This window comes from Quercus suber, unplaced genomic scaffold (genome assembly GCF_002906115.3).
Source record: "Quercus suber isolate HL8 unplaced genomic scaffold, Cork oak 2.0 scaffold_50, whole genome shotgun sequence".
Taxonomy (NCBI): Eukaryota; Viridiplantae; Streptophyta; class Magnoliopsida; order Fagales; family Fagaceae; genus Quercus; species Quercus suber.
The window spans coordinates 784,053-849,708 of NW_027069515.1; the positions used below are offsets into that span (position 1 = coordinate 784,053).

The 65,656-nt window shown below is 33.4% G+C and overlaps 4 protein-coding genes across 11 annotated transcripts; 3 read left to right on the forward strand and 1 right to left on the reverse strand.

Annotated features, from left to right (window-relative positions):
• The first annotated feature begins 6,732 nt into the window (after positions 1-6,732).
• LOC112030614 (transcription factor bHLH144) lies at positions 6,733-10,499 on the forward strand. The gene is made up of 4 exons (XM_065771840.1): positions 6,733-6,883; positions 7,276-7,414; positions 7,822-7,996; positions 9,056-10,499. Exon 4 carries the CDS (start codon positions 9,372-9,374, stop codon positions 10,101-10,103), a length of 732 nt encoding a protein of 243 aa, XP_065627912.1. The 5' UTR covers positions 6,733-6,883; positions 7,276-7,414; positions 7,822-7,996; positions 9,056-9,371; the 3' UTR covers positions 10,104-10,499.
• A 3,905-nt stretch (positions 10,500-14,404) lies between these two features.
• On the forward strand, positions 14,405-20,798 carry LOC112030621 (mitochondrial ATP-independent inner membrane protease subunit 1a). 6 transcript variants are annotated; one of them, XM_065771842.1, is made up of 8 exons: positions 14,408-14,632; positions 15,109-15,180; positions 15,543-15,603; positions 16,422-16,729; positions 16,803-17,027; positions 17,145-17,255; positions 18,879-18,942; positions 20,576-20,798. In XM_065771842.1, the coding sequence occupies exons 5-7, from the start codon at positions 16,818-16,820 to the stop codon at positions 18,939-18,941; spliced, it is 384 nt and encodes a 127-aa protein (XP_065627914.1). In that variant the 5' UTR covers positions 14,408-14,632; positions 15,109-15,180; positions 15,543-15,603; positions 16,422-16,729; positions 16,803-16,817; the 3' UTR covers position 18,942; positions 20,576-20,798. The 6 variants fall into 6 exon arrangements, with proteins under 6 accessions (XP_065627915.1, XP_065627916.1, XP_065627914.1 ...); XM_024063292.2 differs by lacking the exon at positions 15,543-15,603; XM_065771841.1 differs by lacking the exon at positions 15,109-15,180.
• An 11,134-nt stretch (positions 20,799-31,932) lies between these two features.
• On the reverse strand, positions 31,933-52,571 carry LOC112030616 (tobamovirus multiplication protein 1). Of its 3 annotated transcripts, none has more exons than XM_065771845.1 (13): positions 52,249-52,568; positions 50,890-50,940; positions 49,588-49,621; positions 48,681-48,767; positions 48,453-48,504; positions 46,692-46,869; positions 46,446-46,541; positions 45,538-45,598; positions 38,435-38,499; positions 38,139-38,213; positions 37,963-38,038; positions 34,423-34,586; positions 31,933-32,292 (listed from the first exon to the last, which is right to left on the reverse strand). In XM_065771845.1, the coding sequence occupies exons 1-13, from the start codon at positions 52,357-52,359 to the stop codon at positions 32,269-32,271; spliced, it is 1,074 nt and encodes a 357-aa protein (XP_065627917.1). In that variant the 5' UTR covers positions 52,360-52,568; the 3' UTR covers positions 31,933-32,268. The 3 variants fall into 3 exon arrangements, with proteins under 3 accessions (XP_065627917.1, XP_065627918.1, XP_065627919.1); XM_065771846.1 differs by lacking the exon at positions 48,453-48,504 and adding an exon at positions 48,542-48,593; XM_065771847.1 differs by lacking the exon at positions 31,933-32,292 and having other exon boundaries at positions 34,500-34,586; positions 37,910-38,038; positions 52,249-52,571.
• Positions 52,572-57,481: 4,910 nt separating this feature from the next.
• Positions 57,482-59,776, forward strand: LOC112030643 (uncharacterized). The gene is made up of 3 exons (XM_065771895.1): positions 57,482-57,564; positions 58,910-58,997; positions 59,060-59,776. Exons 1-3 carry the CDS (start codon positions 57,482-57,484, stop codon positions 59,774-59,776), a joined length of 888 nt encoding a protein of 295 aa, XP_065627967.1.
• The last annotated feature ends 5,880 nt before the right edge of the window (positions 59,777-65,656 follow it).

Sequence of the window (65,656 nt, forward strand, 5' to 3'; positions counted from 1 at the left end):
CCGAGGAAAAAGAATCTCCATCATCAAAAACCGTATTAACAAATAAAAGAGTTAGTTTTGGCCATAAAAGCTCAGCGAGATGAGCCGAGGATAAATGTCTCATCGGCCAACTATAGCCGAGGTTAGGATGGATGGCTTGCTAAAGGCAAGAGAATCTCCCAAGAAGTTCTGACGGTATGAGTAGACATTGTAGAGACATTAGACTAAGAGAAGGCTTCAGATATCTTAGGAAGAAAGCTGTCACCACTACATTTAATATTCTATAGCTACCTTCCTGACTGCATTAATATGGAGAAGACCCTTGAACAGTGCAAAATTGGCTGCCCCAAGGCCTACACAACCAAAGAGGGTGTCTGATGGGACAAACACTCAAGTGGTAACACAGGTAATCAACAAGTGTAAGATCAAAATGCTTTAGAAGGAACTATATAAGGAAAGAGTTCCTTTATGGAAGGGGATCAGAAATCAGAAGAAAAACACAATAGTATTCAGAAACTAAATTTGTAACCAAATTTGAGAATAATAAATAAGAACAGTGTACCTCGGATCTTGCCGATGACCAATTATCTTCAAGATTATCCCATTTTCTTCTCATTCTCCTATCATTTGAATTTACTCCAATATTTGTTTGATCAACTATAGCCCAGTTTTCTAATCCATTCTCTATAAATTTATTGTTTTGGGCCTTTTGGGCTTAAGTCCTTCCATATAGCGAGTTACTAGCTCAAATCGGGCCCTCGCAAATAGCATAGTTTTTTTTTTTTTTTTTTTTTTTTTGGATACATATATCATATTATTAAACTAGCCTCAATGCCCATTCTTAGAGACTCCTCTATATATTTCCTAAAAACAAGCTTTTTATGTATAATAATTTAGGGTGGTTGCATTTTCCAATCACCAAAATTTTTAGGAGAGTGATAAGACGTAGCACCCAAATTTTAATTCACTCTCAAACGCATAAATCTCATTACTCCCCTAGGAATTTTGGTGATTGAAAATGCAACCAACACGAATTAGTACACACAAAAAGTTGTCTTTACATTAAAAAAAAAAAAAAAAAAAAAAAAAAAAAAAAAAAAAGAGACTTTAAGCACGTGCAATATGCATGCAAAGAGGCTAGTTTCTAATAAACTGTTATATAATCAACTAAAAACTCTTCAGACTTCTCTTGTAGTTAATTTTAATATTATTAAAAAAAAATTATAAATAAATGGTGGAACGGATAATGCAGATAATGAGGGACAAAAAAAGTTTTTGGTGAGAGCCAACCCAAAAAAAAAAAAAAAGTTTTGTAATAGGAGTGGCATTTTTAAAAATGCATTCCTTTAGGGCTCATTATCTACACTAGTTTACATGTAATAAACTCCGGACTATGTTGATCATGAACACGCCACATATGTGTGTTAATTGAATCGTGCACTCTATGGGTCCGTTTGGATAGCACTTATTGTTGCTGAAAGTTGATAAAAACTGATTGTTGCTGAAAACACTGTAGCAAAATAATTTTTAAATGTGTAAATAGTGTTGTGGGACCCACTTTTAATATTAAATATTGCGTGAACAGTGCATGAACAGTGCATGCACAGTGCACGCACAGTAACTTTTGTCTCCCCAAAGTCAACAACTGCGGCAGGAAAAAAAAAAAAAAAAAAAAGAGAAAACGCAAGTCTGAAACGTGCCGTGACTTGCCTCCCTATCCAAACGCACACTATGTCTATGGTCTTGAATAAACTTTTTGAGCTTGGTTTGATAGAATTAGTGTGCATTTGGGAAGCACGTTTTGTGCTTCCCAAACGCATTTGCGTTTCTATTTTCTTTTCTTTTTTTTTTTTCTTTTTTTTACTTTTCAGCGTTCCCAGAGACGTAAAGGCTGATTTTTCACTGTTCACGATTACTGTGCGGCTACTGTTCAATGAACAGTAGCCGCACTTGTTGACTTTTGTCCATGAACAGTGTATTTGTGTACTATTCATGGACCCATAATTTTCACTTTTCAGCAACTTTTTCATTAAAAATGGGCCCACGGTACTATTTACATATTTAAAAATTATTTTGTTATAGTGTTTTCAGTTTTCAGTTTTCAGCTGTATCCAAACGGACCCTTAGTGTTTGTTTGGATTTGGCGCATGCCTTTTTAGCTTTTTTTTTTTTTTTTTTTTTTTTTTTTTTTTTTGTTTTAAGTCCAGCGCCTGTTGCACTGTTCATGGAACATGAACAGTGCAATCAGGCATATGAACAGTAACCAAAGCTCAAATAGTAATTTTTTTATTGTTTTTTTTTTATTGTTTTCAGATTTCAGTAAAATAAACTATATCGCACGCTAAGTAGTTTTTTTTTTTTTTTTTTTTTTTTTTTTTTGCTAATGGTTTGATAGACTTGGATGATTACTTGCTTCAACTCAAGTTTTATTGTAGCACCACTGATCCCACTTTGATTATTTGTCACTTTAGCCATGGTATTCTTCTATTACTTTTATATGTTGACAGTATGGCGGTCACTAGTGATAACTCTACTCGAATTAGCTGACTTATTTCTCACTTGGCTCACTAGGTAGTTCTTCATCAAGGACCTGAGTTTTTCTTCATCACTTTCTTGGCATAATTAAAGTTCATCGATCTGCTCATATTCTATTTCTCTGCCAAACACATTATGCATCGAACTTCCTCGATCTTGCTCATGCTGCAATGAACTTTTGCAAACCCATCTCAACTCCTATGCCATCCAATCCAAAGGTCACCACTTCCTTCCCTTTAGTGACTTACCGTACCTAGATCCTACTCATTAGCATAACCTTTGTGGTGGGTTTGCAATACCTTACAATTACTTGTCTCTCTTATGGTGTGAATTTTGTAGGCATGCCATTTCATGCATCCACTAGCTTGTTAAACGCATTCTGTGTTATATATGTTCAGGGCACTACTCACTTTGGGATGCAAAATTTGGCCTCAAACACGCTTGATCTATATGCCTTTTCTGATCTTGATTGGGTTGGTTGTTCCACAAGCCATCAATCTACCACTGGATTTTGCACAATTTGTTTGTTTGTTGTTTTTTTTTTTTTTTTTCAGCAACTACATCTCTTGGAGTGCAAAAGAAAAGGCCGATTGTGGCCTAGTCCAATACTGAAGTTGAGTATCAATGCATGGCTTCAACTGAAACAGAGCTTACTTGTTATCTTTCCTTCTTGGTGATCTTGGCATTCCATGATCTCTTTTTTGATGAAAAAAAAAATGGGTTGGGGGGCAACCAACGTGGCAGTCTTACTTGGGCTGATCATAGTAGCATCCTACTCGTTGGGTCCGAGGCCTTACTGGAGTATAGAAAACCACGCTGAACCATTGCTTCCTATCTCTACAAGAAACACTAATAAACCTTGAGTTGTTGAGGGAGGTAACTTAAGTGAGTCCATATTCATATTCGAACCTTGGATCTTACACATAGCGCATTTTGTGCATCACCCAATACCACTAGACAACTCTCTTGTGATTTTAGTTGATTGACAATCAATAGGATTCAAATCAACTACCACAGCCAACTACCCTTTATCTTTGCAGGTCAAAAACAATTATACATATATCTATTTTTTCTCCTCCACATGTTTATTTGTACTTACCGATCTCAATGGGCTATTTATATCTTTAAAAGTTTCTATTTAGTGTTTAGTCATTTGTTGGTTCAATTTTTGTCTGTATAAAGCAGAGTGCTCTCTAATATGTATTTGTCAATCTACTAGTGCATTAGCATTTAATATTGTTTTTTGAATTCTATAGTTGAAGTGTGATTTGGATGTATTCGACACGAGTTGTCTACTCGACTTTAAGATTTTGTTTTAAATTTAAATAGTTACCCTTCACACTAACAGGTTGTTTAAATTTAGATATAATCTAAAATTTAGAATTTTAAAAATAATTATTTTTTATTTATTTGATCCATTATATAAAATTATTTTTGAAATTTCAACTTATACTTATAGTGTCTACTGTATGATGATTACTCTCTAATCAGTTTTAAGAATAAGTGGAGTTTGAATTCTAAATATTTTATCAATTAGAGCTAACATGAATTCACTTAAGTATTTAAAATTATTTAAAATTATATAATTATTGAGAAAATATTTATCCAAAAAGTGGAAATCAAAAGAAAATTATTATAAATGTGGTAAAGATAATATAAGATAAAAAGCATACATATAAACAGGATCAGCATAATACGCGCCCAAACAAAGCAAGCACTTATGCCTCACAAGGCCTCATAAAGGCACACATCAAACCTACCATTGCCATTTAACTTCAACCTCCAACAACGAATCAACCATCTCCAATTTCCAATTGTTGAAATCTCTAATGACTTTCGGATCTTGGCACCCCACTCCCACTTCTATTACTGCATTGAATCAAGTGGATAGCCCAATACACATCACAAAAATGCTTGAAAAACAATGAGAATGATTGATTCTTATTAAATTGAAAAAAAAAAACTTTCGATATTTATCTCGGTACAAATACATACGTCAAGCAGCTGACAAGTGGTATTAGGGATTAGACACGTTTGGAAGTTCTTAAATTTGCCGCCAATGTTAATTAAATATCGCAAGGCCCGAACTGCTTCATTGTGCATGTCAAGGCAGAAAGTAATCCGGGAGTTGAAAGCAATTTGAGGCTCAAAATGAAATCTTAAAGTTTAGACAGAATTTTTAATTATGGCATCAGAGACTCAGTGTCATCGTAGACTTGGTAGTACCCGGAAGGGAAGCTGTGTCTGAAAGGCCAACTTAATTCCTGGGAAAGTAAACCAAAGCCTGTTGTTTAGAACAATAGCTATTCACATGGTGAAAAAAAAAAAAAAAAAAAAAAGCATACACAAATACAATACGTAAGAGAGAGAGAGAGAGAGAGAGAGAATTTCAGCCCAATCCAATTTACTTTTTGCTATTCAGTGATGTTAGAGATATATTAGCCCATTAGCATAAGCTCAAGTTTAATTCTATTTTGTATGCAAGCCAAATCTCCTATTTATACTTAAAGTATATTAGTCTAGGGTTTAGTCTACTATATATATATATATATGTTATGGTTCATTATAATAGAGGATTTGTATTACGCTCTAATATATTATTGATGTAGCTCTTTAGGGTTTCTTCTATGGATATAAGTCGTTAAGTTAAACCATGTAACTCTCGTATGTTATTGTGTTCTATATTTTATATTTTCGCTTCCGCATTTATATTAGTATATTTAATATGGTGTATCAATTCTAATATTTAACAAGTCCAATTCAGTCTATTAAATCCACTTCAGTGCAGTTCACTCCATTTGGTCTAATTCAGTCCATTTAGTCCACTTCGGTTACTTAAGTCCAATTCAATTTTTGAGTCCAGTAATTAAAAAATCTATCCGGCAGAGAAAAGTGGTTTACTTGTTTACAAGAAATATGCCTAACTCTATGCGTAAAGAACAAATCTATTTATCAAATATAACGGTGATCCTCATGACACTTGCCTTTACACTTGCAACACGATGGTTTAGGCGAAGTCTTGTTAAGCTGCCCAAGCCCTTTGATAAGCTCACTGGTTTCAGTGCCTTCTGGTATTGACATCACCTATTTGTCTTTTGTTTTTTGGGTAAAGGACATCACCTATTTGTCATTGTCTATATCTTGCACATCCTCCATGGTCAATTCGTCTATCTTGTGCAAAAGTGTTACGTTAGGATGCTCGGGCCGTGGCCCTTAACAAATGACACGCTGCACACTTTGCAAGTGACTACATTTTCTTGATGAACACAATATACATTCTCGGCCTACTATTGAAGATAATTTGAAGTGAGTTGGTGATTTGGCCTCAACCCACTTGAATTAGAGTCCATCCTTATATCTTACAAAAAGCCCATTAGCATGTAAAGCCTCCATTACAAAAAGCGCATTAGCATGTAAAGCCTCCATTTCCTATAAAATATAGATAATTCATAATTAGTCACAAAATAACATGAAACTAAAACTAACTATGCAAATTTGGGGAATACTTTAATAAATATATTTCATGCATATAACATATCAATTGTAAGGATCTCAAACGTGGGTTATTTTTAGAGAAAGTGAAAATCACCTCCATTTTGACTATCATACATTAAATCGATATTTGAATTGATTAGGAATGGTGTGAAATAACTAATTTTTAATGTAAGAGATGCAACAAGGTAATAACTCAATTGTTTCTCAAAAAAAAAAAAAAGGTAATAACTCAATTTATAGATTTAGGCTTGTTTAATATCCTATCTTAATCTCATATTCTTACATTTTAAACAACATTACACACATTTTTATACACTTTTTTATCCTATATATATTTCAAAAAATTATAAATAATAGTATTTTTCAAACTACTCTGCCAAACACTCCCATTACTCAAATTATGTAGCTCTAAATATTAAATTAATACTAATTTTTTATTTTTAAAAAAAGTTACCCTAAATTAAAAAAAAAATATGGGAGACAATAGAAAGGAAGGGAAAGCGTAGAAGAGTCGAAAACACGAAGGGTATAATCGTCAAAGAGGGCCCACTCTAATCCAGGCACGCACGCGTGCTAGATCCAACGGTAAATACATAATCCCGCATTAAACGGAAACCATTTCCAAGGCCCAACAACTCTAATCCAACGGCTCCCGTTATCCGCGTTTGACTCTACCCTGTCTCGTAACATAACTCCTAATCCAACAAAAACCAAAGACCCAAACCCAAAAGCACACATCCCCAAACTTAATAATTAATCGCACCCAAACACCACCCATTCCCATACCCACTTCCATTTCTCTCTCTCTCTCTCTCTCTATAGCTCTAGACCTTAATTCAATTCATACCGCAAATCTAGGAAAATTTCTTAACAGGTTCGGAAATTTTTTATTTTTTTTATTTTTTTTTTTTGATTCGTTGTTTGAGTTATTAGAGCTGTTTATTTTTTTTTTTTTTTGGTGTTTTTTAGTGTATTTTGTTTTGTTCTGTGTCTAGGGTTTGTTTTGTGATTCTGATCTAGAATCCGAGGAGAGCTTGAATTTTGGCTTTCTTTTGGCAAATCTTGCTTTATTCTCTGTTTGGTTGCTGAGATAATGAAATGAAATTATTGAATCTTATGTATTTTCTTGCATTTTTCCCCATTGATTAAAATCAAGCCGAAAGATTTGCTTTTTTTTTTTTAATAATTTTTTTAAATTTTTAAATTTTGACCTTCAGTTCAGTTGGACTATTAATTTTTTCTGTATTGGGTTTTTGTGATTTGCAGTAGAAGAAGCTTGAGTTCAAAATTTTCTTGAAGAAGCAAAATCAAGATGCCGTGGACGTCCTCTTTTGTGTATTACAAGATGAACTGTGTTCGCTTGGTTGTGTTCTTTCGTGTTATACTGTAATTCCATTTCGTTTTGGTGAGATTCACACTCGCTCTTTTGTGTTTATTATGTGGTAATTGTTGTTCATTGCTTTGAATTGATTTGTTATTATTATCTGAACCAGGTAATGGAAGAAAAGTTTAATTATATGCAATTCTGTTTGGTGTGTAAATAAGCTTTGGAGAATTGAACACTGAATTTTTTAATGTATTTTGTTATCACATAATTATATGATTCTTTTCATTTGTTTTGCCTAAAACGAGAACCCGTGTAAGCGAGGCTTGGACACAGATGAATGGATGTTTGTAAATTTTCCCAATCTGAATTTCGAAAAGATTTGTCATTTTTTAAATATCCTGTTGTTTAACATTTGGCTATATGTGTTTGTTTCATGTTTCTCTCATTGATCTTAAGTGGGTTTTTTTTTTCTTGATTCTCTGTAGGTGTTTTGTGAAGGTTTTTTTTAGCTTGTACTTTTGTCATAATTTAAAACTGGTGGGAGTAGTGAGAATGTACATTGGAGTAACCATAAAAAGATACCGAGCAGTGAAAGAAGTTGGGAAGATTAAAATGAGTGTTGGGATCATCACATACTATCAACTGATACAAGTTTGCCAGGTAAAAGTGGTTTCCTATTTTCTTATTGTGAAATTGATTAAGCGTGATTCTTTATAGCTTATACTGATTGACAGTGCCTTGTCTCCTTCTGCAATGCATAATCCTTATATGAAGCTTCTGGGGTGCTTGTGATATAGGATTGGTGTATCTTAATATGGTTACTGTTGTGTTCTGTGGAAAATTATTTCCAAGCTTTGTTTAATTTGCTTGTGATATTTTCACTTTTAACCTCCATCGGAGCCATGTTCTGGCTTATGCGTTGGATAATAAATGGCATTCATTAAAGAGCTAGTTACATGTGAATTGCTAGGGTCCTGTCATGATAATATGTTTATTATCTTCATCAAATTTTTATATGTTGTTGTGGTGAATATAGATTGGAGTTTATTGATATAATTATTTCAGCTGTCCAGTAGATTTATTATTAGGGGATTATGTATGAATATTCCAGCATGCATGTCCACTAGTTCTTCAGTTCTGTCTCTGTCTCTGTCTCTGTCTCTCTCTCTCTCTATATATATATATATATTGAAAATTTAAGTGATGCAAACTTCAGTTGCATTTAGATAAGAATGAGGAAATTAAGAGACCTGATTGTACAAGAATAACAGCACGCCTCCCTCTTTTACCTAATGCTACAAACTTACTGTGATAAATTAACCTGTGATTCTTCCTAGGAATGGTTTGGGGCCTCTCTGTTTGAAACCAAAGGTGGAAGATTGAAATCCTGTAAAAGTTTAAGAACTTTATTTACTTTCAAAATTCAAATTAAATCAGATTGTGAAAATTGGTCATCTTGCAATTTTTGTACCTTTTAACTCCATGGAAGAATTTGAGCAGTCTAGAAGAAATTTTGCACTTGTGATTGTCCATTTATTTGTTTCATTTAATTATTAAAAAGTTCAGCTTTAACTTATAAAGGGGTTTTTTTTAATAGGTATCTCTTACACTTCTCCATTCATGGACTTTATGAGAACATCTTCCAAATACTGTGCTTCCTTTGTCTGATTGTATATTTAATAGTTCATTACTCTATTGACTTTTTATTATCTGTTACAGGCTGAGTACTTCCGTCAGTTGCTTAAACCTGTTACGTAGTCTACTATTTCCTAGTTTTGGGACATTGGGATTTGGGACTGATTGCCTTTGGTTGCATTCATACATAAGAAGGCAATGATAGAGATGAGCATTTAATGGTGGTAGCTCCGTAAGTGTTTATTTGGAAAAACAGCTTTCTTGTACCAGAATGTCGATACCTTAATTTAGTCATCACCTTAGGAACCTTTGTCCAATTGATAATAAAATAATTGCCAGTGCAAAAGTGTGAACTCCATTGTTTCGTGGACTTTTAATTAAATAGAAAATAGGACTCCAGATGCAGAGTGACCAACACTTATTCCGCAAAAAGGCAGTGCTCCCTCTAGCAAATCAAGCGGGGAATGGTTACATGCATATTCCAGTTGCATCTGCCTTTGATGCAGTTCTCACTCCAACTGCTAAGCACTTGACACCCTTCCATGGTGTCGAATTTCAACCTTCTGAGGTCTGTCCAAAGAATTTTATCATCTTTGATCAAACTGATCAGCGAAGCCAAATTATGTTCCACCCTGCAATTGCCCACAAATTTAGTGCTCCTGGTGTAAACATCGGTGCTACGTATGTTGAAGAAAATTTTGAGGCAAAAGAGGTTGATCATACAGAGAGAGAAATATCGTCTCCACTGAAAGAAGATTCAGATGATATTGATGCGTTGTTGAGTTTGGAAGAGGATGAGCAAGAAGAATATGATGACGAAGTGGTTAGCACAGCACGGACTGATGAAGATTATCAAACCGCGTCTCCTGATTCTTTCTCGAACTATGGTTCAAAACCAAAGAAGAATAGATTGTCTACTTCTAATCAGATGTCCTCTGGCAGCGGTGACAGCTGCAATAGTGAAAGGAAACAGAAGAAAATGAAGAAGATGGTGAGGGCACTGAGAGGAATAGTACCTGGTGGCAATCAAATGAATACTGTTGCTGTACTAGATGAAGCTGTTAGGTACCTCAAGTCTCTCAAGGTTGAAGTACAGAAGCTCGGAGTCGGGGATCTAAAGAATTTGTCTTAAGACTGCCATGGTAAGGATGACTGAACTCCATTTCTAAATTAAGCTTCATGTATTATATGGTTCTCTCCTGCCTCCTCCTCCTGCCTGTCTCACTTGCAGCAAGATGGTATTAAGGTAATAATAATCACAGTTATTCAATACTCATGGTTGTGTAAGAAAATCCTTTATACTTGTATTTTTGGAGTGCTCCACAAGCTGTGACTTTCATAGTTAAACTTGTTAGTTTCTATCATGTCATCTGTGTTTATAGCATTTGATGGAGGGAAGAGTTGGACTTGGATCAGTGGTTTGATGTGTAAGCTGCTTACTATTTCTCTAGCAGCCACTTGTTCTGTCTGGCATGTTGCCACTACTTAAAAGTGATGTTATGGTTATGAATGTTCAAAATTTCAGTGATGTTTTCCCTGCCTCTGCACTCCTTTTGATACTTTGGTTTTTGTTTTTTAGCATTCCATCTTAAGCATCTTTCTGGTATCTACATTCTTTACTAGGCATTAGTTCCAAATTGAGGTATTTACGTTGTTACTGCTTATTGGTTTTCACTTTACTTTTCATAGTCTTTTTCCTGTTATCTCAGCCTCAATTTTTGATTGTTTATCGTTAGGAAACATATAGGTATGGACATCTGGATTTTACATGCATGGTGCATTCTGGTTTCCTTGCAGACCCAGTAGTAGCTAGTGGTGTTAGTGGCACCCTTAGGAATGTAAATTCTCTTGCTCATAACTTTGCCCACCGGACTTCTTTTTTTAAGTGGGATGCTCCCTCACTCTCACCATCTCCACTCTTCCCTCTTGGGTTTGTTTTTGTTCAAGAATATAGAGATGGGTCGGTGCCCTGCTCCTCCTTTATTTATTTTATGTGAACCCGGGAATATAAGAAATTAAATAAGTAAGTTGACTTTTGGAGGTCTTCTCTTTTCTGGACCCGGTATATGTTTTTTTTTTTTTTTGGTTGAGAGGGGACCCCGGTATATGTGATGCTTGGATATCGTATATAAAAATCCTATACACAGTCCACGCACAATCATTACGTTAATCACATTGTCAACCAACATCCAGTACCTTATTTTTTAAAAATGCTCAATAGATTCAATTTTGTAATCATCAAAGGGGTGGGTTACAGGACAATCCCAGCTAACTCACAACCCTTTTGGACTCGCGAAGTTGAAGAGAACAATCGATTGCATGTCGTATGCATAATGTACTTGTTGAACTTTGCACACTTTTTTGTCAGTAATTGAAATGAGTGACGAAACAAAAAGAAATACTGATCTCAGAAGTAAAAGAAAAGTTTTCAACATATCTTGCTTTAAAAAATTCTCCATAAAATCAACCAAAATTTTTCCTTGGATTTATTAAATAAAAATATGATTAGATATATAAATATATTTATCCATTTTACCTTGTATTAAATTGGACAAGAAAAAAAAAGGTATTCCGCTAGTGTACAAATAACTTGAACACGAATAGCATTTTTTTTTTTTTTTTTGGTGGAGTGTGGAGAGGAGCCTTGAACATATATTGCTAACAAGATGTACCACTGCATAAATAAATATGATAATGATCAACTTCAAGTATGTTATCAATTTCATAGGCGCGTTGAACTTGCTACATCAAGAAACCTTGAGAGGTCTATAGGTTGAGGTTCAAACATATGACCTTCTCTTTTCCCTCAATATCTTGCACACCTCTTAACATACTTCTCTCTTGAATCTTGACATCTCTATGATTCTTGTTGGAACTCTAATAGGTTAACCCTGCTCGACGTGCTCGCCCCATGTTGTACATTAGTCTCTGACTTCTGAAACAAAGCTTCAAGTCTTTTTCAAGTTAGGGAACTCCATTGTAGTCATGCTCCTTTGTTTGCTAAAAGAAAATTGGAACAAGTAATCACAAAAGTATTTTAAATTGATAAGTTAATATTCCAAGCTTATTTGACTTCATAAAATAAATGTAAGCTATACTTTTTTAGAGAACTCTAGCACAAATTCTTTTAATCTTAACTTTTATCTTATAATAAATGGTCCAAATAATAACATATCATGAATTCACTAATAAAATCTCTAATTTCTATAAAATAAAATAAAAAAATTCTTATTAAAAAAACATATTGACATGCCAGTAGAGTTATTAATTTCATTGTAAAAAATTATTCTTATTATGAAAAACATAGGCGAAAACACCATTTTTGTCTATACATTTTTGGGTTACGGTCAATTTGGTCCCTACATTTTAGTAACAGTCAATTTGGTCCCTGCTGTTTTCAATTTGCAATCAATTTGGTCCCTACTGTTAACTCACTGACAAAAAAATGCCTACATGGAAAATGATATGTGTAGTTGGCACAATTAAAGCAAACGTGGCTTATAAAATAAAATTAAAAAATGACAAATTAGCATTTTAATTATTAAAAAAAATCCAAATCAGCAAAAGAATATTTTTAAAAAATTTAAAACATTCAACAATCTTTTCTAAGCAACCAAACATGTAAAAACTAAAAACATAGGGAAAAAAAAAATCACGCGGAAGATTCAAGATAAAGTACATCTCAAACTTGGGCAGGAAATCGAATGAGAGAGGTGTGGTGGAGATTGGATGTCAACGACATGGCAATGGCTTTCTTCAACCCTTGAATCAGTGAGCATGTTTGGGCAAACTGGTATAACCCCTTGATGGTTTTATCGGCAGATGGAGGAGGGAGATAACGGTCGATTGTGTTTGGGATTTCTGTTTACAATTTCGCGGTGGAGAACATTGCTCAAGGTGGGTTGTTGAAGTGGGTAGTAAAGTTCCAATCTGCGATATTTCCTTTTGTTTTCTGTTTGATTCTCTAGAAAAACGAAGAGGAAAATGTAGTGGGAAAAACAAAACTTCATCTGCTACTTCTTACTGGCTTTATATTATAGTTTCATTTCATTTTGTTCTTATTTTCGTTCTGCCTGATTTTTACTGCACTAAAACTCTTGTATTTGTTGAAATGTCTCTGTGATATTTATTATATATTCTTTTTCAGTTTGATTGCTAAGAAAATGAAAGTGTATTCAGAAAATAATTGAGACTTCTCTGTGGTGGTTTTAGTTTGTTGATATTACTTTTGGTTGCTGGTAAAGCAAAGGATCCGAAAAGGATGTTTGTTGCTGTGATTATGAATAGGTGAACAATTATGTATGGAGGAAAATTCTGAAAATGTTCAATGTGTTTGTGAATTTGTGTATATGAGTGTAAAGGGATCATCATGTGAGAATGAGCATTGTTGGGTTTGATGGAATTTTTGGGGGTGCGATTTTGGTGAGAGAGAAATAAAAGGAAAAAAAAAAAAAAAAAAAACAATTTTGCTATGTTTGTTTGTCAAGAAACTACAAGAACGACAGAGGAAAGAAAAGACAATAAAAATTATGTTTTTTTTTTCTTTAAAATTTGAGAATTTATTTATTTTTCTTTTTAAAATTATGACGCTGAATCGCATTTTTTTTTAGCATTTTTTTATTTCAATTAAAATTCTTTATTATATAAGCCATGCTTTAATTGTGCCAACTGTGCAAATCTTTGCCACGTAGAAATTTCTTTAATGAGTTAACGGTAGGACCAAATTAACTGTAAATTGAAAATAATAGGGACCAAATTAATAGTACTAAAATATAGGGACTAAATTGACTAGCCTCAAAATGTAGAGACCAAAATAGTGTTTTCGCCAAAAACATATTGACATGCCAAATGTTGAGTTATTAATTTCATTTTTAAAAATGATTCTTATTAAAAAAAAATTGACTTGCCAAATATTGATTATTAATTTTATTTTAATTTTAAAAACGTAAAAAAAAAAAGAAAAAAAAAAGAAGAAGCCAGAACTAAACTAAAATTTGCAAACTTCCCTATTAACCATAGCTTTCCCATTCGTGTTACACATTTCTCATTTATCTTTTAGGAGATTTATTTCTAATAGTTTTCTTATAACTTTTTTTTTAATGTAAAATTTCTAGTTTAAAGAGAAAAAAAAATTAAGGCTAATAAAATTTTATTTATAAATATTATAAAATCAAAGAAATTTGACTATTTATTAATTTCTTGGTATCATACATTTGGAGCATGCAAATTTCCACATCATCAATATGTGTGTAAAACTTTTTTTTAGAAACTTGAATTCTGATTCTTGCCTCTACACTCATACTCGTAGAATGATCATCGCAACAAAAGTGCACAGTAATAAAATTTTATTTTAAAAGCTAACCATTTGACCATTTTTTTTCAGATTCATTTAAGTGAATGTTTTTTTTTTTTTTTTTAGGTTGAGTTTAAAAAATTGCATAGGATAGAAGATAGAAGTACTTGTAATCCAATCCCAAACGGTTACTCTTCTCTCCTCAGTCCTCACGCACGCTGCCCCCTCAGATCTCACCCTTTTCTGTTTCGTTTGTTCATGGCTTAAACGCTGTCCACTATCTAATCTCAGCCAAACCCTTCACCTCTTCTCTCTTTCTCTCTCTGTTCATAGTCTCTGTCGCTTCAAGTCTTGGCCTCTAAAGCCTGGTACGTTTTTAGTCTGCGTTTTTTGTAATAGCTGCTGATAATGAATGTTTGCATTAATGGAACCGAGAAAATTTAGGTGGTTAGAAAAATCTGCATTCAACATTCGACAAAAAGGGTATATACCTTTTGGGGTTTAAGAATGTTTTTGACATTGGGTTTTCTCCAACATGAACGTTTGATTAGTGATACTATGAACTATAGTTTTGGTTTGCAGCTGTGGATTACTATGTTATTTTTTCTCTCAAAACTTAAAAAAAGGAAATATCAATTCTTGGGGGTGTGCCTCTCTTTTGTTTTTCATGAGTATGATACTATGCTCTCCATCATTGTTGTGCCATTAGCTGAGGTCATTTCTTTTCTTGGTGTTATTTATCTGTTCTTTTAAAGTGAACTCCACATGCTTGACGAAATGTCTGAGTTAAATTTTATGGATAAAATTTTATATTGGTTGGATAAAGATCTTGGATTGGGTTCAGGTTCTATCTGCAGATAGCCATTTGAATGATGGGAATATGAGGTGTTTCTCCTCTTGAAAGCCTGTTTAGTAGGTGAGGAGGAAGTTTGCCTAGGATGGACTCTTGTAACAGTATATGATTAACAGGTTGTGGCATGTAATGGTAGCGTTGGGCTATTGGGGAAACACCTCTTTTGGAACTTAAAAAGCTTTAAGCAATGGGTTTTGTTTATGTTATTTTTAGCCCCAGCAAGTAGTGGTTTTTATATCATCTTTCCTATAAATAGGATTAAGCTTCAACTTGGGTTGGTGGTTTATATGATAGTGTAGACATAATAGCATGTTCCTCTTCCATTTATCCCATGTTCACTTTGTTTTTGTCTTTACCATTTTTAAACTTAAAATTTTCTATCTTAAATGGGGTACACGTTTTCTTCTCTGGAATTAAACTTGCAGTGTTGGGTAGGAATTGAAAATTTTGAGAATCGGGTCCAACAGATGCAAGACCCAAAATAAGGTTTGCTCTAAACTTTCTTATGCAATTTTTAAATTAGATATGGCCTCTTATTTGAAGATATGAGAGTTGAAACTTTTTTCCTATAAACTATTTTCCTGAGTGCCACCACATTCATTTGTCATTCATCAATTATCATAATCTTAGTTTGCATATTGCAGTAAGAGGACATAATGTCTTCTAGATTTACTTTGCTGGGCCTATATTCATTAACCAATTTGAAGAAGTATATTTCTGTATCATTACCACTTTATCCTTGCACATAATGATGATGATTTGAATCTTTTTCACTAATCTCGTATAAAAAGAATTGTTCAAAGTGCCTACAAGTAAGAACCTTTGGAGTCACTTATCAAAAAATAAGTAAGAACTTTTGGAGTCACAATTGGTTAGGTAGATGTCGTAGGCTTAATTTTAAGAAGTCATTATATTAAGAGTAGTTATATACTTATATGTTTATACCATGTAGTAAATCTTTTCTCTTCTAAAATTGTTAGTACTTATCAAAGCAAGTGTAAGAGCACTTTTAGAGTAATAGATTTAACTATATATGAATTGCATTCATGTAGCCCAATTTTTTTGTTATCATTTTCAAGTTCATGGTACCTTCGAGTAAACTAAATAGTTTTAATATTTATCACCAGTGTATATATATAGACCTGAGATTTATCACCAGTTTATTCCTATCTGTGATGTTGTTTTTTTGGTTTTTGGGCTCATAAAATGTAATGGACCATAATAAGAAAGTGGGTTTGATTTTCATATCAAACTTGAGTTGGACTTGGGTATGTGAACATGAAGTTCTTCTGTCCATACTACAGGTATTCTGAAGAGAGAGAGAGGCCACTAGCAGAGGCTGAGAGGTAGTGTTGGTAGCCGGAGACCGGAGTGATTAGACTCATCCATAGCTGTTGGCGTAATCACATTTTGAAATTGGAACTCAGGATTTTGAAGTAGAGAATAGCTTAGCTTGAGACACAGAGATCTCAGACATGGTGGGGCTTATTGGGAGACTTAGGAATTTACCATATAAGAGTATGGTGAAAGAGCATCAGGAAAAACCCTTGCAGTGACAAAGTTCTTCTGCGTCCTTCACGTCACCAACACTTACCTCTGCACCTTTGCCCTTGTAAAACATTTTCCCTTAAACTTTACAAAACAACATGTGTTAGAAAGAAATGATAATAATTGAGTGGTTGCAGGCCTATGGTCCCAGCATGATCCCGACCTTCAATCTAACCGGCGATATGTTCCTGGCGGAGCGGCTCTCCATCAAATTTGGCAAAGTGAGCCCTGGGGATATTGTCCTCTTACGCTCTCCTGAATCTCCTCGAAAAGTCATGGTGAAGCGCTTGTTGGGATTGGAATCTCATTCTGTCACCTATGTTGTTGACCCCATGAACAGTGATAGATGTGACACTATTGTGGTATCTATTATCATTCATCAATTTAACTTTTTTTTTTTTTTTGGAATTGGCTTTTTGTTGCTAAGGCTTATAGTTATAGATTGTGCTTTGTAATAGCTATTATTAGTGCTGTCACAGGTTCCAAAGGGACATGTTTGGGTAGAGGGAGACAACATCTATAATTCCAGAGATTCAAGACAATTTGGTCCTGTTCCTTATAGCCTCCTTGAAGGCAAAGTATTCTGTAAGGTGACTACATTTCTTTCTTTAGCCCATTTAATGTTGAATTTTTGATGCTTTTAATTGTATAGTCCTTGTCCCCGATAACAAACAAGAGGAGGGTATAATTTAAGTTATTTTTTATGTTAAGAAATTCTGTTCTTTTGGCTTTGTTGTCAAAGATAATGTGATTGGATGTATATTTTTTTGCATTGGTTTTTGATGAATTTACTAGGCCTAAATCATATGAGAGACCTAAGAATATATTTCATTCTGAAATTCTAGTTGATAGAACTAGCATATACGTTAATTAAATGGAAACTATGAAGAAATAACTTAGCATTGAAGAATGTTTGGATAGGTGGGCTTAAAGACAGAAAATAGAAGTCAAAGTAGAAGTGAAGAACTTCTAAAAATTAGTAACCAATTAATACTTGTATTGTATGTTTGATTAGAGGATTTGGAAAGGGAATTTGAGGGAGAGCCGGAATTTGGGGAATGGGATTTTATAATTCCTTTGTTTTGCTTGATAAATGAATAAGGTGCAAATTAATGTGGGGGGGTGGGTGGAATAAACATGGGGTTTGTGAGTGACAAATTCTGGGTTTAAATCCAATCAAAATAGGCGTAATTTGATAGATTCACTGGACATGGGATTTTCTTTTGAGCGCGCCTAGTCCAGATTGCCTTCAAGCATGACCAACCCAACCATCTTATCTGTGGTGATCCTAACCATCTTATCTCTGTTTATCCCTTGTTCTGAATGGGTAAAATTTGTAAAAATATTGTTGTATGATTCTTTGTTCTTGATATTCATTTTATCATTTTCAATCGATAGCAACCTTGTACAATTTCAATTTTCAATTGTTATATATGGATTGCTAAGCTATCAAGAAAAGTTCAGAGTAGCTAGATAAAGACTAAAGATGGATGAGAGGCAATGCAAGACATATGTAGGAAAAACATACATGCAGTCTTGTCATGAATTCCATGTAGCTTTAGAAGTTCACCAACTCAAGACAAGATGGAGGAAAGGCTTCTAGGATGAGGAAGCATCAACTGAAAGAAAGATTTATGTAGTCAATTCAACATAGTTGAGATTCCACATAAAATGCACTTGTCCACACTCTACACAGTATCCATATGAAGTGCATGGTAAATCATTGCATTCGGTACAAGAGATTTTGATATGATCTATGTGTGAATAGCACCGATGAGATCTTACAGCTCTTTTTATGCTCATGGTTTAACAATTATAATGCTAATGTTCTAATTGGCTGGTTCACCTTAAAGAAAATCAGTGAAATTGTCAGTCTTAGTTTCTAAAGTCCTAAGCCTAGGAGGATGATTGCATAAAGATGACAGCCAGTTGCAAAAGCCATTGGTTATAACCTTTAATTGAAGTCCTGAAAGTCTGGACAGCTAATAAAACATTTGTTATTATTATTCTTATTATCACCAACATTTGAGTGGGTGATAGAAACTGTTATGAAGATGTATCAAGATCAGGTTCATGTCATGACCTCTAGAACTTTAATGTCACTGTTTGGTGTTTGATATTTGACCCTACATAATTATCATACTGAAAATATCACTGTCATCTGTTAAATTTTATCATTGCTAAGTTATAGATATGTGCACATTTGTATGTAGATATGGCCTCCTAAAGAGTTTGGATCACTGATGAAGAGCGGAATGAAGGATCCAGATTTATGAGGTACTTTTCTTGAGAATTTATACTCTTAATGTTCCATTTGGGTGTACATTTCCCTAACCTTGATTTGTCATTGCTCATGTGCTAATTTATGAGACCTTTTTGTAAAGAAAAAGGGCACACCCATTTTATATATATATATATTTTTTTTTTGATAAGTACACACCCATTTTATATGCTTTATCATAGTACACTTATTCCCTCTTTTTATAAGTGTTTTGAGCGCCCTTGGCACAAGTAATATAAATTCTATTTTAGATTTATTGATTTTCTCTCTCTTCATTTGTAAGGTTCGTGTAATTCTCTAGGGGAACTTTGTGTACACACTCATGCATGATGTTTGTCTGCTAATATAATGGAATATTGTTACTTATAAAAAGAAAAGCACTTAATTGCTATATATCCTAATTCAAATGGTACTGAATTGCCTTTTCCATATAATCATCAACTCCTTGTTTCACAAAGTGGCCAAATTTTCTTTTTGTGAATAGCACATTGTGTCGGTTTGGGTTTTAGTATGTTCATGGTTAGAGTAGAGTGAAGTGTGTGAGAGAAAGAAAAGAGATTAGGATATCTTAATTATGTTACCTTATTAATTATATGAATTATGTGAAGCATATCTAAATAAAGTTGGATGTCTGGAATTATTAGATATATAAACTTCTGATAAAAAACAAACACACATATTTAAAACTTACTGAGGACTGTAAATAGACTCTGACATTCTGACTTTCGAGGACAATGATTCTCATCACAATATCTAAAGATAATGGCTGCATCATCTTCCCAGTGGTCATACTGGAAAGCCTTGCCCCGTTTAAACTTTTTATTGCTCATGTCATTAGGAAATATAAAAAAGTGAAAACGGAAATGAAATTATTAGTTGGCTCTGGGCTTTTGGTCAAAACTCCCTGCTTTGTAAATTCAAAGAAGAGCTTATGTGGTTTCTCACTCTGATTTGTTGCTCTTTCATTGCTCTTATCTTGTTCAGGCTTTGTGGTGGGTGGTATTTAGCTTTCTGATACTAATAACAAGTTACCTTTGGTGTCTTTTCCTGGACGTATGTCCTAATTTGCTAACACTAACAAAGTAAGAACTTCTACAGTTCAATCAACTGTCTCTCTGTGTTATAGATCTTTTTTTCCTCCTATGATATTCAATATCTTTCAGGCTTAAATATTTGATTCAACCCTCAATTTTGCAATATTTTGTGAACATTACCTAATGATTCATTTGCTCTCCCTTTTTTTTTCCCCCTATGAATTGCAACCTTGTGAATATTTTATTTTTTTTGGGTGGGGCTCTTTTGGTGGCTAAGATGTGTGGATGGAAACCGAAAAGTGATTGGAAAAAAAAAAGGTTTTGGGGAGGTCTATCTAGAAATGGTGAGAAGTAGTTTCATTATTCATGTCAAGGAAATCTATACACAGAGAGAGAGAGAGAGAGAGAGAGAGAGAGAGATGTACAATTAACCATTATATAAACATTGTGATCTCCTTGAAGTCCAGGAGGTTTTCGAAGTTAGTTTTCCTAACAATAATTTTAATTGTTTGGAATAAGGTTTAATTGATTGTGGTCATAATTGATTAAAATTTAATACACTGACTGTATCCTTTGAGAACCTTTTCATTTGCAGGTGTCATATCTCTAAAGTTCATAATGGCTTACAATTTCAGACAGGAGCATTATCAGCTGTGGGTTTGGATTTTCTACATTGTTTACTCTGTCTAGCTAAGAGCCTTGTAACTTAGCGAGTGACATTACCTTGTCTCCTTTATGAGGAGAATCAAGGACTGAATCCCTCACTTGTTAACAATTGAATTATAAAAAATAAAAATAAAAATAAAAAACATTGTTTACATTGTCTTTGTTTGCTGGAATGCTAGTGCTAAAGCCTATGAAGTAAATTAGATTTGTTATTATTGAACTCAATTGAAAGATTATTGCTTCCTATGAATTGAACTAATTCACGGCTTTGATCCCCTTTTTGTTGCCCCCATGTTGTCAAACGGAAGGGATATGGGAATGTGGGAATGTAAAAAAGGTAACATATTTGCATTTGTCTTTATGAAAATGACATGCATTTGTTAATTTAAGACTTGAGATAAATTTTCTAGTTATTCACATATTGTCATTAAAAGGCTACAATGAGAGTACTCTCGTTATATCTATGGGCTGTTTCAACTTATGTACACCAAATACTTATGTAGCAGGAATATGGCGACCATTGAATCAAGATACACTTTCATTGGAAAAAGTTAATCAATGATATGCAACTTTGCGTACAATAATCAAATAATTATTCCCCTAATTATTGGATTTAAGAAAGCCAGCAAAATGTGGATGAAATCAAATCACTAGCCCCTTTTGTAAATCAATCAGTTCTCCATCAAACCTGCCTATGGAGAGTAAAATTGAAACTAATTTTATTTCAACTTAGTATTCCCAGTTCAAAATTAGTGGTAGAAACTTTGACAATGTTTTCAAACATCACTACTAGCTGGCAACTTGCAATCGCGAAAGCTATGTAAATTGTCTATGATGTAGAAATTCATTAAGGCAATGGCACGAAATACACTTAACTGATCTCAGAAGTAAAAGAAAAGTTTTCAACATATCTTGCTTCATCACCTCAGAAAAAATAAATATAATGGTCTCATTCAATTTGCATGGAATGCAGATGAGAATTAGGAGAGACAGATGGATAAAGTAACTCCCAAGTATGTTACCAATTTCATAGGAGAGACAGATGGATGTCAGTCATCTGCATTCATATATATATATATATATATTATGTATATATTTGTTACTAGTATCAAATTTATCAAGAAATTCTTCTTGAGATTTAGCTATTTTTTCTATTTCAAAGTTTTTATATTTAAATTCATATATTTCTATTAAACATTTATAATTAGAAATACTTATGAAAAAGAAACAATATGTACAGTATTAAAATTAAATATGACTAGGATAAAATAAAATTTAATGTAAAAAACAATAGAACTTTTTTTTTTTTTTTTGAGGAAGAAAAAACAATAGAACTTGATTTATCAAACACGCTATTGAAAGTTTGCAACTTCACTTAATAGCAAAATAACTTAATAACTTCAACTTTCACATGCAAAGACAATTTTAACCCTCTATTTTTTTTTTTTATAAATAAATAATTAGGGATGATAGGGATTTAAATTTTGGATATTTCTATTATAATCTACCAACTAATTAAATTATAAGACTTACGAGAATAAAGTTTATATGTTTAGAGAGAGAGAGAAGGTTTCTATCCACTAAAAGTCTATACATTTTTTATTCTCAAAAAAAAAGAAAAAAGAAAAAAAAAAGAAGCCTATACATTTTTCGAAAATGGGATGCATAGGAATTCATTATAGCGGCAAAACTAACACCACATTGATCAAAAGTAGTAGTCTTGAATGCCCTTGGAGAGTGAAGTTGAAGGCATTTAAGCCAATTAACCATCAAAAACCATGTGGTGAATATGATGGGCACATTTTCCAATATACCAAGTTTATTTAATTCTAAAAAATAAACCCTAATGTTGTTGAGTTTTTATACTATATATCCAAAAATCCAAAAAAAAGTAAAAACAAATTCGTGTGAAGGGATAAGATTTTCTTTTAAAAATCCTTTTAACTTTTTTGTGGGGGTAGCTTCCTTAACTCCGGAAACTTGTTGATTGGGAAATGTCAAGAAACAGAAAAATAAGGGCAGTAGTGATGCTGAGCAAAGAGGCACCACCAAGCCAAACAAAGTATGAACAGGTAATAACAAGTAACAAGAAGAGCAACCAAAAGAGAGAGAGAGAGAGGAAGACAACTCAGTGCCAGTGGTGCATCACATGCACATGATTCTTAAACGAGTAATTTTTATGTACTCTCAGAACACAAAAAATAATGCTCACTCTTCTCACATTTATGATGGGGTCCGCTCATTAAATTCATGGTGAGGTTCACCATAAATGTAAGAAGAAAGAGTATCATTTCACTATATTCCGAAACTACCTAAGAATTTTTGTTCCTGAACATCCCCACGGACAAGCGAGAGGTCTGTACAACCAGCACCTGATGTCTGCTATTACTATCTTTGCCCATCATCTTTCTTTTATGATTGGAAAATCATACATTCTTTTTCTTTCTTTCTTTTTTCCCAAAGACTATTTATTTTTTTAAAAAAAGATTATCACTAATTTCGCTCTAGCAGTAAGAAAAAAATAAAATCCAACCCCCATATTATTTAAAAAAATAAAAATTCAATTAATAGAAGTACGAGCCATCATACACCAATTCTTGATTTTAAAAAAAAAAAATTATAATGATTTAAAATATTATTACTAGTTACTTTGCCCACAGCTTAAATTTTTGCCTCTCAAGACTTAAGGCCATAAGTATTTTGTGCTAGAGAATGTACCAATTTACTTAAGAAAGAAAATTGCTAAGATCACAACAAATTACACAAATTTTACCACAACACGTCACGTGGTGAATTGTGAATAACAAATCTATATGAATCTACACATTCATCACTCATAATTTATAAGTAGTAAGTTATGGCAAGAATTATGTATTTTGTTGTGATTCTAGCATTGTTGCCTAAGAAATGCGGTGGTATTCTTGAAAGAAAAAAGAAAAAAAAAAAATCAAAACGTGCTCACTGTATATGTTTTTCCTTTTTCTTATCTCCTTAGCTGCTTGTTTTGTCAATTATTAAAAAAAAGGACATCTTAATCAATTTATCACTGCCCTTTCAGCAAGAAAAAAAAAATGATCACCTCCCTATATGAACGACAAATAGAAAGTACGCTCTTATAAAATAAAATAAAAAAGAAAGAAAGAAAGTACGCTCAAAACAAGTGAAAGAATAGTTGATTGGTCCCATCAAAATTGAACTTTAATTGTTTAAACCTTGCAATCCGTATGAATTCAAAGAAAAAAATTTGATAAAAGGATTGAGTGCTTCTGACCCATAGAAAATGGGTCAGCCCAAAACCTAATTAGTTAAAAAAGAGATTAGGTACTTGTTTTACTTGATTGGTTAAAACATAAATTTTCCTATATTGATCATAAATTAGTAGGCAAAAACTATCTTACTATTTGGATCTTGTGGATGTGGAGGGATGAACATGCCTTCGGACTGAGAGCCAAGCTCAACAGATCATTTCTTAAAAGACCTCTAATACCTCATTATAAATACCTCTAATACTTCTTAGCTAAGTCACCCAAGCTTCTTCCTCTCCAGAAAATACAAGTGTGAAAAATGAGCGGGAAATTGTTTATTACACTTATTTTTTTGGGTCTTCTCATCTTAAGAATCATCTTGAGTCTTCTTCTTGCATTTTGTTGTCGTGGCAAGATTCGGGGTGGTGGAAATGTAGGTGGCACTGGCGCCTCAGGGTCAGGCTTTGCCGTTGCTGGTGGTCTTGGTGGAGATGGTGGCTGTGGCGGTGGAGGAGGTGGCGGTGGAGGTGGAGGAGGAGGTTGCTAAATATTTAATGTTGAGTTCCCTTAGGATTAGGAATGTAAATTCTCTTGCTCATAACTTTGCCCACCGGGCTTCTTTTTGTAAGTGGGATGCTCCCTCACTCTCACCATCTCCACTATTCCCTCTTGGTCTTGGGTTTGTTTTTGTTCAAGAATATAGAGATGGGTCGGTGCCCCGCTCCTCCTTTATTTGTTTTATGTGAACCCCGGAATATATGAAATTAAATAATTAAGTTGACTTTTGGATGTCTTTTATTTTCTGGACCCGGGTATATCATATATGTGATGCTTTAATTTGATGTCATATATAAAAATCTTATCCAACTGTCCACGCATAATCATTATGTTAATCACATCGTCAACCAACATCCAGTGCCTTATTTTTTTTAAAAATGCTCAATAGATTCAATTTTGTATCATCAAAGGTGAGGGTTACAGAACTATCCCAGGTAACGAACGATCCTCCGATCGAGCTAAACCCTCAAATAAATCTCCTCTCCTCCTCTCTTCTTAGCACCGAAGCTCTGTTCATACTTCTTATGTTTCAGCTCCAAATCATGATTCTTGTGTGCTTCCTTACTTTTTAATTTATGAACTTTTTATTGAGGTTTTTTATATATGTATTTGGATCTCCTGTATTGTTCTGTCATTGTTCTTTTGAAACGATTCATTTAGTTAGTTGAATCGTTCTTTATGTTAATAGTTAATACATACTTTTAAAGAACTGCTAATCTTTCTAAGTGTCCCAAATCTATTGGTGAGAGTGTCAAACTAGGATTGATGATAAAAAAAAATAATAATAAAAATTGTCAGACTAGATTGATGACAGCAAGTATGACTAAAAGTTCACCATGAGGTTTGATATTTCTATTGCTTTGTTGTGTGGTTGTGCCCTTCATTTTGTAATGACTTCACAACGGTGCTCACATAGACACATAGGTTCATGTTCTCTTTCAATACGAATATGAGATATAAATCATATTTTAAAAAAAATTAATTAAAAAAAAAAAAACAGTATACATGGTGAAGAATTTCAAATTGTAACCAACTTTTAGATAGAATAGTGAATACATGTGTAGAGAGTTAAACTTTGCAACGGCAATTCTATTCCTACAGGGAAGAATACAAATTATAATTGCAAAAAAAAAAAAAAAAAGAGTCAATGACATCATATGTTCTCTTTTATTCAAAAAACCGAATACTAAAAACATCGCTTAGTAATTTTACCACCTCAAATTCCAATTTAAGCCCAACATTGGTGGTGCCAAAGGCAAATTTTGCCTTCTTACTACTGTGAACTGGAACTGCAAAGACTAGTAGTTCACTGTAGCAAAAAGGCATAAAAAAAATATTATTTTATCACTTAGTTGGGTTTTGTGGCAAAAAGGACGAGAGAGAAAGTGATAAAGAAATTAATTAAAAAAAATAAATAGTGTTTGGCTGATAGTAAAAATAAGACCATTAATGCAGGATGTGTTATGAAATTGTATGTTAAAATAAATAAAATAGCTTCTTAAAGTATTAAATGCTAAAATTTTTAACTCTACTAATATGGATGCTCTTAAAAGGACAAAAGAAAGACTATAAATGTAACAAATTATTATTTGTAGGCAAAAAAAAGGTGATATTCTCTCTTGCGTTACTTTCTCTCAGATCTAGATATTTCTATTTTGTGTGAATTGTGAACTCTTCCACCACTCTCACTCACAGACGAGGTGTTACCCTCACAAACACAAACATATTGCTCTATTATTAGAACTAGTTTGTCAGCTAAGTTTGACCTAGTTTGTCACCTAAGTTCAACAATGATCTCCTTACTTTTCTTCTTTGATTCTCTCAATTCCTGATATCTTTGTTGGTGATTTCTTTGAGCTGCTCTAAGTCTAAGGTTAGTCTTCTTATCCATATTCTCTCATTCATGATTAGATTTATTCTTTTGGAATGGAATGGAGTGCTTAATATTTATACGCCTTATGACTGGGAGAACGATTAACTTGCATACGTTCAATTCGACTAGATTAATAATCTTCTTTGTTAAATCTAATTTATGCAGTAAATTTTTTTAATAAATTGTGTTTGGAGTTTAGTTTTGTTTGTCTACATAAAAATTTAGACAAACAGATTCTAGCTAGGTTCTAATATATATATATATATATAGATTCGGTTAATGTATACTTTTAGGGCACACATCAATTATTCATTTTAGAAAAAAAAAATTGTGAAAAAATGAAAAAACTGTCAAAAAAGTTAAATCACTTTTTTGCTTTCCTATAAAAAATTTCCAAAAATGATTTATTAATATATGCTTTAAGGGTATATGTTAGAAAAACCATATATATATATATATATATATTAGTCATTTGAGCGAGCAAAATATGTTCAGTTTGAAGAGAATAAAATTAAGGACATTAATGATAACTTCAATTTTTCTTATGTTTCAACTTCCAATTGCAAAGCCATAGCAAAGTAAAGATTTGAAAGTTGCATGGAAAATGGGCTTTAAAAAGCTAATCTTGAATAAGAATCTCAGACAGTTCTATCAATACTGAATTTGAAGATTCTTAATTCAACTTGACAACATTACTGGATAACCATAATGTAAACAAATTGAACTTTGCAAAGAGCATGCACATAAATTAGCTTAAACAACAAGAGCCGTGGAATAAAATGTAAGGCATTTTGAATTCACCCGTGGAAAAATTTGCACCTCAAAATTTTTGGAACTAGTGCATACACAAAAAAAAAATTCCCTCACTTAGCATACTTTCAATATATACATGCCAAGAATGTCAAAACCATGGGCAACAGCAACCTTACGGCTGTCTGACTGCCAGTCAAGGACGTAACCCAGCCGCTTGTGTTGATGATACCTCTCAAGGTAACAACCAAGCCATTCTCAATCAATTATAAATTCCAAGCCTTCTTCTCTAATTTGGCAGCAAGAGAGCACCCATTTGCATCCAGAAAGGCCATTATATTGGACTCACTCTTGATATCTGCAGAGACAAATCATAAGCCACTAATGGTATCGTGTCCATCTCACCTCATAGGAAAGAAAAAACAAAACAAATCTTGTTTGTTTGGTATGCAATGCATCTAAATGACCACCCTAAAACAATAAAGACAATTTCAGCATAACAGTAAGTCATCTTATGGGAGGAATCCAATAGGCTTCAAATCATGGGAGAGATGAAGAACTATACTGATAATGATAGCATAAGATACTGAAAAATATAAATATACTATCAGAAAATTTTGGCACAATGATATTAACCAACAAATCCCTAATTATTACAGGTTTATCAATAAAATCTATTAGGGGTTGAACCAAGGTTGTAAAAACAAAATTCAACAAGCATAAGAACTGAATCAGCAGGATAGTTAGTATCATGAGTTATGTTTTTTCCAACATGAACTATGTCATCAAAAAATCAAGTCTCGATTTCTCTTCTAACTAAACAGTTCATTGCTTTGGTACAAATACAGCTTCACCAGAATACCTTGGCATCAGTTCAAACAGATTGTATATAATTTTTGTTTCTTTCCACAAAAATGTTAACTAAAGTTTACAGCACTCCTAGTATTTTTATTGGTTTTAAAATCTCCTTTTAGCAACTTAATCTACCGAGTCATACTAAATTCTCCCATCAATAAACATCAGAGAAACACTAGATCCAAGATATTCTCATCACTTAATTCTTGTCCCTGCCTTTTTGTTAGAATTATTTAAGTAAGAAACATACAACAGTTTCCTCCAATATATATATATATATATATATTTCTTACATTCATTATTGAAAGTCAATCACATGTTTCTGGTTCCTTTTCTTTTTTCCACATTATATACCTCACATTCTTATGCACCCACCTTATCGTAAAGCTGGCTTTATCCCTTCTTTTAACTTAAATTCTCCCCCAAATCATGATAGAGGATACAACAATGAATTGGCTACACTGTCAACCTATGAAGCACGGGTGCGTTTCGGGACTCGGGTGCGGGTGCGGGTGCAGGACTTGGCAATTAAAAAATTATTAAAAATATTTATTTATATTTTTAATATAATGCTACGCATATTTTTTATATATATATAATAATAATAGAAAACTCATATAATAATAATAATAATAATAAATGTAGTAATAAAATAAATAAATAGATAATAATAAGTACACTAAAGTTTTTGACACTTGAATTATTAACAGAGGTATCAAAATAGAAGAGGCATCCCATAAATAAATAAATAAAAATATGTGGCTTAGTGGCTCACGTATTTGGTCAACCCAAAAACAAATTAAATGATATACATGGCAGATATTAAAATAGGTGTAGCTTCTTCAAAAAAAGAAAAAAAAAGAAAAGAAAAAGAAGAGGAAGATGTGGCTGGCTCACGTGTTTGGTCAGAGGCACAAAAACAAAATAAAGTTAACAAAGGCATTTAAATAAAGATGTGGCTGGCTATCGTTTTACTGTTAAAAAAAATAAAATAAAATAAATCAAAACAAAACAAAACAAAACTTTTCAAAAAAAGAAACAGAACAGAGGGCAGGGGCTCTAAAAAAAAAAAAAGATCACCTCCCTATATGAACGACAAATAGAAAGTACGCTCTTAAAAAAAAAAAAAAAAAAAGTAGGCTCAAAACAAATGAAAGAATAGTTGAGTTGATTGGTCCCATCAAAATTGAACTTTAATTGTTTAAACCTTGCAATCCGTATGAATTCAAAGAAAAAATTTTGATAAAAGGATTGAGTGCTTCTGACCCATAGAAAATGGGTCAGCCCAAAACCTAATTAGTTAAAAAAGAGATTAGGTACTTGTTTTACTTGATTGGTTAAAACATAAATTTTCCTATATTGATCATAAATTAGTAGGCAAAAACTATCTTACTATTTGGATCTTGTGGATGTGGAGGGATGAACATGCCTTCGGACTGAGAGCCAAGCTCAACAGATCATTTCTTAAAAGATGGGCCCGCTCCTAGGACCTCCAATACCTCATTATAAATACCTCTAATACTTCTTAGCTAAGTCACCCAAGCTTCTTCCTCTCCAGAATATAGAGATGGGTCGGTGCCGCGCTCCTCCTTTATTTGTTTTATGTGAACCCCGGAATATATGAAATTAAATAAGTAACTGGACCCGGGTATATGTGATGCTTTAATTTGATGTCATATATAAAAATCTTATACACTGTCCACGCATAATCATTATGTTAATCACATCGTCAACCAACATCCAGTGCCTTATTTAAAAAAAAATGCTCAATAGATTCAATTTTGTATCATCAAAGGTGAGGGTTACAGAACTATCCCAGGTAACTAACAATCCTCCGATTGAGCTAAACCCCAAATAAATCTCCTCTCCTCCTCTCTTCTTAGCACTGGAGCTCTGTTCATACTTCTTATGTTTCAGCTCCAAATCATGATTCTTGTGTGCTTCCTTACTTTTTAATTTATGAACTTTTTATTGAGGTTTTCTATATATGTATTTGGATCTCCTGTATTGCTCTGTCATTGTTATTTTGAAACGATTCATTTAGTTGGTTGAATCGTTCTTTATGTTAATAGTTACTACATACTTTTAAAGTACTGCTAATCTTTCTAAATGTCCCAGATCTATTGGTGAGAGTGTCAAACTAGGATTGATGATAAAAAAAAATAAAAAATAAAAATTGTCAGACTAGATTGATGACAGCAAGTATGACTAAAAGTTCACCATGAGGTTTGATATTTCTATTGCTTTGTTGTGTGGTTGTGCCCTTCATTTTGTAATGACTTCACAACGATGCTCACATAGACACACAGGTTCATGTTCTCTTTCAATACGAATCTGAGATATAAATCATATTTTAAAAAAAATTAATTAAAAAAAAAAAACAGTATACATGGTGAAGAATTTCAAATTGTAACCAACTTTTAGATAGAATAGTGAATACATGTGTAGAGAGTTAAACTTTGCAACGGCAATTCTATTCCTACAGGGAAGAATACAAATTATAATTGCAAAAAAAAAAAAAAAAAGAGTCAATGACATCATATGTTCTCTTTTATTCAAAAAACCGAATACTAAAAACATCGCTTAGTAATTTTACCACCTCAAATTCCAATTTAAGCCCAACATTGGTGGTGCCAAAGGCAAATTTTGCCTTCTTACTACTGTGAACTGGAACTGCAAAGACTAGTAGTTCACTGTAGCAAAAAGGCATAAAAAAAATATTATTTTATCACTTAGTTGGGTTTTGTGGCAAAAAGGACGAGAGAGAAAGTGATAAAGAAATTAATTAAAAAAAATAAATAGTGTTTGGCTGATAGTAAAAATAAGACCATTAATGCAGGATGTGTTATGAAATTGTATGTTAAAATAAATAAAATAGCTTCTTAAAGTATTAAATGCTAAAATTTTTAACTCTACTAATATGGATGCTCTTAAAAGGACAAAAGAAAGACTATAAATGTAACAAATTATTATTTGTAGGCAAAAAAAAGGTGATATTCTCTCTTGCGTTACTTTCTCTCAGATCTAGATATTTCTATTTTGTGTGAATTGTGAACTCTTCCACCACTCTCACTCACAGACGAGGTGTTACCCTCACAAACACAAACATATTGCTCTATTATTAGAACTAGTTTGTCAGCTAAGTTTGACCTAGTTTGTCACCTAAGTTCAACAATGATCTCCTTACTTTTCTTCTTTGATTCTCTCAATTCCTGATATCTTTGTTGGTGATTTCTTTGAGCTGCTCTAAGTCTAAGGTTAGTCTTCTTATCCATATTCTCTCATTCATGATTAGATTTATTCTTTTGGAATGGAATGGAGTGCTTAATATTTATACGCCTTATGACTGGGAGAACGATTAACTTGCATACGTTCAATTCGACTAGATTAATAATCTTCTTTGTTAAATCTAATTTATGCAGTAAATTTTTTTAATAAATTGTGTTTGGAGTTTAGTTTTGTTTGTCTACATAAAAATTTAGACAAACAGATTCTAGCTAGGTTCTAATATATATATATATATATAGATTCGGTTAATGTATACTTTTAGGGCACACATCAATTATTCATTTTAGAAAAAAAAAATTGTGAAAAAATGAAAAAACTGTCAAAAAAGTTAAATCACTTTTTTGCTTTCCTATAAAAAATTTCCAAAAATGATTTATTAATATATGCTTTAAGGGTATATGTTAGAAAAACCATATATATATATATATATATATTAGTCATTTGAGCGAGCAAAATATGTTCAGTTTGAAGAGAATAAAATTAAGGACATTAATGATAACTTCAATTTTTCTTATGTTTCAACTTCCAATTGCAAAGCCATAGCAAAGTAAAGATTTGAAAGTTGCATGGAAAATGGGCTTTAAAAAGCTAATCTTGAATAAGAATCTCAGACAGTTCTATCAATACTGAATTTGAAGATTCTTAATTCAACTTGACAACATTACTGGATAACCATAATGTAAACAAATTGAACTTTGCAAAGAGCATGCACATAAATTAGCTTAAACAACAAGAGCCGTGGAATAAAATGTAAGGCATTTTGAATTCACCCGTGGAAAAATTTGCACCTCAAAATTTTTGGAACTAGTGCATACACAAAAAAAAAATTCCCTCACTTAGCATACTTTCAATATATACATGCCAAGAATGTCAAAACCATGGGCAACAGCAACCTTACGGCTGTCTGACTGCCAGTCAAGGACGTAACCCAGCCGCTTGTGTTGATGATACCTCTCAAGGTAACAACCAAGCCATTCTCAATCAATTATAAATTCCAAGCCTTCTTCTCTAATTTGGCAGCAAGAGAGCACCCATTTGCATCCAGAAAGGCCATTATATTGGACTCACTCTTGATATCTGCAGAGACAAATCATAAGCCACTAATGGTATCGTGTCCATCTCACCTCATAGGAAAGAAAAAACAAAACAAATCTTGTTTGTTTGGTATGCAATGCATCTAAATGACCACCCTAAAACAATAAAGACAATTTCAGCATAACAGTAAGTCATCTTATGGGAGGAAGATCCCAGATAGGCTTCAAATCATGGGAGAGATGAAGAACTATACTGATAATGATAGCATAAAGATACTGAAGAAATATAAATATACTATCAGAAAATTTTGGCACAATGATATTAACCAACAAATCCCTAATTATTACAGGTTTATCAATAAAATCTATTAGGGGTTGAACCAAGGTTGTTAAAAACAAAATTCAACAAGCATAAGAACTGAATCAGCAGGATAGTTAGTATCATGAGTTTATGTTTTTTCCAACATGAACTTATGTCATCAAAAATCAAGTCTCGATTTCTCTTCTAACTAAACAAGTTCATTGCTTTGGTACAAATACAGCTTCACCAGAATACCTTGGCATCAGTTCAAACAGATTGTATATAATTTTTGTTTCTTTCCACAAAAATGTTAACTAAAGTTTACAGCACTCCTAGTATTTTTATTGGTTTTAAAATCTCCTTTTAGCAACTTAATCTACCGAGTCATACTAAATTCTCCCATCAATAAACATCAGAGAAACACTAGATCCAAGATATTCTCATCACTTAATTCTTGTCCCTGCCTTTTTGTTAGAATTATTTAAGTAAGAAACATACAACAGTTTCCTCCAATATATATATATATATATATTTCTTACATTCATTATTGAAAGTCAATCACATGTTTCTGGTTCCTTTTCTTTTTTCCACATTATATACCTCACATTCTTATGCACCCACCTTATCGTAAAGCTGGCTTTATCCCTTCTTTTAACTTAAATTCTCCCCCAAATCATGATAGAGGATACAACAATGAATTGGCTACACTGTCAACCTATGAAGCACGGGTGCGTTTCGGGACTCGGTGCGGGTGCGGGTGCAGGACTTGGCAATTAAAAAATTATTTAAAATATTTATTTATATTTTTAATATAATGCTACGCATATTTTTATATATATATAATAATAATAAAACTCATATAATAATAATAATAATAATAAATGTAGTATAAAATAAATAAATAGATAATAATAAGTACACTAAAGTTTTTGACACTTGAATTATTAACAGAGGTATCAAAATAGAAGAGGCATCCCATAAATAAATAAATAAAAATATGTGGCTTAGTGGCTCACGTATTTGGTCAACCCAAAAACAAATTAAATGATATACATGGCAGATATTAAAATAGGTGTAGCTTCTTCAAAAAAAGAAAAAAAAAAAAAAAGAAAAAGAAGAGGAAGATGTGGCTGGCTCACGTGTTTGGTCAGAGGCACAAAAACAAAATAAAGTTAACAAAGGCATTTAAATAAAGATGTGGCTGGCTATCGTTTTACTGTTAAAAAAAATAAAATAAAATAAATCAAAACAAAACAAAACAAAACTTTTCAAAAAAAGAAACAGAACAGAGGGCAGGGGCTCTGGCGAAAAAAAGAAGAAGAAAACAAGAAGCAAAGAAGAAGAAAGGGATTAAGGCCACCGGTATCACAATCTAACCTCTTTCCCTCCCAACTTCGCTGGCTCAAGAGACAGTCAGTCACAAGTTTTATCCATTTTTGTTTGTTTTCATTTTCTTGTTCAGCGCCGGCACGGTGTGTTTCGGCGGTTTCATCCGATATGGCCGATACGGCCCGAGTCGGTGCAAATCAGCCCGATTCAGCTCGAATCTGCCCGAGTCTGAGCTGCATCAGCTCGAGTAGGCGCGAGTTGTGAAAAAAAAAAAAAAAAAAAAAAAAAAAAAAAAAAAAACGTGGCAGGACGGGGCACCGACGTGTGGGCAGCGGCATCCCTCACACGTCGGACGCGGGTGCGGCTCCTCTGGCGCCGCGTCCGTGCTTCCCAGCTGTCAACACAACTATTAATGTTCAATTTTGGTATAGATATTGTTTACTTCAGTTTTTCCTTCAACGCAGAAGTTATTTATTACTCATTTTAAAAAAAGGCAACCTGCATCTGCATTCATGAATGGACCATTAAAAAGGAAGTGCAAACCTGATTCTGCAAGCTCGTTGAAGTTGTCCAGCGCTGAGGATGTTGTATTACTGCTGAACTATCAGCGATGAAAGTTATTGTACTTGCTTCTTGTATGTTTTCTGCTTTTAATGGTGGTAATTCTCTCATGATCCATAATATAAAAGCTGAGGGTGCCGATGAACCTGGCAACAACACATCATATTGTAAGTTAGCTGCTCACTACTTCTGAACAAAGACATTATTGATTTGATACTTAATATAGAAGAATGAGTGCATGCAATGTTTTTCACCCATCATAAGCCTATGTTGCTTCCCACTGTAGTCACATATGTTATCAATCAATATGTAAAGCAACATGCTTTCTACTTATTTTAAGGTAAGTGGTGTGAAAGCAATAACTAACATGGAAAACAATTACAGTAAAAAATACTCAAACCCCGGGAATCATTCTCTCCAAAAATTGTATACAGCTGTCTACCAACCACCTCTCCCATAACCCACAGAAGCAGGAGACTTGAGCACTAGCTATGACTTTTTAAAAACACACAATTCAAGCCTCCTAACCAGAATAATAGAGGATCCTTATTTTTTAAACAAAATTATATTTCACCTTATATTGTAGGGGTGGAAACCCTCATGTTTCAAAAGTTGCATTTAAAAGGGGAGTAATGGGCTTTGACTCACAAACTGACTTGCTCAAACTTCATCACCCATTAAAAACTCCCCTAAACATCAGGTTTCAATTTAAAACTATCCCCAAACCATATGGTTGAAAATGTAATTTTCCCTCCTTTTTATCCATAAGAAATTAAGAAACAAAGAGTGTACTTTTGATACATCTAAGTTTTTAGATTTATTTTTAAGGTTCACAAATCATGCCAACAATTCATGTTATCAAAAATGGTGAGAGGAGTGGAGTTAGGATATGTAATTAACCCAAATATTTTCTAAAACCGTCAGTCACACACTGTGGCTGGTGCTCAGGTTTCCCTATATTTGCACATTGCACCTGTGGCCAAATATTTGATATTTGATTTCCATTCTTTTTTAGCTTCTGCATATGATGTGTGTATGCGGAAGTTCATTCTAATGCATATTTCCAGCATCTAAACAATTTACTCTTCCAAAGGATGCCGAGAGTCATCCTATCTTACTAAGCAATGAATGAAATTGTAATCATCTGCAAATGAGCTGAAGTTCTCAATATTTCATACAACTCTAGTACAAGTTTACAAAAACATCATTGATGCTCCTTTAATCTTTGAGTGAATCCACATTCACTGCAAATCTTGCTAAGTAATCATTCTCAATCTTAAAATTAACCTTTTAGGCAACCAAGTAGGGCATCTCTTCTGGTTTTAAAACCAGTTTTCTGTTTTCTAAGATAGATAAAGATATTGGAATTCACCTCCAAATCAAGAGAAAACTGGGGTTTTATGCAGTGTATTTCCATTTTTGATTTCCTTCAATTTGTTAATTCTTCTCTTTGATTTGTTTGTAATTGTTTCAAGTATAATTTGTTCACCATCATGAACTTGATGTACTTTTGTTCAATATATCAAAAAAATAGAGAAAATTGAGAGAAATCTTTTTGATGCTTTCAGTTTCCTGGTTTTTGAAAACAATTTTTTTTCTTTTCTTTATTCCTCTCTCTCTCTCTCTCTCTCTCTCTCTCTCTCTCTCTCTCTCTCTCTCTCTCATGACAGTTTGGATGAAGAATCATCAGATCATATGAGGCCCAGTTGATATCTTCGACGGTGTAGGTTTGGATCACCTACCTAGAGGACCACCCATACTCAAGGCTAGCAACAGAGCTCATCCCTCCATCCAAAAATGTATTCCCTCTCTCTTGAGGTTTATTGGCTCAATTGCATCACTTCAAGCCCATCATCAACTGTAACACCTTCTATTCCTCCACCTTGAAAATGCCAGCAAGCTTAAGATACACAAGCAAAGGGAGAGTTTTGGTGCAGGTGCACCAATAGATGAATGAATTTTTTTTGGGTGTTCGGTTGAGCTGCCTGAATGTGGCTTTGCTTTTGTTGTTGGTGTGAGTTTGGGGGCATTTGATGGGCTTTTCATGCTTTATGAAAAGGTGATGCGTTGGCTTGATGAGGTTTAAATTGGTTGTTGATGGTGGCTTCAGTCTTTCAGATTGTTGGGGACAATACTGCTTGATGGGGAGGCTGTTGCTGGACAGCTGGAGTCAGTAGGATTTTGGACGTGGGGCTATACAGGCTGTTGAAGAAATATGTGATAGTGGGATTGTCATTAAGTCGCCCAAATATTTTTTGGGTGGATGCCATGAGCATCCAAACAAATTTTTTTATTTGTTCCAAAATATTGCTTTTTGTTTTCCACATTCCAAAGGAATTTTACATTTCAACTCAACAGAAGATTTTTTTTTTTTGGTTTTCATCTCTAAAAACAAGTTTTTTGAAAGAGAAAAATGAACCATTCCCAACATGCCTGTAAAATTTCACATTCTTTCTACAAGTGGCCCCAATTTATAAACCCTGATCCATCTCCTACAGTTTGGTGCCTCATGAACTGTATCTCCAGCCAAATTTAAACTTAACTGACTTAAAATGAAACAAAAACTAATCTCTTCTCCAAATCAAGAACTAACTCTCTCCAGGATAGCTTTCACTCATTCACGCCTACAAACTACTCTTTTCAAAATTTAAAATTTTCACTTGATAGATTATAGTCGTTCTTTCTTAAATCTCAAAACAGAAATACAAACCAAGAACACCTTCACCTCCTCAGAAATGCTAGATTCCTATGGACTCTTGTTTTAAAATTCAGAATAATCAGACAATGGATTGATATTGGTCTCAGAATGTAACATTATCCAAATGGATATCAGATGCCAGCTACCAAAACTAAGTGTAAATCCAGTGGTCAAATTCCATTTATGTATAAGATGGGCATAGGCAGATTCAGGATGTTATATTGATTCTATAAAACATCATTGGTAAAGAACAATATTCTTTATGCAGGTCCAAGGCATAGTTATTAAGTTAAAAAATTTTCTGAGTGGTCAATGGTTGAAATTGAGAACCTAGGACAACTATATTTTTTTTCTTAGGTACTTATTGCTTTGATCTTCATATAATAATATCAAGTACAACCAGATATGATAATGCGGTCAATTCTTGATTCTCCATAGTCTAGAGACTGATGTCACCTTATACACATATATCATCAATCAGCAGATATATGAACACCTATGCAATTAGTTTCATCAGCCAATAGATTAAGTCTCAAAACCCATTCCATGGCCATATGAAGAATCAAATAGTTAAAAATGGACAAAGGGCAGAATTTCACACAGAAGGATGGTGCAAAATCATTCAGGATAGTTGCAGAAAGAAAACAAGAAGGAAACCTTGCTAAGAAAAGTAATAAAGGAAGAACCAAGATAAGATGTTAAGAGATGGGAGGACTAACATGTGAAAAGAAGAAAAAATGGATGTGAATGAAGCAAACGTAAAAAATGTACCTTCATCATTTTCACCAACCTGAGACCCTGACACAGAAATTAGAACCACATACCTATAAAATGATACAAAATGAGCAAGAGAGACGTATAAACAACTTTTATGTGATGTTGCGGCAAGTGATATAGCATCTGCAACCATCATGACATGATGAAGTTAGAGAAAGCTGTAAAGATGAATTCAATTTCTTTTGTACAATATAAATTTGATGACCAACAGAGAAGTGTCTACCGGAATATCAGTTAAAAGAGCTACAAAAGAACTTGAAGTGAAACAGATCACAGAAACAACAGCTAAACCTGAAACCTGCACAGAACAGAATACTTGCCAACATTATACATGGAACTGCAAAACCACTGATGGACATAAATAAGCAAGATAAATTCTACAACTACATACACACAGGGAAAATAAAAGGATATTAGTAATATTATAAGTTTATAATGGAGCCACCAAACGCATTATTAACGCTGGCTGTGACACCCAGAAAATAAAAGAGAAAAACAAGACAATAAAAGATTTAATACCTTCCACATTTCGGATGAAGCTCGCTCAGATCTAACTTTGCTCATTTTCAAGCATAATAGAAGTCCTGAATGGAACTCATAGCAACAAAGATAAAAAAAAAAAAATTATATCTCAAGAAAATTAAAACAATGGAGGAAAAGAAAAGAATAAAAGGAGAGAGAGAGAGAGAGAGAGATAACAATAATCGCATTTTCGTTTTGACTAAACAGGTAGTTAATAACCAAGGTACCTTACTACTCTTTTTTTTGATAAGTAAGAATGTTATATATATGAAAGTCTACTCTATGCATGAAAAACATAGAGCAAACCTAGGAAATACAAGAAGAAAACTGAAAAAACAAAAAGGACAATCAAACAACAGAAAAATTACAAAAGAGAAAGAGAGCTAAGAAAAGAGAGGAGAGAATCATTAGTCGTGAGTCCCCAAACCCGAGACCAATCAAAAATAGTCCCACTAAAAGAGGCAATCATCTGATCACCGGAACTATCCAAATCTTCAAAAGTCCTCCGATTCCGTTCCTTCCAAATACACCATAGGATACACAGCGGAACTAAGTTCCAAATCTGAGACGAATGCTTCCCCAACCAATTCCACCAGCCAAAAAGCAAATCTGAGATCGATCTAGGCATAACCCAAGACAAACCAAAAGTTATTAAGACAAAGCTCCACAACCGATAAGCCGTCTCACAATGAAGAAGTAAGTGGTCTACCATCTCTCCACAATGCCGGCACAGAATGCACCAGTCTACAAAATCCAATCCCCTAAATCTTCTCAAGTTATCACCTGTTAGGATCTTATTTCAAGCTGCACACCAAACAAAAAAAGAAACTCGCCTAGGGGCTTTTACTTTCCATATTCCTTTCCAAGGAAAGACAATTGAGGGAATATCTCGCAATTTGTTATAATACGGCCGAATGTCAAACTCCCCATTAGGCTTCAACTTCCATCTAATCCGGTCTCTAACATCCATTGGAGGAATATTAGCTCCCAATATACGAAGAAAATGCAACCCTTCATCCATCTCCCAATCATTAAATTCTCGAATAAAACGAACATCCCAAAATCTTCTATCCTCTGCCCCCTGCCTTGACAAAGAAGCTTCTACAGATGCCTCCTTATCAATAACAATACCATACAGCCTCGGGAAAGCCACTTGGAAAGGTTGATCCCCATACCACCCATCCTGCCAAAATCTCACTCTATTCCCCAACCCAACAACAAACTGACAATTCTTGCTAAAATCCTCCCATCCCATTCGAATACCTCTCCACAAACAACACCCATGAACTCCCCTACCTAGCTTTGAGGTCCATCCCCCCCATTCTTCCCCATATTTTGACGCTACCACCCTCCTCCATAACCGGCCCTCTTCCTTCCCAAACCGCCACAGCCATTTCCCCAATAAGGCCCTATTGAAAGTAGTAATTTTCCTTATTCCCAAACCACCATTAGCTATAGGCGCACAAACTTTATCCCAACCTACCAGATGAATGTTGCTATCACCCCATAGAAAGTCCCTTTGCAACTTTTCAATCTTATTAGCCACATAAGTAGGAATGGTGAACAGAGATAGAAAATAGGTAAGAAGGCTAGATAACGTACTCTTAAGTAACATCAAACGACCCCCCTTAGACAAATACAACCTCTTCCACCCGGCTAATTTTTGCTCAATTTTTTCCAAAATAGGATTCCAAATTGAAGGGAAATTATGCGAAGCCTCCAATGGCATGCCAAGATAAAACATAGGCAAAGATCCAACTCTACAACCCAAAATTTCCGCTAGGGCATGCACATCACCAACCTCCCCAATTGGAACCATTTCACTCTTGTGCACATTTACCTTCAAACCTGTTACCGTCTGAAAACTGAGTAACAACAACCAAATATGAAGAATTTGCTCCACATCTGCATCACAAAATAGGATAGTATCGTCTGCAAACAAAAGATGTGAAACACATTCCCCACCACCCCTCCTACCCTCAACTTTAAAACCATGGATCAAGCCAGCTTCCTCCACTCTTCTCAACATCCTACTAAACACCTCCATCAAAATCAGAAACAGCATAGGAGATAACGGATCCCCTTGTCTTAAACCCCTTGAAATACCAAAAAAATCAGTTGGAGACCCATTAATCAAAATAGAGAACTGAACTGTGGAAATACAAGTGCGGATCCACTTACACCACTTCACTCCAAAGCCCATTCTATTCAGCAAATACAGCAAAGCCTCCCAATTCACATGATCATAGGCTTTCTCAATATCAAGTTTACAAATGACTCCAGGAACCCTACTCTTCCTTCGGCTATCCACACACTCATTCGCAATAAGAACCGAGTCAAGGATTTGTCTCCCACCCACAAAGCTATTCTGAGTCTCATTGATCAACTGATCTAAAACGACTCTCAGTTAAACCAAGGTACCTTACTACTCCAAAGACATGTAGACAAGTCAGTTAAACTTAGAATGCTAAAATTCTCCATCCCACAAACTGGTTCTCTCATGTACATTGAATTGGCAAAATACGATTTTTTATTTATTTCATATTATGTGATTCTTTTAAAAGTAATTTGAAATTTTAATTAGAAAGAGGAGAAACCTTGGTATACAAGTTTTATAAAGAGTCTCCTAAAGAATTACAAACAAATATTGTCAAGGAAATCCACAAAAGAAAGAGAAGAGATGTTGCCGGTCACATTAGGACAATCACAACAGATTATGCAGAACTACACATTTTTACTTGAGAGTAGGTAACTCAATGCTGTTGAATGTAAGGTTTTCTCTATCTGCATAAGGCAAAGCAGGGCACCACTCAATATTTGCACTGATTCTATGTTTTCCAAACATTCCTTGCCAACAAAAAAACACAAGCACTATCACACATTTAACTGAAAATATCTCCCAAAAAATAAAATAAAAAATAAAAAAAAAGAGATCAAGTTCTTGGCAACTGCACAATGAACTGAATGAAGTAGCAAGCGATCAGTAGCCTCCCCCAGCTCCTTAAGCACATACAAAAGTAATCCAATAGAATGATATTTTGTTTAATCAAGTTACGCACGGTTAAATTTTTTTTTTTTTTAAGATGTGGAACCTCACCAAGGCAGGGCCCTTTGGACCCACCCCTGGGGAGTAAACCATGGATACATAACCCCACCCTCCAATTAGAATATTTTTCCCAAGGCTGATGTCCAAAAGAAAAGGGTATCCTTTCTAGAAACTCTAAAACCCCCAAATACTCCACAGTAATTTCATGCCAATAGATCCTCTTAATGCCTCATAATGCAAAGTACACTGAATAGACCACCAAGCCTTATCCTTCAATGTAACCTATGAGCCACTTCAGTTTTTGGCATATTAGAATATAGTAGATTGAAAAGGACGGGAAAATGCAAAAGCACCCCTGAACTTAGGATCAAACTCAAACTGAGCCCGTGGTCTTTTAATTCAAAATTATAAATCCCTGAAGTTTGGGAAATTTTCAAATTGATCATTCATTCTCACTTTCATAAGCTGAACCGACATGTGTTTATGTTAATAAAATATTATTTTAAAGTAAAATTTAATTCTAAAATCGTTTTAAAATTAATTTGATTTTTGCCCCTTTTTTCTTCTTCCTCTCCCCTCTACTGCCACACAACAACACACCCACCCCCCCACCCCCTCCCCCACAAAAACAACCACCAACAACTCTGGTAATCAAGAACCACCACCAAATCCAGCTATTCCACCAAACCAGCAACCTCATTCTCCCAATAACCAAACAAAATGGAATAAGAAGTAAAAACCTCAGATCTATCTCATCCCAATTCATGTTATTTAAACAAGATGTTTGACTATTAAGTAGGTCATGTGACTAAAAGTACACGTGGATGCTTATTTGACTTGGCGCAAAGTGGGTTGGAGGAGCTTTTCTCCAAACCAGGTTCAAGGAAAATTCTGTCCATTTAGCAAAGTAACACCTCAAACCATGTTACCCTAAACAAAACAAATCATACCCCAAATTTATTGTGCTGCACAAGTTCAGATTTTTGAATGTTTGGCAGTCTTATTAGTAAAGCAGATTTGCATATGGCAGTGGTATTGCACAATGTACAGATTGTAGATGGCGGCAGTAAAGCAGAAGGTAGAAGATTACAGTGAAAAGCAACAACAACAACCAAGCCTTAGTTCCAAACTTTTTAGGGTTGGTTATGATTCCTCAACATATTAATCAAGATCAACCACATGCATTCTCTACCACTATTCTATCCGAAGTCATACTCTGTTATTTCCTTAATTGACATGTCATTTTCATCAAAGGTGGCCCCCTATCTTTAAGCAAATTTCCACATTTCAAATTCTATCTTTTGGAGTATTTACAATTTCCATTAATCCATCTTAACATCCTCAGCTGTACTAATTTTATGAATATTTTGTTTCTTTTTTTTTTATAGGTAAGAAAAAGTTTTATTGAAAAAAAGATAAGCATGAGAAAATACAAGGTTCACGATAGTGAGCAAGAAGAAAAAAGGGGTAAAAATTAGCAAAACAAACACTAAGCTATACTAAGAGACAAAAGAAAATATGTGATAGTAGAACAATCAAAGAGGCCCCAACACCGAGACCAATTAAAAAGGGTCCGTCTGCATAACTCCAACAACAAATCCAATGACTTCCCCGTATCCTCAAAAGAACGCCGATTCTGTTCAGTCCAAATATTCCACATTAAACAACCCGGAACCAGATTCCAAATATCAGAATTATGTTTCCCAAGCCAATCATACCAACAGAAAAATAAGTCTACAACGGAACCTAGCATGACCCAATCAATCCCAAACAGCCGAAGCATATACATCCACAGAGAATGAGCAAACGGACAAGAAATCAGCAAGGGATCCACAGATTCCTCATTACAACAACACATACAACAACGATTTGCCAAAATGCGGCCACAGAGCATAAGATTATTCAAAGTAAGGATTTGACCATGAGCTGCTGTCCACATAAAGAATGCCACCCTTCTAGGAACTTTTACTTCCAAATGCCCTTCCAAGGGAAAATAGGAAGAGTTACGTTTCGAATCTTATTATAAAAAGACCGAACATCAAACTCCCCACTTCCATTAAGACAACTCAATATTTAGTATCATAGAGATGTTAGAAGTATGCAAATAAATTTACCATATCCTAATAGCTTAAGCTTTTATCTTATGATTCACATCCTCTTTGATCTCTCCATCTTCATGAATTGTTGATCCTAAATATCGAAAGTTCTTACTCTTTAGTATCTCTTAACCATAAAGTCTTACCACCTTTTCATCTTTGTCTCTACTTTTACTAAAATTACATTCTATGTACTCTATTTTAGTCCTACTTAATCAAATATATTTTTAAATAAAGAATTTTTTTAATTGAACTAATCAAATGCACCACTATCCAATGACTTCCCCGTATCCTCAAAAGAACGCCGATTCTGTTCAGTCCAAATATTCCACATTAAACAACCCGGAACCAGATTCCAAATATCAGAATTATGTTTCCCAAGCCAATCATACCAACAGAAAAATAAGTCTACAACGGAACCTAGCATGACCCAATCAATCCCAAACAGCCGAAGCATATACATCCACAGAGAATGAGCAAACGGACAAGAAATCAGCAAGGGATCCACAGATTCCTCATTACAACAACACATACAACAACGATTTGCCAAAATGCGGCCACAGAGCATAAGATTATTCAAAGTAAGGATCTGACCATGAGCTGCTGTCCACATAAAGAATGCCACCCTTCTAGGAACTTTTACTTTCCAAATGCCCTTCCAAGGGAAAATAGGAAGAGTTACGTTTCGAATCTTATTATAAAAAGACCGAACATCAAACTCCCCACTTCCACTAAGACAACTCAATATTTAGTATCATAGAGATGTTAGAAGTATGCAAATAAATTTACCATATCCTAATAGCTTAAGCTTTTATCTTATGATTCACATCCTCTTTGATCTCTCCATCTTCATGAATTGTTGATCCAAAATATCGAAAGTTCTTACTCTTTAGTATCTCTTAACCATAAAGTCTTACCACCTTTTCATCTTTGTCTCTACTTTTACTAAAATTACATTCTATGTACTCTATTTTAGTCCTACTTAATCAAATATATTTTTAAATAAAGAATTTTTTTAATTGAACTAATCAAATGCACCACAAGTGATAGCCTTTTCAATCCACAAGGGTTATAATTTCAAATTAGAAGATCTTGGGCTAGTTTGATTTTGACTTTTAAGTTTTAAGGCTTTTGCATTTTTCCCAAAAAATAACCCACCAACTCAAGTTCCCAATCATGAATGGCACAACTAAATCTAAGATTCTTAGAATGGATCCCTCTCGTTGAACTTTAAACAAGAATGTACAGAGGCAACTTTATCCACAAAAATCACAAATAAGTCAGGGAGTAATTCTTTGATGATGGTGTGTCCCCACACCACACATCACTCCAATTATGTTTGATATTTGTTTTATTTGGTGACTAATAACAACACATAAATGATAGGGAATTAATGTAGTTGAACCTGAAATTTGCCATAGTAACATGAATATATTAGGAGACATCCTCATAGACAATAATATGATGCAGGAAGAAATGAGTGGCAAAAAATATATAAAATTTCTTAAGGGAAATCAAGATAGAAATACAAAAGTAAGAAGATGGGAAAGACTGAAGACATCACTTACTTGAGGAGAGAGACTCAATCAACCCTTCTAATGGTCTACTTAGGGACTAACTCACCAACTAGAGAACCATTCTTTCAAGAGAAGCTCATAAGGCTTGCACAAAAAAATGATTCAAATACACTCTCTCTACCATTCTCCTCACATTTACAATGCTTTATATGGTATCCCACTAGTGATCAATTTAACATTTTTCAGCTTCAAACATAATCATCTAAATAATCTAATTTTGAAATTGAAATAACTCAGTAGCACTGAGAGAAATCTTCAATTCTGATACCATAATACACAAAAGGCAAGGAGCACTAATTCATTATACCAAAGAAAGAAATAGGTAATATGCAGATACAGAAATTGAAAAAAGAAAATGACTATTAAAATGTTGTTGCTCACCATAACATGCTAATGCTCCTCCTAATAAAAGTATTGCTATGGAAAAAAAGTCTACATACACCTGCATGATAAGTAAAATCATTGCCACATGGCTTCACTACATGTTAGCTATAAACAAAAACCAGAAATCTTCTATATCATTTAAAACACTTAACCTACTTTACCATGAGAAAATACTTTCATTGAAATTTTAAAGCAAATTACTAGAATAATATTCTATAATTACGTTAAAAGTCAAGCCACTAAGGCTAGTTTTTATACAAGCATGAGATGTAACAGGCAGCAGAACCATTTCTTACTAGCACCCAAATCTAGTAATAGGGCAATCAATTGTTCTATCACTAAAATAGTGCTCGTCTAGTATCCAAAATTAACAAAAAAAAATTGTGTTGAGCAAAAGATGAGAACGAATAATTAATACAAGTTACCTATTTCAAGTCAAAAGATAATTTATAAGTACTGGCATAAACTCTCTAAAGCCAATATTTTAACCACTAGATCTTCAAAAATTTCCTTTACTGCTAATAAAATAAGAGTTTTTCCTTCTACCAGCCCAACTTCTATATCTCTACTTTCACCAACTGCAAGTGGAATCCTGACTAATTTACTGTATAAATTTACAGCTGTTATTTGCCCCAAATAGGTTACTAGAGATCTCATTTATAACAGATATGTTCCATCAATAGCTGATTATATATCTTTCCAGAGGTCTAGAACACAATAGTTACATCTGTGCAGCACAATGGATTAAAATTAAATACAAAAACATTAAGATGCTTCAATTCATGTTGCAGTAATGATAATTACATACAGTTCAATGACAAACAAGTACTCTGTTGAAGAACATTAACAAGTATTATATGACAATATCAACAGGGAAAAGTAGAACTTAAATACTGTGTTCATACCCGAGTCACGAGTGCAGAATCAACAGAATTCTTTCCCATCCCAATCCAGATTATTACAGCACATGCCAACATTATAACAAAAACTAGCACAGTAACCTGGTAAATAAGCACTGTGTTAACAATAGATTTGGATAGCTTAAATTTTCCAATGAGTACGTGACAATAAAATGAAGAATAATACAGAAATAACCAATCTTAAGAAGCAAGGGTAGATACTCAACAAGAAGCTTTTCATTGTAGCCATACCAACATTACAATCTTTTGGCGGCTTCCAACATGGTGAAAGCGGAGGGGAAAACACTTTCTATGAGTATCTGTTTTAGATGAACTTGACTTATTTGAGGTCTTATCCAATAAAGCTTCCTGAGAACTGCTGTCCTCATCTTCATCGTCCTCATCATTTGCCTGATGGCAAAGGTCAACCCTATAAAAAAACCCACCAGAGAAGCATAGAATATTGCTCACAGGAAACACTAGTCTGAAAGAAAAATTGTACGGCTATCAACTTGAAAATGAAAATATTCAGATATAACTAATTGAATGTAATCTTTTGATTATGAAACCATTGCACTTCCGGATATCTTTTTATGATGACTAATGGAAAAAAAGTCCTTAGAAATTAGTTATTGACATCAGTCCCAAACTTGTTGTGGAGCAGCTTTACCCAACCCTCACCCCACCCCACCACAAAAAAAACCCAAAAAAGAAGAAGAAGAAGAAGAAGAAGAAGAAGAAGAAAAGGCACTACTTTAGATGTAATCAAATTAACACAAGAAAGAAATGCTTTATATATATATATATATATATATCCAACATCACTGATGAAACTTCAGAATGGAAATTAATAAAGACTTCTTTATGATTTTTTCAATTGATAAGTTACACAGTACTTAATAGGACTTGAATGACCTCACCTTCCATCCGCTTATTATGGGAGAAGGAAATGCTAATTGAGCTATAGGTCATTGGCTTCTTTGTTAAGGAATTTTATTTATAATGACAATTTTTGATGAAATTCTGTTTGCACTGAAGCTGTATTCATCTATCATGAGATGAATAAAAAAAAACACATGCACTGTTGAAATACACACACACACACACACACACACACACACCAGATTCATCATCCACATGCTACCAATATTATACTTTGAGTTCGTGGAGGTCAACAGTTCCAAGATGAACCCAACAGCATGTGATAGTTGTAGACAGTAGATTGAACTTCACTAGAAAAGCATGAAATAGGAAAGAAGCAGATAACTCATGCAGCATTATGCTGTTGCATTTTAAGAGAACTTCAGAAGTTGCAGAGAAAAGCAAAATAATGAATTCAAAACATAAAAAGATCATTGATGTTGAGAGCTCCAAACACACAACTTCAAACTCAAGTTGACGGAATCAAGAAAGGTTGACCAACCCCTAAAAAGCTTTCCGTTCCAGCATTCATCAAAGTTCAATGCACCAGAACCAATCTCCTCAAACCACAAGGATGAATTTTGAATGGTCCTATTTCAAACACTTAAAGCATGAATATATAAATAAAAGAAGAAGAAAGAACTCTCTACTCCCCTATGTTTTAAGCACCTTTAGACAAGTTGAGCAATCTCACTAACAGTGTTTTCTACTCCTTTGTTTTGTTCTTTAATTGGGTTCGGAAAGATTTTTTGTTGTGTGTGTGTGTGTGTGTGTGTGGGGGGGGGGGGGGGGGGGAGAGGGGGTGGGGGCTGGGTTTGTTAAGAAGAGGATGGATAGTAGCTCATAGTTGCCATCCAAAACTTTAACAACAAATTGCTATTGATATTGGCTGTCATTCCTCTTCCTTTTAAGAACCCTTTTAATTGAAAGATGCACCTGTATATTAATTTAAAAAATTGGCTATTGCATCCATGATTCCAAGGAAAATTCATGAACTCAAGACTTCATTCACATTCAAATAAAACTATCCCCGGTAAATTTAGAATATTGCGATAAAAAAATTAATAATAACTAATAATAATAATAACATACCAGAATGATAAAAGTAGAAGAAATGCTGCAAAAAACAGAATTTTTGGGAAAGCTGCAAAGCAAAAATTTGCACAATTCAAATAACATACCAGAATGATAAAAGTAGAAGAAATGCTGCAAAAAACAGAATTTTGGGGAAAGCTGCAAAGCAAAAATTTGCACAATTCAAATATTTTAACCAAGCTCTTAACATGGGCATCTATTCAGTAATTGAGTCTGAAGACATACCCATGAGGATAAAACCACAAGAGTTTGACCAACACGGCCAACCCTTGCATGTAGCGATAAGAGTTAATACAAAATAAATGAAGTAACCTGCAATGGAAGAACATCAATTAAAGCTTCAGTTTGAATCAAGGAGTGGTAAGAGTCAGAGTAGAAAAAGGAACAAAGAGCAATCAAATATGGAATGAACAGAAAACAATAACAACAACAACAACAACAACAGCAATAATAATAATAATAATAATAATCTACATGCTGAAGCACTCTGATAAGTAAGAGATTAGAAATAAATCATCTAACAAGAAGCTGCCTCATGAAAGCCATGATGTGACAAACTTCAAGTTGTAGACACCAAAGATATTACAATGCATCAGTTAAAGGGTACAAGAAAATAGAAATAGTTTCCCCAAAACCTGAAGAAATCAAGAAAGCCCAAAGCATGTCTAATATCCAAAGTTCATGAAATACAAGAGAAATTCAAAGTTTTTAGCAAATAAAAAGACCAGCATTTATGGATTAAATCTTCCATTTAACCAATCAATTTTAACATCCTGAGCTAGAGACAAGAAAATAGCTATCTTGATCAAGTGTATTCCTCTTAGCATGGAAAAATAATTTTCGTTACTGTTACATTCATACAAGACTCAGTATATAGGTGGTGACATATCTGGATTGTCATTAAGAAGTATTTGACTGAACCTGAACTTAGATTTAGCTGTTGTGAATGCTAATACTATGTGAACTCCAAAAGCAGAAGTTAAAAAGAAGCAATTATACTGATTGACAGTGCAATTTATGGCTATTCTTACCAGCCCTAACTCAACAAGCATTATGTAGTACCCACCACAAAACAGTAATAAATTATTACACATTAAAAGGAGATAGTATGATGCAAAATACAATTGCTTACCCATATTAGAAGAGCCAATCATTAGGTGAAACACCTGCAGTTTGACATTCATAAGTATCAAGATAACGCCAATATGCTTAAATTGGGAAGTATATACTAAATTGGCTATATCACAAGTGCATGTATAAAACAAATTCATGCATATATACATATGAATGTACAATTTATGTCAAAGTTAGTCATAACCATACACATGCATCATATGTCATAGTTAGTCATAACCATACACATGCATCATATATCAGTGAATCCACTGAAACTAAAAGAGGTGTACTGAAAAGCACCATACGCTCTTACCTTGCCTCTATTCATCTTCCCTGTCTATCCATCTCTCCCACGTGAGATTTAAGCACAACCTAATTTGAGCTAGTGATTGGTCACTAAATTATTAGCCGATATCTTGAAATCATTATTAGTGTGATTGTGTAATTAATTAGATAATTATCTAGTTTCAACCTAGTCAGGTCAGATGAATCTCCCAAAATTCTTCCAATTTATACAAGTAATCAAAATACTGGACTAGAATGATCAAGGTTAGAGAGTGCCAACCACTAGTTCAACCAGTTACTGATTGTCTCAAAATATTTTTACTATAATTCTAACACTTCCCCTTAATAAGTTGGGGTCAATAGGTGGGATTTTTAACATTTTAATTGGGTGGTAGAGTGGAAATAGGAATCGAACTCAAGACCTGCACTCTGATACCATGTTGAATTACCGATTCTCCCAAAAAGTCCTAAGTTCGATCCCAGTCTCTAATCTACCTCCCATTTAAAATGTTAAAAGTCCCACATGTTGGGGGAGTGTTAAAATTATGATTATTGTTAGGGTGCATTTGGCTCCAACTTAAAAAGCCAGCTTACTTTACTATTTAACTTATTTTTGCAACAATTCATGAGCCCCAATACACTTTTTGGTACTATTTATGGGTTTCACTGTACTATTTCAGCTAACTTTTACCTTTATCTACAGTACTTTCAGCAAAAAGTTTTCAATATCAACAAAATAAGCGAATCTCAAACAGACTCTTAATCTTCACCATTTTCTCCCTCCAATAACACTTGGTTAACAAATATTGTGCTTGTACACCAGGTGTGCACATACTCAGATCCGATGGGATTCGTAAGAGTGGGGCCATGGTAATCCACCCAAATGTCAGTAAGTGTGCCTACAAGGGGTGCATCCCTGATGTGCCTCCTAGATTACTCTAGCTAATCATATAAGTGTTTTATCATGTATGTACATAAACAAATACAGTCCCTTGGAGGTGTGTGATATGATCATATGTAACACATCACTTACTTTTTGGCGAGTCCAGCCAAGTTCTGAATTCCTTGAGTGAATCCTTATCAACTGAAACACAAAGGCAACAAATGAAATGATAGTCAGAGAAGAAATTCACATAACTGTGAAGTTAAAAATACACCTTCCAAGTTTCACTTAATATCTAAAAAAAATTAATGGTAATTATGGCCTTCAATTTGTAGACTTTTTTTTTTTTTTTGGTGCGATAAGTGGCCATCACTTTGTAGACATTGGCAGTTTGCAACAATATCTGATTGCACCTAAGCTATAAATTAAAAATGAGTGCAATATTATGTGAAGACAGTCCCTTTATGTTTTCAACAAGATTCTAAGTGAAGTTTCCCCAAAGACCACACTGTCCACCCTTTTTTCATGGGAGGGGAGGTGCCTTTGAGCTAGAGCTCATCGAAACAAACAGAAAAAGAAAATTTAAGTGAAGAAAGAGGAAAAAACCCAATTTACATGTCCACCCAACCTTAATCTTTATTCTTTCTTTCCAAATGTCATGGTCACAATAATGGCACACATTTCTACACAATCAATTATTTTTCATTTCTTCAAGGTCAAGAAAAAAAATTTAAATTGCATTGAATTGCATGTACTACTAACTACACTGACTTTTAGGCTATTAGAAGAAATTAAAACTTATCATTTTTTTTTTATAAATAAAAGAATAAATAGACAAAAATGTAAATGTACAAAACGTAAAGTAGTCTCCGAGCATACAAAGTAATACTTAGAATCAATCAATTACTAAATATATATAGCAAGCGGAAAGTGGTGAACGTGTATTCTAAGAGACCACCGAGGCACATGGATTGGACCTAAGCAACTAACAGTGCCACCACCTAGAGTTCACCAGAAAATGAAACAAATGCAGTGTAAAAAGTGGTCTAATTATGCATATTGTGCAACAAGTTACTTACTAGAACATTCTTCTTAGTACCACCAGGCTTTACAATTCTGTCAACAGATAATAGTCATTACAATTCACTTTTTCCACTTGAATGGCAGTTGACTCTATTTCAAATGGAAATCAATTGGCTAATAAACATTACATAACATCCCTTGCTTTCCCCCTATGGTCCCAGCCATTAAAAAAGATTCACAATTTATCAACTAAACACAAAACGCCCCAACTCAAACTCTAAAACCACATAAGAAACCAACCCCACTTATCAAATTCCAGCCTTTTAACAATCTAAAGCATTCAAACTCCACAAGACCTACTCCATCAATGAAACTCCATAAAATTTCCCAATCCACAATTTTCACAGAAGGATACAACAAAAGCATCCAAAATTGAAAATGCAAGAGCTAAAAACAGAAACCCAGATCAAAAACGAGAAGAAAAACCTGACAGAATGCAAGAAGAGCAATGATGGCAGCAACTAGAGCAAGGCCCACATTTACACCCACCAAGAGCTTTGGAAAGCAAGAAGACCCTCCTTCTCTCAATTCCAACATCTCTCTCTCTCTCTCTCTCTCTCACGCACCCTCACTTTTTCTCAATGCTGCTTTTGGTTTCAAACAGTGGAAGTGGACAACAGTCAAGTGTATCTTTCATGGCAGATCTGTTAAAAGAGAAGAGAGAGGGATATTATTTGCTTACTATCTTTAGATTTCAAACACACACCTCTGGGAGAGAGAGAGGGAGAGATGAAAATCTTGGAACTTTTTATTTATGGCTAATAATGGGGTTTTTATGGTAATTTAAGTTGAAGTTGGAGGCTAAAAGAGTAAGGGAAAAAGATACGGTATTTTGTCAGATAGTGACACGCGGGTGGCTTTCAAGCGTTGAGAAGTAAGAAGATTCCTCACGGATTCCCTGCCCTTTGTTGACCAACTCTTTTGACTAATCAAAAATTCACATTCAAACTTTATTTTTATTGGTTTTTAATTTTTTTTAACTTAAAAAAAAAACCCTTTAAAAAAAATAAATGTCATGGTCACAATAATGGCACACATTTCTACACAATCAATTATTTTTCATTTCTTCAAGGTCAAGAAAAAAAATTTAAATTGCATTGAATTGCATGTACTACTAACTACACTGACTTTTAGGCTATTAGAAGAAATTAAAACTTATCATTTTTTTTTATAAATAAAAGAATAAATAGACAAAAATGTAAATGTACAAAACGTAAAGTAGTCTCCGAGCATACAAAGTAATACTTAGAATCAATCAATTACTAAATATATATAGCAAGCGGAAAGTGGTGAACGTGTATTCTAAGAGACCACCGAGGCACATGGATTGGACCTAAGCAACTAACAGTGCCACCACCTAGAGTTCACCAGAAAATGAAACAAATGCAGTGTAAAAAGTGGTCTAATTATGCATATTGTGCAACAAGTTACTTACTAGAACATTCTTCTTAGTACCACCAGGCTTTACAATTCTGTCAACAGATAATAGTCATTACAATTCACTTTTTCCACTTGAATGGCAGTTGACTCTATTTCAAATGGAAATCAATTGGCTAATAAACATTACATAACATCCCTTGCTTTCCCCCTATGGTCCCAGCCATTAAAAAAGATTCACAATTTATCAACTAAACACAAAACGCCCCAACTCAAACTCTAAAACCACATAAGAAACCAACCCCACTTATCAAATTCCAGCCTTTTAACAATCTAAAGCATTCAAACTCCACAAGACCTACTCCATCAATGAAACTCCATAAAATTTCCCAATCCACAATTTTCACAGAAGGATACAACAAAAGCATCCAAAATTGAAAATGCAAGAGCTAAAAACAGAAACCCAGATCAAAAACGAGAAGAAAAACCTGACAGAATGCAAGAAGAGCAATGATGGCAGCAACTAGAGCAAGGCCCACATTTACACCCACCAAGAGCTTTGGAAAGCAAGAAGACCCTCCTTCTCTCAATTCCAACATCTCTCTCTCTCTCTCTCTCTCTCACGCACCCTCACTTTTTCTCAATGCTGCTTTTGGTTTCAAACAGTGGAAGTGGACAACAGTCAAGTGTATCTTTCATGGCAGATCTGTTAAAAGAGAAGAGAGAGGGATATTATTTGCTTACTATCTTTAGATTTCAAACACACACCTCTGGGAGAGAGAGAGGGAGAGATGAAAATCTTGGAACTTTTTATTTATGGCTAATAATGGGGTTTTTATGGTAATTTAAGTTGAAGTTGGAGGCTAAAAGAGTAAGGGAAAAAGATACGGTATTTTGTCAGATAGTGACACGCGGGTGGCTTTCAAGCGTTGAGAAGTAAGAAGATTCCTCACGGATTCCCTGCCCTTTGTTGACCAACTCTTTTGACTAATCAAAAATTCACATTCAAACTTTATTTTTATTGGTTTTTAATTTTTTTTAACTTTTTAAAAAAAAAACCCTTTAAAAAAAAATAAATAAATGAAATATAACATGTGACATATTAGATACAAGTCTTCATCCTCTGAATCTCTGATGACAAGCTAATAGAAAATTATTTCATTATTGAATTTTAGTGCTTAGTGTGTCGTTTGAATTGAAATGAAAAATTAAAATTATTTTATTATTTAGTTTGTTTTTGTTATTATTTATAAATTTTATTGTACTTTTTAGCACATTTTATAGGTCACATTGTACTATTTCAACTAACTTTTTTTAGTAATAATTTTTTAATTTCAGCAAAATAAGCAGTATTCAAATACACCTTTAATATGGTAAAATTTGTGGAAAAGTAAAGGAAATTATTTATTGTGTCATTTTCAATATTTTTTGTCCTATTATGCATTTTGATTGGAAATTTTTTTTTTTTTAAAGAAGGAATATGATGTTTTGATTAGTTATTTCTTGTCGGAATGTGATATTGCATATGAATGGAACAATATTGAATATGTTATACAATTTGAGCATGATCTGAACCCATAGGACAAACGTTAGCTCAGTTTTTTTTTTTTTTTTTTTTTTTTTTTTTTTTTTTTTTTTTTTTGAGACAAATAGCAAGTTGGCGCATAATTCTGGGCTTAGTTTGGAGGTTAGATATAACCATAGTTGCATAGATTATTATTATATGCAGGGGTGGAGTCGTGGGGTCGAGGGGGCAGTTGCCCCCCCTGGCCCGCTGAAAAAATCTAATGATTATATGTAAAAGAAATATTTTGATTGAGTTATATGTAAAAGGGGTGAATCTATTATTTAAGTTGGACTACCAATCTGTGAGTAGTGTCCAAAACTTGTAACACTTTCAAAATTTAACGACACTCCACATAGCAAGATCCACTATATTAACGAAAACAACATAATCTCAACTTTTAGTTGATAGTTATCTAATTAATAAAAATCTTTAATGTTCATTCGTAAATGGAAATCCAATTTTGAAAAAATAATTCACAATTCAACTTATTTATGTGAAAGAAAAGCCCTTAATAATAGATAAATGCAATATTCTATTTTTGTGGGATTTCTTACTTTAAACTATTACTTAATAGTTAGCATTTCAAATAAATTATTTCTATTTTTATTTTTAAAATCAGTTTCAACTACTAATATATATATATATATATAGATGTGCTTAAATGTGTGTATTATACATAGTAATTTTTGCTCCCTTCAAATCAAATCCTGGCTCCACCATTAATTATACGTATTACTTCTTTCGTTTTTTTTTTTTTTTTTTTTTTTTTTTTTTTTTTTTTTTTGGGGGATGGGATACGTATGACTTTTGAATCCAAAGCAATTTGCAATCTATTGCTAAATTAAATAATATTGATGATGTTTGCAAAGCCTATCAATTTTACATTTTTTGGGGAAAATTATTTACATTTTATATTATGCTAGTTAGGAAATTAGTTACTCACTGAGTTTTTTAGCTCACTCCATTTCTTTCTTTTTGGTTTCTTATTGTCAAAAATATCAAGTTTGGAGGCTTTCACTTAATCAGGCCATTCAAAGTTATCAGGATTGGTGAGAGGGTTTGAAAATCACGTTGTAGGATTAGCATGAGGATCATAAGACCGTACTTTAATTTATGATTAAAAAACATATTAAGAAATACATATAATTATAATTCATAATATATATTACAGAAACATTGAATAAAAGTAATTTTTGACACAAACTAGAAATTACTAATAGAAGAAAAAGTATCAAATTACAAATACATAAATAAAGTTCAAAGTGCAAAAGTTACAATTCACAAATTCCAAGTTCTAAGACCACAAATATACAAAATGTCTCACATAAACAACTCAAAACAAATAACAATATCTAATGTCTCACATAAATAACACAAAACAAATAATTAACAACTCTATTAAAACAATTACTAAGTAAGATTCATCAAATAATCTTTCTAACGTTAAGAAGTCATAATTAGTGAGTGTCTATGTGTCTATGTCAAGCAACTAAGTAACTAATTAACACCATAATTACAAAAATAAATAAATAAATAAATAAAAGAAAAACTCATTGTTGGCGTCGAGGGTCTCTCTTATAGTGGTGCCACCGTGCTTGCACTTCTTTGATTCAGTTGATTAGATTAAGCCATTAAGGTGATGCGAGGCTTCGAGGGTTTTTTTTTTTTTTTTTTTTTTTTTTTTTTCAATTTGGACTGGGGCCACTATGCTAGTTTGTTTATTACATAAAATAAAATAAAAAAAAAAAAAAAATCAGTTTGGGGCCTTTGGGCTCCATTTGGAGTCCCAAAATAAGAAAAATAATAATAATAATTTTCTTTCATTACAAATGATCTTTAGTATTGCTATGGAATCGAGATCCTATAAGATCCTAAGATTTGAATCGAAATCTCATACAGATCTCACTTCTGTAAAGATCCTAGTGAGATCCTTGACAATTTAAGAATGTATGATTTTAGGATCTTAAAATTCGCATTAGAATACTGACAACCATGAGATTGTGCACATTAGACGAATCTAAGGTTTTAGATTTGTTTTTTAATTGATAAGATATATATTTAAGATTGGTTATTGCTCTTAAGTAAGGCTTTAAATGATTAGAATGTAAAAAGTGAAAACTCTATAAAAGCGTACATTTACTATCATGTGCTTAGATCATTAGTTGGGTCACGAGCGTGACATTTTTTCTGCTTCTTCATTAAAAAATAAATAAAAAAAAATGTAATGTAATTCAATTATGTCAATTCATGTCTTCAAATATATATATATATATATATATTTGGGAAGAGTTGTCTTTAAATATTAGTTATAACTTATAAGAGGGTGGATTAAAGCGGGACATGACTTGAAATAGATAGCATGATCAGCCTAAGGCCCTTATGATCATGATGGACCTTTAACATATCCAATGAGTCTCTAACACAAACATGATCATAGCATCTCATCACTATGCTAATCATTAACAAAATGGGAAAGAAAAGAAAAATCACATCTCTAATGGCTAAGAAGGGCCATAAATAATGACCCACCTCAAGTGAACATGATCAATTGTCGCCGTAAAAACTAAAAAGAGGTACACCAAAAACTTTGTAGTTCAATTGACAGTTTTTTCTTTTTTGGTGATACATTAGGATATGATGAGTTCATCAAGCAATTGGAAGTTGAGAGGGAGACAGAAAAGACACTTCGAAAACTGATGATAGAGAGAGTAACCCATGGTTGGTGGGAGGTTCCAGTTGGCAATTGAGGAGGTTGGCTTGCAGGAGCTACATACAACAAAGAAACAAATCACAAGAAGGTTTGTACAAGATTATTTGTAACAAAATTATGGAGAAGAGACTTCGGGCCTCTTCTTCTTCGATTTTTACACAAAATATTGGCCAAGGATTCAAAATTTTCTTTGCCGCTAATACAAATGGGAATGAGTCTCTCTTCTCTTGACTATGACCTTGGAACCACGTATTTCTAAGTACTTTCTAGCCAAGAATTATTTGAAGCATCATGTTTTAGTGTTTTTATTGTCATGACAAAGAAAAGGTTACCAAGAAAAAAAATTTCACCAAAAAGAAATAATTGTTGTAGCTTTATACATGCTTCATGCAAAAAATCATATTAAAAAATCATCACAAATTGAAAAAATAACTGCAAAAACTAAATCCATATACGGTTTAGAGAAAGCTTCACTCAATTGGTTTTACAAATGCTTTATCAGATGCAGGATTTTCTAAAACCAAAGGTTAATAATTCCTTCTTCTTTTTTTTGGTTGATAATATAGGATTTCATTGAACAAAGAACAAAAATATTATTTATCATTTCTTAGAATGGTCCTCTAAAATATGTAATTGGTATTGAGGTGACTCACTCCAAATAGGAACTATACATCCCCCATGATGCATGCTTTTTGGGTGCCATTATATTGAACAATAGAACACTACCTGAGCGCACTAAATTTCCAATGGAACTATCAGAAGGGTCAGGTTGATGAAAGTAAGTCTAAGTAGTTGAAGTCAAGTTAATAAGGAACCTGAGATCAAACCTAGACAGAAGCTGCAAAAACAGAGCATTGGAAGGAAGATTGTTGTTAGCTTCTACATAAACGACTGTAGTTTTAGACTAACTGTTTCGCTGTGCTACTTGTAGTTTAGGATATGTTGTAGTTAGCTTTATATTAATTATAGACATGTGTAGTTTGGTGATTGGTGTATTCTTCATAACCAATTTTGGAGGGAAGATCCAAATAGATAGGAAAGTAAGTTAGGTGGTTAGTAGCTTATTCCTTTGTATATATAGATTAGCTTGTACAATCAAAAGGTTAATGCAATTATTCATTCATCAAAACTCTTATATGGTATCAGAGCATTCCGATTCTCTCTAGAACTTTCTTTTACTCTGAGAGCTTTCAGTGTCTGTTTTGTTTTCAAGGTCCTTCAATGGTAGCAACCACTGAGTTAGTCATCGCCATTGATGAATCACATCCATTTTACTTACACTACAGAGAAAATCCAAGGGCAATTCTAGTTACTCAACCACTTGTCAATGATAATTACCCTACCTGGGCTAAATCAATGTAGCGAGCATCGGGGGCAAAGAGCAAGTTAGGGTTATTGATGGAACACTTTCATTGACTCCTGCAATGGTGAAGGTTCCAGTTCTTGTTCAAGCTTGGACTAAGTGCAACAACATGGTTGTATCTTGGATACTCAATTGTGTTTCTCCAAAGATTCTTGCAAGTGTGGTCTACAAGAACACAACTTTAGAGGTCTGGAATGATCTCAAGAATTGATTCTCTCAGAAAAATGGAGTAAGACTCTTTCAGCTTCAAAAGGAGCTTGCAACAATTTCTCAGGGAGATCTCTCCATCACAAATCATTTCACTCAATTGAATGTTCTGTGGCATGAGATTGAGAATTACAGAGCTCTTCCCTGTTGCACATGTGGTTCTTGCACTTGTTCAATCAATGAGAAGCTGACACAAAATCAACTACAAGATTCAGTGATGCAATTCCTTATGGGACTTAAGGAGTCATACAGTCAAATCCGAGGGCAAATTTTGTTGATTGATCCACTTCCTTCAATTAACAAAGTGTATTCCTTGCTTATACAAGATGAAAGTCAAGGAGCAATTGGTCACTCCACTGGAGCTTATGTTAAGTCCACTGCTTTGGCAACTAAAGCTTCTGGTGGATCTAGTTATGGTGGTGGAAATGCATCTGGTCATGTTGGTAAAGGCAACAAGAACAAAGGGAAAGAAAGGCCTATATGTAGTCATTGTGGAATCACAGGTCATGTTGCTGAGAAGTGCTACAAACTTCATGGCTATCCCCCTGGTTATAAGGGAAAGGGAAAGTATTCAAAGGCTATTCAAGTTGGAGGTCCTGATCTTGGGTTCATGGACTCAGATGCTATGCCTCAACAGCAGCTCTTCTCATCTCAGCAAGCTTTTCCCTTCACTGCAGATCAGTACCAGAAGATTTTGGCCATGATTAGTAGTTCAAGCAATGCCTTTTAAGGCCAAGGGAACATCACCAACTCAGATGCCACTCCTGTAGTTATGGCTAATCATATTTCCACCACTACTCCACTTGCAGGTATACCTCTCAACTTAAAGCACTCCATTTTTGTTGCCAAAGTGGTTAATAGAAGTGCTTATAGTTGTAATACTTGGGTTTTAGATGTAGGGGCCACAGACCATATTATATGTTCATTTAGCTTGCTTATTACCATAACTAGTCTAATCCAATGTGTATTTGAATTGCCTGATGGAGAAAATGCTCAAGTAACTCATATAGGTTTAATCAGAGTTTTTGCAACCTTAGTTCTTGAAAATGTCCTTTGGGCACCTTCATTTTCCTTCAACTGTTATCTATTAGCAAACTCACTTGGCCATATTATCTTGTCTTTCTTTCTCAATTATGTTTCATACAGGACCTTTTATCTTGGAAGACAATTGGAATAGGTGAGGTGCATAATGGAAATTACTTGCTGCAAAGATCAAATTGCATCAATCTTTCATCCTTGACAGACTACTTCATCAAACACAAGTCTACTCACCCTTCTTCTTTTTTTGTCAATTTTGTGATTAGTTTGCCTAAAGTTTGGCATTTTAGGTTAGGTCATCCTTCAATAAATAAGTTGAGATCTTTACAAGATACCCTATGTGTTGACAGGGGCGGCTCAATGAATTTGGGGTCCTAGACAAAAGCTTTAAATAGGGCCTTTTATTATATCTAATTGTAAATTCATATATTTTTTTTCAATTAAAATTTATTTTTCTTGCTTTTTGAGAGACAAAATTACTGATTAAATTTTTACATTCAAGTTCCGCTAATATTTCCTTTTCAATTGATAATATGGCTAATTCACTTAATCTTTCTTGTGACATAGTTGATCTTAAATAGGATTTTATTAATTTTAATTTTGAAAAACTTCTTTCAGCGGAAGCAACTATAACAGGTATAGTTAGTAATATTTTGAAAGCAATACATACATTTGGAAAAGATTCTATCCTCTTTATATAATTGTGACATAGTTGATCTTAAATAGGATTTTATTAATTTTAATTTTGAAATACTTCTTTCAGCAGAAGCAACTGTAACAGGTATAGTTAGTAATATTCTAAAAGCAATACATGCATTTGGAAAAGATTCTAGCCTCTTTATATAATTTAGTACATTAATTGGGGGGTTTTCATTTATTTGCAAAACTTCTTTTAAAACTTTTAGTTTTGAAAATAAATCTAAGCCATCAATATCAGAATCAGTTTCATGTGTAAGAAAACATTCAAGATTAACACAATTTTTTTTCAAACTATCCTCATCTAGTGATTTTAGTTTTTCAAAATTTTTTTTTAAAAAAAAAACTAAAAATATTTTCATATATTTGAAATTGTTCAAACCTACTTTCAATTGAAGAAATAGCTTGATCTATTACATATAAAAAATAATTAATTCTAAAATATTCTTTAGCGGATTGTGTTGTCTCATCATTGACATTCTCATCAAACTATTTCTTCCTGCGAATTATACATTTTTCACGAAATATAAGCTCCATTTCCATTTTGGTTGTAATTTCTTTAAATGAATTCATAGCAGATGTAAATCCATCTTCTTTATATTTTTTTAAAAAAAGGCATGAGACCTTTTAATTGATCTATAGCAACATCAATATGCATGTCTTTCGATTGTAAATTTTTACTAACAGAGTTAACAGCAAATAATATGTCATACCAAATAGTTATAGCTAACAAAAACTCAAAACTTTCAATCTCATATGTTGCTAAACAATCAGCTTCACTTTTTGTTTTGGGATCTTCACTTGTTTTTGCCAACTGTAACAAAACATCTCTTATTTCTAGAACTTGAAATTTTATTGCTTTTACACTTTCAATTCGACTTTCCCAACGTGTTGTCAATGGCTTAAGAGTTAAACTTATCACATTATCTTGTAAAATTTTCCATCGCTTTGTGGAAGAAGAAAATAGTGTGTATATATGTTGTACTACTCCAAAAAAAGATATAGCTTTAGAACAAGAATTAGTCATATCACATAGGACAATGTTGAGATTATGACAATCACATGGTGTGTAAAATGCTTTAGGATTTATATCAAGAATTCTTTTTTGTACTCCTTGTTTTTTCCCTTTCATATTAAACCCATTATCATATCCTTGTCCACGTACATCATTGATATCAAGTTCAAGATTTTTTATTGCATTTATAATTTCATTGAAAAGACCTTTTCCAGAAGTATTATCTATCTTTAAAAATTCCACAAAATGTTCATCTATTTTTATCTTACTTATTGAAATATCCACACATCTTAGTATGAGAGTCATTTGTTCTTGATGACTCACATCGGGGGTACAACCAAGTATAATTGAAAAGTATTTTGCTTCTTTAATCTTTTTTATAATTTTACTTTTAATTTCATTTGCTAATAATTGTATCACTTCATTTTGTATATTGTGTCCAAGATAATGATTATGGATTGCACCATGTTGAATATGTCAAACATGTTCTTGCATTACTGGATCAAATTCTGCAATCATTTCAATTATACTTAAAAAATTTCTATTATTTTCTTGATAGATCTTTTCGTTTTTTCCTTGAAATGCCAGATTATTTTTACCAAGATTTTTTACCACCACTATTATTCTTAATAACACTTTTTTTCCAATGATCTTTCTTTCTTAATTTGTTCTTGGACATTTTTATCAATTGTTTTATTCTTCAATAATCTTAGTTCTAAATCAATCCAAGTATTCATATTAGTAATATGCTCATTGGTTGTTTTGTGATTTTTAAAAATAGAACTAATATTTTTCCAATCCTTAGTTCCTCCATTAGCTAGTTGATTTGTATTAGATTTTGAATTAAACAACTTGCAACAAAAACAAAATACTTTATCTAGGTCTTTTGAATACATTAACCATTTTCTATCATATTTCTCCCCATTTGGTAATTTTCAAATATAATGCGTTGTAGAAAAATGTCTAGAGTTCTTATCTATGGGAAAGTTTAGATCATCAACTCTCATTTGATCATTTTCTACTAACAAATCTCTTAATTTTATATCAATAGTTTTCTATTGACTTGGATCAAAATTATTTGTAGGAATATAATTAGGTTGATCATTAATATTTTCACTCTCCTCTAAATTATTTTGAGCTTCATTATCAAGAATGGTGACATTACATGTTTGAACATTATCATGACCACCTTTGTTATTACTATTTTGTTGTATATTCTCATTATTTTCTAACTCTTTTTGATGAATTTCTTGTTCATTTATGAAACTTTCACTCAAATTTTCTGCAAGATTTTGTTTTTTACTAGTAATAAATTTGTCCATAGCTCATTTTTTAGATTCAATTAGTTCTTCTCTTTGTCTTTTTTATTTTTATTTTTTATTTTTAGTTTTTCATATCCAGATGGATATTTTATAGTAGACATTTGTAATAAAAAAATATTTATGAATAAATGAAACACAATCTATAATAAAAAAGAAATTACAATTTAACTAAAATAATATAAATTTAATGTATAAAACAATAGAACCTGGTTTATCAAAAACACAATTGCAGCTTTACTTAATATGATTACTTTACACTTTAAACCTGCACAAATCAATTAAAATTAAAATTAATACAAAGTAAATTATTTTAAATTTATAATTTTGTTATCAATACTCTCTTTTTTTATGTAGCAATAAAGCATTTTTTTTTTTTAGCAAAATGTATAAGACTCAACTAAATTGGATGATTGGATTTGGATCCACTAAGAAGTAAGATCAGCCCACTAGCAAAATGTGTAGGACTCAACTTGATAGTTAATCCACTAAGACTAAGACCCTTAGAGCCACCCACTATCCCTCCATCACCATGGCTCCATCCCACTAAATCTAATTTCTTTTAAAAAAAAAAAAAACGTGTAGTACCAGGATCACCGGATCAAAAATGTGTAGGACTAGATCTCACTGATATGTACTTTAACTTCCATCCACATCCACTAAATCTGACTTCTTAAAAAATAAAAAACAAAAAACAAAATTAAGTGCCAAATGGGTCCATTTGGACCATTCAATAGGATTCTGGAGAAATCTAAAGAAATAAAAATGTAAGAGAACAAACAAAAGAAAGAGTGAAGTGTAAAGCAGTGCCAGTAAAGAGATAGAGTACAAGAACTAAAGTTAAGTAAAAAAGAAAGAACAAAAACCCAGCAAGGCCAGCACTACAGCAGCAAACCTTGAAGAAGACGAAAGAGGCAAAGGAAAAGAAAACAAAAAATGAACCTAAAATGAAGCTCTGTGAACACATCAAGTCTATTGCCAACACCAATTAATGAGTAGGCCAACTAAAAAGAGTGTTTTTTTCTTTTTTTTAGAATCAAGATGGAGAGAGTCAAAGAGTGAGTATTTTTTTTCTTCTTTCTTTTTTCTGCCTTTTCTTATTTGTCTCTTCTTTCTGCCTTTTGTAATCTTTTATTTTGCAAGCTAAAGATTTCTGTCGTTTGTAATATTTTCTTCTGCAAGCTAAAGATTTGGTGATGGCCTGATGGGATTAGCCATCATGTCACATTGTCACTTCAACTTTTTTCTTTGTGAGAAACAGGCCTTCATGGCCTAATGGGATTTGGTGATGGCCATTTGTAATATTTTTTTTTTCTTCTCTGAGAAACGGGCCTTCATGGCCTGATGAGATTTGGTGATGGTTGTTTGTGGTTTTTTTTTTTTTTTTTTTTTTTTAAAGATGAGAAAGCAATATTATATAATATATTATTATGTTTTTTTTTTTTTTTTTTTTTTTTAAAGATGAGAAAGCAATATTATATAATATATTATTACTATTTGGGGGCCTTAGGCGGTGGCCTAAATGGCCTATAGCTTCAACTGGCACTGTGTGTTGATTTCAATTCTTATACTGATGTTTGTCATATCTATCCATTGGCAAAACAGAAAAGATTGCATTTTCCATTTAATAATAATTTTTGTGCTTCATCTTTTGATCTTGTGCATGTTCATATTTGGGGGCCTTATTTTGTTCCAACACATGAATGTTTTAGATTTTTTTGTCCATTGTTGATGATGCTACTAGAAGTACTTGAGTTTATTTGTTAAAGGAAAAATCTAATGTTAGAAGCATTCTCTGTTTTTTTTTTTTTTTTTACAAAATAATTCAAACTTAGTTACAAGAATTTGCTATGGTTGATTTTTATAATGCTCATGGTATAATCCATCAAAAGAACAGTGTTTACACTCCCCAACAAAACTCTGTGGTGGAGAGGAAACATCAGCACCTTTTGTCTATTGCAAGAGCTTTACAACTTTAATCTAATGGGCCTTCATGTTATTGGGGAGATCGCATTCTTACTGCAACCCACATTATCAACAGATTGCCTTCTCCAATATTGAATAATAAAACCCCTTTTGAGCTTCCTTTTCATTCTAAGCCTTCCTATAGTCATTTGAGAGTTTTTGGATGCTTGTATTATGCATCAATCATATCTGTTCATAGAGATAAATTCCAAACAAGAGCTCAAGCTAGTGTTCTACTTGGTTATCCTCCTGCCACTAAAGGATAAACTTCTTAATTTCAACTCTAGAAAACTCCTTATTTCTAGGGATGTTGTTTTCCAGGAACATATTTTTCCCTTCATTTCTTCTGATTTTGTGTGTCCATTTGCCTCTTCAGATTCTTCTCAATCTAATCCTAATCTTACTATCACTCTTTTTTTTCTATTCCTTAACTCTCCAGTTTATTGTGAAAAGTTCTTTCATGATCAATATTTTGCTCCTGATGTAGACTCGGACTCTGATCACCAACAGATATGGTAATTACTCTGAATGGGCTGTCAAGTAGGATGATCCAAGAGGCTGATTCATTTCCAATTTT

Bases quoted from the DNA above. Each gene is read 5' to 3' on its own strand.
- LOC112030614 (XM_065771840.1), top strand. From the start codon at position 9,372: ATGCAGAGTGACCAACACTTATTCCGCAAAAAGGCAGTGCTCCCTCTA.
- LOC112030621 (XM_065771843.1), top strand. From the start codon at position 16,818: ATGATCCCGACCTTCAATCTAACCGGCGATATGTTCCTGGCGGAGCGG. The intron at 17,028-17,144 runs GTATCTATTATC...GTGCTGTCACAG, and splicing joins ATAGATGTGACACTATTGTG to GTTCCAAAGGGACATGTTTG. The intron at 17,256-18,878 runs GTGACTACATTT...ATTTGTATGTAG, and splicing joins AAGGCAAAGTATTCTGTAAG to ATATGGCCTCCTAAAGAGTT.
- LOC112030616 (XM_065771845.1), bottom strand. From the start codon at position 52,359: ATGTTGGAATTGAGAGAAGGAGGGTCTTCTTGCTTTCCAAAGCTCTTG. The intron at 38,500-45,537 runs GTGAGCAACAAC...AGTTCCATTCAG, and splicing joins AGGAGCATTAGCATGTTATG to GACTTCTATTATGCTTGAAA. The intron at 38,039-38,138 runs GTAGACACTTCT...TGATGGTTGCAG, and splicing joins CTCTTTTAACTGATATTCCG to ATGCTATATCACTTGCCGCA.
- LOC112030643 (XM_065771895.1), top strand. From the start codon at position 57,482: ATGGTTGGTGGGAGGTTCCAGTTGGCAATTGAGGAGGTTGGCTTGCAG. The intron at 57,565-58,909 runs GTTTGTACAAGA...GCAATGGTGAAG, and splicing joins AAGAAACAAATCACAAGAAG to GTTCCAGTTCTTGTTCAAGC. The intron at 58,998-59,059 runs GTGTGGTCTACA...TGATTCTCTCAG, and splicing joins TTCTCCAAAGATTCTTGCAA to AAAAATGGAGTAAGACTCTT.